Genomic DNA, 66,096 nt, shown 5'->3' with positions numbered 1-66,096 from the left:
ATCCATGCTGAGATGAAGAATTTGAATTGAAGAGTTGCAAGAATTTGTAAAATACTTTGCATTGCTAAAAATGTAGGTTTGAGTCAAACGTTGTTGTCCAGCCCTCTTCAGAGGAGATTTTAAGTGTGCCCTTCTGGTGCTGTTCCTCTCCCATCCTGCTCAATGAGAAGGATTGGTGCTTTGCTGTGTGACAGACGAGGGATAGGAAGGGATTTGGGGCCCCCAAACCTCCATCAAAGAAGGAAATCAAGAGATTTCTGAGAAGGGCCAATTTTGGTTTCATTGTCAATGACTCTGAGGGCTTTAGGCCTGAAAGGTCTGTCTGGGAGACAAAATAACCTGATGAATGGACCTCTTTGTGAAATAGCCAACACTTTAATCCCACTGGGGTTGGAAGCAACCCAGGAAGAAGGGCTGTCCCTCCTTGATTTTGCCCTTTGTGCAGTCCAGACGTCCATGTCAATGGAAAATAAAAAAGAATGGAAAATAAAGAAGGGCATTTTCCTGTCGCAGGAAGAAAACAGCTCACCCTTCTGAGAATAGAGCTGTGCCATAGGGACAGGAACTGACTCAATGGCATCTTCATAAGGGTGCGTGTTGGTATAGTGGGTGGACCTGATACTGCAGCGGTTCAGGGAGGAAGGGTGGCATCACAACCACCTCTTGAGTGAAACCAGCCGACCAGAAGGCTTCAGACATGGGCAGAGCCTGGAATGTCCTAACAGCCTCCAGCTTAAGGAAACACCAAGACTGGGAGCTCTGTAGGGACACGGTCCTCATCTGTTTGGCTCTGGCTCTTCATATACAAAAGTCAACGTCTTCCTATAGCCTGGGATGGGACATCAGCTGGGAGAAAAGGCAGAAGGAAAGTCCTCCTTATCGGGTGATAATCAGTCACATCAAAACCCTTGGGTCTCCTTGGCATTACTGAGGCATTGTCTGAAAACACCTCTCGCAACAATTTTATGTCCTACTCACCTTGCTGCATTCTTCCTGGTACTCCGCCCTATAACATCAAGTGCCCGGGGTTATTACTACAAAATGACTAGATAATCTGGTTTGTCTCTTTTTGGAGAAATACTAAGGGCAACAAAGAAACAGCATATTTCAAAACCCAGGCCAGGTCTTCAGCTGCTCCAGCTTGGATTTCTGTCTGTGATGGCTGTGTGTGTTGTGCTGCCCAGTCAAGAACAGGACAACCTCTGATGGTCTAGAGCCATCTGGGCATCCCCAGCATTCGTGCCAGCTGCAGTAATGAATTTATGGAGCAGGTTGGTGCTGAGGCTTGGAAGAAGGCAGATCAGATAGCTGGGTGACAGCAGCAACTGGCTGTGTGAAAAATCTTGTGGGGAAAAAACAGCCATCTGGAAACTGGGCTTCTGGAGTCAGAGCAAGAACCAACTGGACTCACTTCTAGCTGTGACCCTGATATTCCTCCCTTCTGCCCCAGCTAGAAATGTTTCTGATGGCGCCAACACTTTCACCTCCTTCTTATGCACTGTGCTGTCAGACCTGGGGCTGAGGCTCTGCAGCAGCAGCGTTTTGGGGCAGGGACCTGTGGGTTTATCACATCAGTGTATTGCCCTGCTCCGTTTCCATGGGTGCTGGCATCTCACTGCCAAAGGGACTCAGGAGATAGCCAACCATACACCTGCGGGCTGGTGGTCAGCTTGGTGGCTCCAGGCTGTTGGTCCGTGACCTCCAACAGAGGTCCTGTGCCTCCAGCTCCTTCGGTGTAGGTTCTCCATTCAGATCCAGCAGGTGTTGGTGGGCTGTGAAGGGACATGAAGCCAGCCAGCATCCAGCCTTCTACCCCAGTTCCCATCCTGGTGCTCACGGGATCCGACAGCAGCACGGTCATGGGGCTCCAGCTTCCCAGCCCCCTGGGCTGGATGGAGCAAGGCCGTGCCAGGGGTGATGCTGGGGGGCAGGATGGGGAGCTCCGTCCTGCACAGCCAGTTCAGCACGGCCCCTGCACCTGGCCAGGGCTCAGCAGCCCCAATAAATTCCTCAGCACCCACCGGTAGCCCAGCAGCCTTCCCTGTGAGCTGTCACGGGTTCACTCCCAGCATTCGTGCTCCTTTTTGCTGAAGTCCTGGCAGATGCATGAACCAGTTTGTCGCCATTACGGGTTCCACCATCACCTTGTGCAGGCAGCGACTACACCCTAAAATAGCAGGAAGTGCCCAAATTCCCTTTCGGTGTACTGTTCTGTGGAATGGGTGAGTACCTGCCTCCTCTGCCCTGACCAGGCTCTCCTTATCTCCTCAAAATTCCCCTGAACCTGATAACTGCCTTTGGCATCCTTCCGCATGCAGCCTTGCGAAGGACTGTGTCTTCCCACACCAGGTTATCAGATCTTGCACGACCCAGAGCCTGCCACGGCCCCCATCCCCCTTCCTATCACCCCCTGCAATTGCTCCGGGCCCTCCTTGCCTGCAGCTGCCAGCAGCTGTGTTCACCCGCAGATTAAACCAAGTCCAAATTGCTAAAGCAAGAGCCTTTTGTGGAGCAGAAAAGGTGGAGGAGGAAGAAGTGGAGGTGTAAGGATCAAGTGGACACAGCAGCCAAATGCCCAAAGACCAAGTCCCACAGGCAGCAATGTCCCAGTGGACATGGAGAGACAAGATGTGGGCTCGACTCTCCTTGGCCACAGGAGCTGAGGTGGGGTTTCTGCAGACATCCAGAACCACTACTCATGTTACCTGCTCCATCTCACTTCTAAGTCCCGAGAAGACACGACAAAGAGTGGGCCAAAAGGAAGCTGAAGCCCCCGCGTCCATCCCTCTTCTGACATGAAGCAAGGCAGCTTTGAGGGGCTCTGTAACTGAAGAGTGGCCTTAGACAGCAGCTGCTGGATCCATTGAACCTTTTGGATCCTTTGAGCTTGCCTTGTCTGTGATGCCGCAGGTTTGGTGACTTTCTGAGCTTTTTGGAGGTGCTTCGTCCAAACCAGTACAACTCATCCTTTGTATGGAGGAAATGAGCCCTGCCGCTTCTCTAGGGGAAAGGTAACAGACAGTGGTGCGTGCATGGGCACAACAAAAGCCAAGAGAGCTATTTTTTTCCTGCTACTCCACGTGAAACTATATTCAATAAGTTCCCTGATAAAATGCATAGTCACAGGCCTATCACCCCACTAAAATGCTTCTTCCTGGTTCATAAAAATGTTTGAGAGATAACATGAGATGATCAAATGGTGAAAAGAACAAAAAGGGAAAAACCACAAGATGAAGAAGGAAGGAAAAGAGTGGGGACTGAGCAGAACTGAAACCAGACAGGACAACTTAGTACACAGGTCAGCTCCGGGAATGAAGGAACCAACTCATGGGTCACAGCGTCCTCCCCACCTCCCTCAGAGGACGGTGGCTTCACCAGGCTTCAGCACCTGGGCTGGAACAGAGACGTGATGCCCTTCACCACCAGTGACATTTAGTGCAGTTTGCTTCCTTGATGATGTGAGCCAACTTTCAGTTTAGCAAGAATATTTTTCACCATGTTTCTTTTAATAAAACATGGGCGGACTTTCTGCTCCTTGCCTAAAACGTCCACTCCTGTGCCTGTCTCTACATCTCTTTCCCCCTCTTGCCTCAACACACATACACGTGGGCTGCTCTTCTCTGCCAGAACTGGTGTCCTGGCCTTGAAAACCATTTTGCTAAGGCTCAGCTAACTGCTGAGCAAACACTAGGGTGAGAAGTGGGGCAGAATGAAGAGACCCATCTCTCCATTGGGGAAAACATGACACGATTTACATCCAGTACCCCTGGCTCAGCTGGAAACCAAAGGCCTTGTTGCTCATTGCCAGCTCCCAAGTGGAAATGAGCCTTCAGCAATATAGAGCATCTCATAATGGAAAACACAGTGAGAGGCATTAAACATTAGCAATAGCCTTAATGAAAGGACCCTGTGTTTAGAGAGCCTGAATAAAGGAATTGACAGCTCCCGTTGTTGATCTAAGGGCGGTGTATTTGTTTCCCTCTAAGCGTGTAGAAATGCTGGCAGGAGTGCTCCAGGCCTGGGGAGTTTGCTTTGAGTCCCTGAGAAGAACTGTGGGCACATAACCACACAACAGTTGCTGCCACTCGCCATGTCTTTGTGCCAAATTTATGGGAAACAAAGACTGGGTACATGCATGGAGTCGGGACGTGGTGCGGCTCAGTCACCTGGGTTGCTTACTAAAAGCCATTTTCCAGGCTCACTTGTCATGGTAGCTGCTCAGAGCACAGTGAGAAATTCAGTTTTATGTTTGGGTAAAGTGGCAGAGTAGACAACCAGATGCGTTAACCCAAGTCATGAAAGGCTTAATCATGATGATAATATAACAGAGATTTTCCCCCATCTGTTTTGATAAAGAAACACTGCTCCTATATTTAGCAGCACCAGGACAACACCGAGAAATCAAAGTATTTCCTTGTTTGCTGCAGAGATAACCACGCTTATTCCCAGCACAAACTCATCAAAGACGGAAGAGATTGTGCAGGTTATTGTGCTGAAAACATTGCTTTCTGTTATGCCTTAAGTGATACTGGAAAACAGGTACGGTGCAAACACCTCTTTACCCTAAGTTCTCCTGAGTCAACAGACTACTTCTGAGAACGTGACTGTCAAGGTAAACCCCGATTCTGGTGAAGTATTTTTTTTTTCTGTAACTTCATTTGTTTGCTTCCTTATTTAGTAAACAATAAAAAACAACACATAGAAATTTCCTTGTCTTTACATTTATGACTTTCACAGTACAGTGCCATTTATTGATTACATTCTTGTCTGATGAGAAGCAATCATTTGGTTTTGCATGTTTCGAGTGAAATTCCACTGAAGTATCGTTTCCAATGAAATACTACTGAATTTCTCCCTGAAACAAAGCCATCATCTAAAGACAAGAGGGCAAGTTTCCCCAGCATAGACACAGAAATGAAGTAGTATTTGAGAAAATAGATACTTTTTGATTCCTCTATAGCTGGTGCAGGCACTTTGGGCATCTCCAAAGTGTGACTGGGAGAGGAAATACTGAAGTCTTCAGTAGGTTTATGCCCCATGAGATGGAAAGAGGTGTCTAGTTGGTATGAGGTAAACTCAGTTCATATTCCAAACTCAAGCCACCATTAGGCATGTGGGTTTCAGGCTAGACCATTTCTGTATGGACCTAAACACAACCTAAAGTCTAGTCCTGCCTTAAGTCCCACAATGAGCTTGTCCCAGAGATCTGAACCTCTCTGGTGGATTTCAAAAGGTTAAGTGTTTTTTTGAGGGGAAAGCAACCCAAATAAATAAGGAATTTTTTAAGAGCCTTTCATCATGGATCTTTGCAACACTCTTGCCATCTTTGTCTGCCATCAGTAGAAAGCATGCCCCTGCGGTTTTCTTACCTTACCCCATTTATAACCTAAACCGTCGATTTGCCCATCACCCTGAAGTTACAAAACAGTTCCTATTTTAAGGAATTTTCCCACCACTACAATGCTGTCAGGTGCTTTTCTCAAGGGCTGAGACATTCCAGTCTTGATTTACCTGCCAGATAGCAGCAGTGCAAGGCAAGAGCTGCTACTGCTACCGAAAAAATGTTCACATATAACGTCCCAGAAAACCACTGGCAAAACGTTGCCTCGATTTACCAAATCCTGGGCTGTCTGTTGCACTGATGACAGCGGCTGAGGAACCACACATCCTTCCCATGAGCTGAAATGCTGCGGGCACTCTCAGTCCTGTGCCACCGGTATTGTGAGAGTCTAATGTGGACATGACAGAGGTGACAAGCCAAGAAGGGACCCGTTTGTTGTTGTTGTTGTTGTTGTTCCAGAGATTTATAGCCCATGTTGAAAACTTCCTTTGCTTGGAAAGGTCAAGTAGTTTTTTCAAGCATTAAGACATGAGAGAAACCCCGTGTTGTGGGACTTCACCGCATGCTTGAAGTTAAGCCTCTGCTGGATGGTGGTGGACCTCAGCTGGCACTTAACTTCATTTATTCAGTGATTTGAAGTGCTGGAGCTTGCAGAAGGTTAACAGCTCTTTGCACCACACTCGCAGCCAGTCATTAGCAGCAGCCTCCTCTCCCCGTTTGTCTAACGTAGTTACCTCCTTCCTTTATCTGTACATTTAAGCTAAATATTCTGCGGCAGCACCCGCAGCTGGGATGCAGATATACTGCGAGCACAGGAACCGGGGGCGACTGTCCCCGTGAAGCAGCAGGAATTTATTGCACGGACTTAGCAGCAGCTTTGCTGTGTGCCTTTTTGGGATGGGGCCAGGGAGGATGATGGTTTTTTACAACTTCCCCAGAAATCCTCAGGGTTTCGGCTCGGCTCTCCCAGCCTCCTGTTTCCTGCTCCCCTCCCAGCTGGTCCACGCTTCCTCGCCCTGGTGCCGCTGGTTTTCCAGCGTGGGTGCAGCTCCAGCTGACCCATGCCAGGAGGTGCACGGGGTGCTGGAGAGGAGCACGGGGCAGAAGGGAGGGTCCTGCCCCAGGAGACCCCTGTCCCGGGGAGAGGGGGTGACGCATGGACTGCTCACACGGCTGCCATGGGGGCAGGATACGTGCTGGTGTGTGAGGGAAGGGTACAGGGTGTGCGAGGCTTGTTTAGCCATCTCGGGGTATGTGCAGGGAGGAGGGCATGACTTCATTCTGCTTGCAGAAGCTGGCACGGGCTGGCAAGCCACAGGAGGCTGGGAATGCCCCAACAGCGAGTGCCCCCGCGCAGGGTGCCGGTGGGCTGGCAGGGTCAGAAGGCTGCAGTGTGAAGGGGAGGCTGTGTTCAGGTCCAAGGAAAGGGTGCCAAGGACTTTTAATCAGGAGTCAGGGGAGCTGCTCGAGTGAAACAACCTCTGACACCTGGAGCCAGAGCCAAAGCTGCTATTTATGGTGACTTAAACAGCGCAGGCTGCATCTTGAGGAGGGTCAGATGGACAACAACCCCTTTGCCAAAGCAAGCTGAGCACAGTCAAGACTGGAGTCAGTGTTTACATGTTTGCAGTGAAGTGTGGGAGGAATCCAGCCCCGAAAGCTCCACCGGGTTTGGCTGCTTAGGTCGTGGAGCGGCATCGGGTGAGCTGGGAGGGAGCTCGGGCACGCAGAGGGATGTGGCTCGAGGGGGAAGGCCACGAGCAGGAGAGAAAGATGCTGCAAAGCTGTGGTGAAGAAGAGCTGGAAAGGGACTTGTCCCTCGGGTGGTAAGAGGCGGTGGTGTGTCAGTGCCAAGGGAGCAATCTCCCTGCCCAGAGCAAGAGGGAGGAGAAGGAACAACTGCAGGGAACTGGCAGGGATCTGCCACTTGGACACCACCTCTGGTGCAGGGGAAAACATTACAAAAAAGCTCCAAATCTGCATTGCACATCTGAGTGTTTTGAAGCCAACCTCTTGCCTTTGAGCCCTAGCTCATTGTTTCCTTAGTGGAGGTTTGTCTTTATTAAGAGAGAATTCCCCTCGTCCCTGACTCTCTCCTGGTCTTCATTCACCACGGGCCCACATCAGCCTCTGCTTTCTGCAAGGCAGCTGCTGGGCACCCTGAGACCAGCTGGGAACTCCCCTGGTCCAAGCAGGGAGTGGCTGTTAGGATGCTGGAGAAGGACAGGGGGTCAACTACTTGCTGCAAGCCCTCTGTCAGGGTTGCGCCGTCCAATATTTATTCCTTCCCCTAGGGCTTAGCCATGGAGCCTTGTGATTTTTGGAGGATGAATAGCTTGGTGGAAATCAAATGAAACTCAAAGCTTGTTTCTTACGTTCCAAAAAGAGGATTTATTTAGTGAAATGTAGCTCTTTAAAATACACAGATCTGAGTGTTGTGTGTGGAAGTTTGTATAAAAGCAGGCATGGAGTCCACAGTTCAAGGCACTTAAGAAACACGGGCACTCAGGGAATTCCTGCAATAAAGCATCAGCTCCTGGTCCTGCTGGCACTCTGTGGGCAGCTTTCCCGGCGGTTTCAGCCACTTACTGGAGATAAACAATAAATAGCCGCAAAAGGCTCCCAGGAGAGACACTGGGTGAGAAAGTGCTGCTGTTTCCCAAGGAGGTAAGTGCTTGATTAGAGAAGGTATGGCTTTCACGAGGCCAAGTGCTCCAGCAGGGCATAGGTTGCCTCATGTCTTTCTGTGAGAGCAGATGCCGTTCTTTCACACGGAAAGGTTTTCTTCAGTTTCAGACCACTCTGTTCTTCACTCTTTCAAATATCTGCATCACCTTGCCTGCTGGGATGCAGCCTTCTCTTATGATGGTGATGCCACCTTCCCGGATTAAGAATGAGAAAGTTAGGATAATCCCCAAAGGGGGAAAGAAAGGGATGGGGATTATGTTCCAACATAAAGGGACATGTTGAACCAGTAAAAACATCCAGATGCTCAGTGCCCCCAGATAATAAAGCTGTGTAACAAGACCACTGGGAATTTGGCAGAAAGCAACACCTACCTACACTGGCAGCACACTGTGCTCAAGAGTTTAGTATTCCACTAGAGAATCTCACTCAGATGACAACCCAGAGACAGCTAACAATTTGTGCTATTCCATCACTGTAGATGAACTCCTTTAACTCTACCTTCATTCTGGTGGTCTACAAGGAACATACACCCTTCCTTTCAGAAGCATCCACCCTCTCACTTGAAACATTTTGTTCTTATAAGGCAATTTTTGCTTGCACAACCTTGTTTCTCTTCACTGCTTCATTCTCTGTCAACACAGAGGTCCTCCAAGGACACCTTTTGTTTGTTCCTCTCCAGCAACATGTTTGTAAATGCCCAGACATTCAAGAACTGTTAGTCTTTGAGCACACTGTGCTGCCAGATTGATGCTATTGAAATGAATGGAAACAACCCAGGAAAATGCAACCAGGAGGGTGGTTCTAACACTCACTTTCATCAATCTTTGTGCAGTTGACCACAGTTGATGCCACCACCTCATCAGAATCTCCGTCACAGAGAACACCCTCCAGCTTATGGCCAAGACGCCTGTAGGGAGAAGAAGAAACAAAGCTGCACAGTACTTCATGTTACCTGGGGCTGAAGTTCCCCTCTACACCAGGCATCAAATCATGATGGCTGCCCACCTGATGGGTAGTTTTCAGGGCTATAGAAATGCAGTGAACAGGGTACTTACGAGATGACCATGTCGTGATGGGTGCTGTCAACCTCTCCACTAGGATTAGCAGATGTGATTGCCAAGGGTCCCGTCATGTCAATGAGGTGCACCAGGACAGTCAGGTCAGGCACTCTGATCATTATACTGTCTTGAGTTCCCACCCTGCTGTAGCCTTCTCCAACCCCTTGAAAGACAGACAGGGGATATTGGAAGAGGTTTGCTTGACACAGCATCAGAGAAAGACCTCCTGCTTTCCTTGCAAATGTCCCTGCTCCATACCCCAAATAAAATGGCAAGTCTCTTTGCACAGTTTCAGAAAAGCAGCATGCTTGATTAGAAATCCATGACAGCAGCTGTAAGATTTAGGGTCTGAGTAGTCAGAGGCAAACAGGAAAAATCTCACAACCTTCTGACTGGAGATCAGCATAGCTGTTTTCACAGATAAAGGATCTACCTGGATCACAGAGTGAAACTCTTTGTGATCAGTGCCCAGCCTCCCCATTCTCTGCCATACATTCTGCCAGTTAAGCGTGTGTAACTCCTACTGTTTCTTCAGTCTTTCATATTTCCAGTGATTCCCAGAAACCAGGTCTGTGTGTTAACCTTGCTGCTGTTTACAGCATTTTGTCTTGGTCCATATGGTAGGAAGGGAGAGGTAACAAGATACCCTAGGAACCTCTCCCCTTCCTGAACCGCTCATCTCTTTTTGATCCTCCACCCAGGGCTTGCTCATTCCTAGCTAACAGCTACGGGCTTGCACGATGTGTCCCTCCCAGGCTGATGAGCCTCCCTTGCTTTGAGGCTGAGTGGGTTAAAGAGATCATCATGCTGTCTCACACTGTTTATGACTCATTCCAGCTCTTTTACACCCTCTTCTAAACATTTTGCTAAGACATGTAAGAGCTCCAAAGATGCTTTCTCAGAATAAAATGAACAGAAGCTCTCCCCCTTGTCATCCCAAAGGATTGCATGCTTGCTGTGCTGAAAACATGAAAGAAGGAGAAAAGGGATGTCATGTTCTCCTCACCTAACTTCTTCAGCCACTCTCCTTTCTTGATAATGCAGCCAATGCCACCAGGGTAAACATTTTCCATGAATTCCCAAAGCAGCGGGCTGATGGGGGGAGCAGCTGCTCGCAACTGGTCCAGGTTTGAAATAAAAATGCAGATGGGCTTCTCTTGAGGCCTGTCCTACAAAAATAAATAAATAAATAAATAAAAACGGGATGAAAGGAAGGATAAAACGAGACGAAGAGAGCAAGTCTGCATTGAGAATATCTAAACCCACTGGAGTCCTAGTCTGTGTACTTCCCAGGGACCATGAGCTCCAAGCAAGCAAGAGCTTTGGAGGATGCATCCAAATCCCCTGCTTCTCTGCTCATTATCAGTGTCTTTAATGTCTTATACACCGGGGGCTTGATTTTCTTCTAACTTATACAGGTACAAATCAAGAGAAAACCCACCAATTCACAAGAGGATAATGGAAGGGGAGTCTAACCCCCTGAAACCAGCATCTATGTGACCGCTTCTTCAGCTCTTTGGTGCTTTGACATAAGCTTGTTATAAAGCAAGAAGTGATATGGAGGAAAAGAGCTCATAAAACAGTGTCATTTCAGTCCTCAACTGACATCATTTACAGCAGGGCCAAATGACTAAGGAACGGGGCATGTATTTACATTCTGTTTATATTCTCTCACTGACAGGGAAGGTTAGCATTGGCACCAAAGCAGGACAGAAAAGACTGCCTTTGTTACTGATGTTCACACTAAGTGCCAGCTGAGATAGTCTGTTATGCTTATTTCTCCAGGCTAGCCAGGAAATTGCCTCATGGAGAACAGACAGGGCCAGGCTGCAAAAGATGTATTTAAGGTGCAAACTTTGGGTCTGATTCCAGCACTGAATGTCTCCAAAAGTCTGGGCAGGTTTAGAGCTGGGATTCTGATTCAGCACTTCCTAAGACAGAGAGGACAAATATCAGCTTGGACCTACTTCTGACACGTATCAAGGCTGTTCCAGTTTGGGTTTTTGCTTTACCCCCTCAGTGAAGCACAAGTAGCTAATGCCCAGTGCTACACGCCCAGAGCAGCCAGTGCTTTTCCCCAGGTTTCTCAGCTCAGAAACTGGTCCCTGACCTTTTCTTGAGGCTCCTCCTAGACTCTTTCTGCTCAGCTCTGAGCCAGGACAACCTGAAACAAGGCGGCTTCCATTTCTACCTGAGTACATAACTCATCTATGGGATGCTAGCAGGATCCAAATAACAAGATGTCAGTCTTGTATTCACACCTTGATTCTGTAGACCTTCTCGATGGCTTGAGGGTGTCTGCAGGAGGCTGCCAAAGCATACACGGTGTCTGTCGGGACCCCACACACTGCCCCGGTGTTCAGCAAGTCAGCAATGGCCCTCAGGCCACTCGTACAGTGGGACTTGGGGCAGATGCAGGGTGGAGGACCTTCAGTGTCCTTCTTAGAGCTTTCAGCCTGGTGGTAATCAGGAGGCAATAAATCCATTAGAGTGGGAATAAGCAAACATAAAAATCTCAGGGTAAGATCTGGTCTGCCTGAACACAGTTATTTCCCAGTGCTCTATTCCCTTGATAGTCAAAGTGCAGCGGTGACACTTCCAGGCAAGCTCCACCTAAAGGAGATTATATTAATTACTTTTCAGAAGCAATTGCTTCTGTTCCAGGGATAAAAGAGTCAAAAAAGCACCTAGTTCAGGTGCAGACATTTGAACCATGATGCCTACAGTTACAGGAGATGAATCCCACCCAGCATGGTGACTACTTTCTGGAGAGGCCCTCCACAGTGACCTAAGGAAACCCTAAATCCAGAGGAACTTGAGTGAGATCAGGTTGCAAAGTGCTTTTTCATGAATCTCTGTAGTTAGGAGCAGTAATTTAATGAAAATATTCCACTGCAGGAGGAATTGGAGCTGTCAGATCAATCAACTGAGTTAGATGGAGCTCCCTTGGTCAGAGGTAGAAGGCAGCAGGAAAAGTTTAAGGTTATCAGGTGGAGAGGGGAGCTCTTGCTGTCCAGTCTGGGCAACTTCCAACTCTTTGCTCTCCTGTCCCCAAGATTATGACCATTAAAACTTCAGCCTGTCAGCAGTTCTTGGATTGGAGATGGCTAATTCCACCTGACCAAATAGATGGAAGGGCATTTTGGAATGAGGTGCGAGTTTTGTAAATGTCCCTGCCTTTTCCCCAAGTTTTCAGCACATTATTCACAGAAGGTGGCTTGTTTTCAGCTCATAGCTCCCTACAGCAATGTTGTGACAAAGATTTCAAATGGCACAAAGGAAGAGAGATGGAAATTTGAACTCCCTTAGGTGAGATTGAAGACCCTGGGATATCCCTCTGAAGTGACACCATTGCACAAAACATCTCTTACTGTGAACAGAGGGGGCCCCATCATCATGAGATCCTTCCCAAACATGCTGTTTGCCAGCGATGCTGTTGCTCCATAGAAACAGATGATGCTGAAGATGCTTAACATCACAACTGAAAATAAAACCAGAGGGTCAAAGGAAGGAAGGGTGCTGGCAAAGTTTTATTTTCTTTTGTGTCTCACATCTTCCCAGAATTGCAAACTTACCTCAGCCTTTCCTGTCATATAACATTTACAGTCCAGCACATTTGTGGGTCTAAAAATTCAAGGCATTTCCACACTGGCCTACCTGGCTTGCTTTTTTTTTTTTTTTTTTTTTTTTTTTTTTTTTTTTTTTTTTCCCTGGTGGAAAAGCCTTTAAAAAGCATTTTACTCAAGCACTGTGTATAATTACAAATCAAACTCTCACTTGCTACAAAGCCAGAATTTGAACAGAAATTCACACCGGTGGCATATTTAGTGCACTCCAAGTCTTGGCTCACTGAACAACTACTAGAAAGTAGGGCTGTACAGAACCTCAGGAGGTTGTCTTGATCCAGCAGTATCAGCCATAGCTAAATGTTTATTAGGAAGCTCAAGGACCTGGGGATAGTATGAAGAAATGTTTCCTCCTGCAGCCAGAGAGCCAAAAGGCTCAGCATCTGTAGCTTGCATACACACCAGTCTTCTAGGGAAAGATGACACAATTTTTTGCTTGCTTTTTACCATACAGAGCTTGTGCAGAATATTGCTCCCCAGCCAACCACAGACCCACTCTTTCCACCCTCTGGGTGAAGGTTTGAGGACCAAGGTCAGCTACAACTCACTTTCAAATGGCAGAGGGAGGTTCTCCAACGTAAAGAGCAGAAAACAGATGGTCAAGAGCTCCATTGCAGCAGTCATGCAGAGAAGCACCACGTTGAAAGAGGAAGCTGTGGAAAGAAATATAAACAAGAGGAACCCACATCAGAGAAAGACCTGTAAAAATGTATGTGAAACCACAGAAGAGCTCATAAATCAGCTTAATTTTACATGGTCTGACTTCCATGTTCACAGAGATACGACTGTGGTTTAGTTAGTCCTTGGCTTTCAGGAGACAAGCTGCCAAGCCCTTCATCTGCCAGTACGCTGTGCTCACATGGAAAACACTTTTCGGGCGGCCAAGAAGATTGTGATTTACAGCAGCTGGGCTGGAGGGTGACTGTGGATGTATGCCAGTGGCCCAGTCCGTCTAACTCTTTCACCTTATTTGAACCATTTATTTTCTTTGAAATGTTCTTCCTTTCCCTTATGACTGCTTCTTCTAAGCCCAGCTCAGCTTCTGTTACTTATTGTGGGCAAAACATTTCAGTTCTTGCCTAATTGGAGCAACAGAGAGAGCTGAGGCTCCCTCACTTGTGCATCTCCACCACAGAGCAGCCACAGGTGAGATTAATGACCTGGCCCCAAATACCCCTCAATAACCAGTCATCCACGGTACTGAGACTTACCTAAAATCATTAAAAAAGCATTGAGCACCAAAAAGGCAATGGCACCAGCAGTGAATCCTTCACTGTTCCCCACACCAATGTTCATCAAGTGGCCTGAAACAAAACCAGCAGATTTGGATGTGAGCAAACCATAAGCGCAGTGTAACAGAAGAACGACATAGGTGCAGTTTGAATGACTACAGTTTGCATTAATTGATGGTGACTGCTATAAAAACAACCTACTGCACTGAAACATTGAAACCCATCACATCAGCAGTACAAACTACTTGAGGTATTAACTGAGGAGCTGGTGATGGCTATCTTAAAAACTGATGTTTTTACTTCCAAATTGTAAACGACATCAAAGTCTGGCTGAAAAGATTAATAGTTTCCTGACATACTTCTTAGGCAACACCTTTAACTTTCCCCCCTGGTGCTCATTTTATTAGGACTTGGCTTGGATTTCATGTGAACATACTGCTCATGTGGAGCTGAATAGGGCTTCTTAAAGACAAACTTGTCATTCTGAGATCTCCTTCCAGGGCTACAAACAATTAAGATAAATTACTACTGGCTTCTGAAATGTAAATCCAGAACCTGGTGTCTTCTGCTACCTCAGAAGCGTCTACTGAACTGTTATTCTGAAATAACTATCCTGGGACAGTCTGAGTGCTGCCTCAAAACTGTTGAGTAAGGAAAACTTTACCTCCTTTGAAGTCAAAGACATAACTTAAACTCCTGTAGCTGTCAATGGCAGTCAATTACATGAGTACAAGCCAGGACGTTTGACCATTCTTCTTTTTTTTTTTTTTTAATATTTTTTTATGAGGAGGAATATTGTAAATCTTATTATCAGTGAATCTTCTGGGAGAAGGAACTACATTGAAGAAAGCAATCAGCAATTTCCTATAACACCCCTTCGTTGTGGAAAAAGTAAAAGCCTGACCTTGAGTTACCTGCAAACCGAAGCCAGGTCCATGCTCCCCAAAAGGCAGCATAGCAGAATGGGAGAATGCAACCAAACCTTCTGCCTCCTTGCACCTGGATCCTGCAGACATACAGTTGTATTATGGCTCCTGGGATGAGCACGGAAGGTATGGAGAGTTGCTGTCTGCTGGGGTCACTGAAAGTAGCCTGGATGGCAGAGATTGCTGCCAGGCCATTGCAGATGTAGAACAAGGCATCTGGCACCTCAGCTCTGGTGCTGCTTGGCAAGTTCTTGGACCTTGTGAAGCAGCTTTTGGCAGCCATCAGTGTGGTTTGAAGAGCTGAGCTGGACATAGCTGGGGAGCCAATTGGAATCAGAGCCTTCTCCCCGATGGAGTTGATAAGGCTGGCAAAAGTGGCATACAATGAGAGAGCAGTGCAGAGGCTGCAGGCAGCCCCGAGGAACAGGTAAGCACCTGGCACTGGGATCTGGTGGATGGAGGCGCACATGAGGATGATGAAAGAGGCATTTTGCAACATCTCCAGGGTATCTTTGTGGGTTGACATCAGAAACAGCATGCAGGCAACAGCCAAGAAGAACCACCCTCCAAACATTCCCAGCCTGCTCTCCTGAGCCGTGCCTGGCCCAAGGAGGACGGTGAGTATGAACTCTTCCCAAGACATCACCAGCCAGTAGAGGCTGTGGACACCAAACTTGGTGGTGTAGTAGACATCACCTCTCAGGTAGCTGTAGAAACTGGACAGCAGTTGGCAGCTGGAGATGATGGAAATCCATGCTGCTCCAACACAGAAGGTCTTCATGTACCCGAAGGAGTAAAAAGCAAATATAAAAGGAGAGACAGTATCACAGATGTTGCCTAGGGCCATTGGCTCGGCATACTTTGTGTTCTTTTTCTTCTCTTCCCCAATGGCCTTGGAAGAGCTCTTCTGTGCTGACCCCAGTAGCAAGACATTGAAGAGGGGATGCCCAAAGCCTGGAAGGATGTACCGTTGTGTGATGCCCTTCAGCAGGAGGGCCACCGCACCATACAGCCCACAGAGGACAATGACAAGCTCAATGACCCCTGACACTACCAGGGCCCACTGGCCAAACAGTGCAACGGCTTCAAACACCAGGGCAAGTGCGATGGCCCCGAATATGAAGGGCATGATGTAGTTCACTGTGGCTGAGCAGAAGGAGAGGATAAAGGAAATGGAAATGTAGGCCACCAGCCCTGCCACAGCACTTTGGCTGGCGGAGGTGAGGGCCGTGCTGGCAGGCAGGAGGTGGCTGGCATTCCCCAAGGGCAGCGTTGTGTTCTGCAAGGGGGGATAAGCAGCTGAGATGATGCGTGTGGCCCCATAGCTGCTCCACAGAGCCGAGAAGGTGAGAAAGGCTGCGCCTCCGAGGTGGTCGTACTTCCTGAAGGCAAGAAATCCTGCCAGGAGCTGGACAAAGCCTCCGATCAGGATGAGGTGGACACCTGGGAGACACAGCAAGACGTCAGGAAGGAAGGATGCATCTCCAGGCTCTGGGGGGCATGCCACCACAGGCCCCACAGCCTTCTTATCACCCTACGGACTCTGCCTTCCCCTCTGCTCCCACCTTAATGACAAACTCCTGTGCTGAGCCTCAGTGTGTGGCCTGTGAGGCCCTTGGTATGCTCAGCAGGATAAGCAGGTCCAGGAGCACCAGCAGTCTTCTATCGTGCCCCTGGGAGAGGGTATCAGCTCCCTAAGCCAGTTTCTTGTCCTCCAACCTGCTGCTGGTGGTGGCAGGGGCTCTGAGACCCTTGTTCCGCTGTCGGGGAATGGCACGTGAAGGGTTGGGAGCAAATTCCTGCCAGGGTTTCTGGGGAAGGAGGAGCAGCTCTCCCAGGCAGCACTGGAGAAACCCCACATTTCTCCACCTGTCCTCCACGGCTCTCTACTGGCCCAGGGGGATGACTCCTAAAAAATCCATCCTGCTGGTGCTCCTGGGGGAAGTTCACCAAGACCAGGGGCTCAGGTGTCCCCCCGAGTGTTGTCACCCACCTGCAAGGACATCCTGCGCTCCCTGTGGCCCGACGCCCGTGTGCGCCGTGGCGAAGTTCTGCAGGCAGAGGAGGAAGGCGCTGACGACGTTCGCCAGGAGGCCCAGCACGGCCGGCTCGCTGTAGAAGACAGCTGCGAAACCCGCCGTGCTCACCATGGCCCTTCCAGACAAAACAAGGGTGTCAGCGGTCACCCCCACAACCTCACCGTCTCTCCGCGCGTGTCTGCGTCTAGACCAGCGTTCCTCCGGCTCGGGCGCTCAGCCAGCGTCCAGAGCCGTGCCCCTGCTCCAAGAGGGAGAAGCTGGTGACAGGCTCAGGTGTTTCCACCGAGCCTCCCTCCTCATCACCCTGGACAAAGGCTCCATTCAAAGCAGAACTTTAGGTGCCTACTTTCCGGAGGCCTATCCAGAAAAAACACACACAACCTATTTAGGCTACAAAGATTTCTGGCAAAAACATGTTTAGGTGCCCCAAAGCGCTGCAGGTGGTGGTAATGGTTCCTGCCTCCTCTTCTCTGGGCTGCTGGAGATGGAGAGGAATGAATAGCCTAACACAAATGAACAAACATTCAGATGAAACCCACAAGGTATTTTTGAGCCAGTCCAGGACATTTCTTATCCACTGTTACAGACAAACAGGCAGGCACTGCACACACATACACAGTCTCCCTTCCAGATGGAATTTTCCAGCTCCATCCCTTTCTTGAAACCCCAGTGACTAAATAGTCTATTTTCAAACCCTTCATATTTCTACCATTAACTCGTCTATTTGTAAGCAGCCCCCACATTTCCATTCCTTTGCACTCCTGGGTACCGTGAGCTGGAGCTTGCTCTCTGGAGGTTTTTGTTAGGAAACAAAAATGAAAATAAAACAGCAATGTTCCTGCTATTTTGGTATTTTTAGAACATTTAGTGACCTAAAAGAGCTGGAAAGGGAGAAGGTGATGTATTCTGTGCTCAGACATTCCAAAAAGCCTTTTGGAAAGAAAGGAAAGCAGAGCTAATGTTGATATGGGAAGTGAAGGGGAGTGAAGAAGCAGACTCTGCACCACCCAAAGGAGGAATAGCTTTGTGAATATTAATGAACCTAAATCCCAGTGTCTACTCTTAAACACACAGTATTCCTGGGCAGATATACACTATTTTGCAGATACTGATTTGCAAAGAGGTCAGTGGCCTCTGAATTCTTCTGATCTGTTAAAAAAAAAAAAAAAAAAAAAAAAAAAAAAAAAAGGTTCTCTCTTTTTTATTTTAAAGGTTTCAATTTTGACAAGAAGCAATGAAGAATAAACAGTCTGCATTGACTCCTAACAGCTCTGAACTGGTTCAACAAATTAAACTCGCATGAAATAATTTGGAAAGGTAATATGTCACACATCTGGGGAACAACTAGTTCATTCAATTATTTACTTGTGCTAAAGGCTGGATTTTTCAGTTCAGAAGGCTGCACCAAGCCACAGCATTGCAGGAGGAACACTCTCCTTTAACAGCAAACTCCTGTATGAATTACTGACCTGAAGGAGACCCTCATACATGATGCACCCTTAGAAACAGCTGAGCAGCACACCTGTGCAGTCTATGCTGTTGTCACTGATTTTTATGACATTCAGATGCAAACAGTTTGGATTAAATGGTTGTACTTGGAGGAGGGCCACAATATTAAGTTCCTCCAGATGTTTTGCTCTGAAGTAGCTCAGACGGTGACTTTCTAGGCATGCTGCTACAAGCCCTTGTTTTGAGTTGGTCTCTGGGGTAGGATGAGATGGGTTTTCTGGAGGAAGATGGGCTGGCTGGGTGGCTGCTCAGCTCTCAGGAGTGATTTTCTACTTGCTGACACTCACTTGGTTTGCAGTAACTGCAGGATTAACCACAGTAGAGGTTTTAGAGCCTGTGATAACTTGGTTTGGGAAAGGGTGGAGAGGAAAAGTCAATAGGGCTGTTTCCCTCTGCTTGCAGTACCTTCCTTTATAGGACACCTGAGAAGTACCCAAAAATGCCAGCATACACAGGATACAGAAGTATAAAGGGAAGGGAAGAAAGGATTTAGATCAAGACATGGAAAAGGAGGACGATGAAGGAGCTTCCCTTGGGAGGAAAGGTTTTTGGGCTGGCAAAAGCTGCAGACCTGTTCTGCACACAGCCACCCCACGCACTGGGGACACAGACATGTGCTCAGCAGCTGCAAGGCAAAGTCCATCACCTCCTCCCCTGCTTCAAGCAACATAGCAACACACCGAATAATTAGTCTCGGTGGTAACAGCACCAGGAACAGGTTGCACCAAGACCTGGAGAAACGAGGAAACATTCAGAGGTGTTTTCTGTTCTAAGTATGCCCAAGCCTTGCTCGTCCCTAGGATGAAGTCACCCATCAGTGCCATCACTGTTTTGTGCAGCTGCTGCCCCCAGCACTTTGTAAGGACCTGCTTCTCCACGTGCACTACAGCAAACGGGTAGCAAAACACCTCTGCTTCCTGCTTGGAGCAGCACAGCTAGGAGGGAGTACCCACCAAGCCTTTCCTTGGCTGTCCTCCACCAGGATTCCTGCAGTGTAGCTCAAGTGGTAGAGGTGGCGTGGGCAATGCAGGGTGATGTGGAGGCAAAGGAGAAAATGGGAAGTCCCTTTCTACCGTGTGTGGGCTCTTTGTACACATGGGGCACCAGCCAGCACAGCCACTGTCCAGGAAACCGCGAGGATGGATGGGGCACTGCCAGCCCATTTGGAGAGCTGGCTTTGCTGAACGGATGGGGCAGCCCCAGGTGATCCCTTGGGCAGCGAGGGCAAAGCCACAGCCACCCACCCTCCTCCGTCTCCTCTCCTTTTCCCACTTTCCCCGGATGTGCTCCAGCCTGGGGTTTGCAGAAGTGGCTGCCGAGGTCCTCCCTCAGCCCTGTCTCTTCTGCCCTCAGCATGGCCTCCGAGCCTTTCCCACGTGGCTGCAGCCTCTGAGCACCTTGTCCTCTGCATGCTGCCTTGCCCACAGTAATTCCCCTTTTCTGCCCCCAGAAAAAGCCATTCCCCTCCAAGTCCCCTTCCCAACCTTGTCACTATAGCTGGGCTTTGCAGTCATCACTGCGGGCAACCACATAGCACCAACATCCACTGCCCGTGCTTGTTAACCTTGGCTAATATTAATGGGAATACACTGTTGCATGGACATTATCCCCAGGGGAGGCTGGAGCAAGGCTTAGCATGCCATTGGATATATATATAAAAATACCACAACATTAAATTTTCAGACACTTATTCCCCAGTGGCTCTTAGCGATTGGTTTTCCACTCTACCTTATTAGTGATAACCAGTGTTTACATAGCTCTGAGAAAACACTGTGTCTCTCAAGATAAGCATGTTAAAAGAATGGAACGCAATGCCTTTTGGACAAGCACACAGCAAGATTAAAAGTGCACAACACCACTACACAGCTGGAATAAATATCACAGCCCTGCCTCTCATCTGGTGAAAATAGCACAAAGTTGCCTGGGACGCATTGCTACGTTCACAGTGACCATGGGTCTGGCTAGTATTTAGTAAAACAATTCAAGCTGGCTTTCAATGCAAGCTGATATTCTGTACAGAATATGCCAGAGATGCACTACTGGACAAAGCAAGAAGCCATGGCATTTCCCCAGAGTCCAAAGATCCATTTGGGGACAGAAGGTCCCGACGTCTCCTGGAAGCTCCAGCCCAGATTTCATGTCTGCACTAACATCTCCGTGAACCAGCAGCACATGGCAGGCAACATCACAGAGCTGGCTATTTACAAGAAGGAGAATTATGAAAATATTCAGCCAAATGCTAAAACAGTGAATGTATTAAAAAAAAAAAAAAAAAAAAAAAAGCATCAAAGAGAAACACCAATGCCATGCTTCTCCCTTTGTAGCTTGGATTACCTGGTTTGGTGACACTTCAGCTCAATGGGAGGATGCTCTTGTCCCTCTCATTTCCTGGTAAGTACCAGTTTTATAGTCCTCCTCTGGAGGAGGAGCCTGCAGCCAGTTGCTTCACACATTGGCACCTGTGGCATTTTGGAGACAGGAGTTTCCTTGAACTTTGTCAGTTATTGTCCTAAATCTTTTTTTTTTTTTTTTTTCCCTTTTTTATTTCCTGAAACCAGAGGGGTTTCCCTTCTGCTCAGCACAGAAAAACCACCCCTCCTCATCTATTCCCCCCACCCTCTCGGTCCCTAGAGGCTGATGTCATCACACTTGAAATTCAGTTGCAAAAAAAAAAAAAAACAAAAAGCAAATTGCCTTTCAGAAGCATATATAAACCCTGACAGCAAGGCACCTTTCAGACAGACACCTCTCCCATCCCTCGAATAGAGCAGTGCAGAGCTGGGCATTAAGCAGTGGGAGCAGCCAGCAGAATGGTCTACTTAACTTTGCAGGTAAATACTATCTCGTGTACAAAACCTATCCATCTCTCGTCTTTCCTTTCTCACTTTAAGGAGGTCGTGTCACTTTCCGGGTGGTTCCTCTAAGCGGTCAAAACTGTCGTGACATTAAACGGGAACCTGCCCCGACATCAACAAAACCGGATGGTTTTCGCAGACACTTTAATGACAGTTACTAACCCCTTTCTTCCACGCCTGGTCCTTTTACGCATCCCAAGGGTGTTTCACCCCATGCCGCGGGGGGGTTGTTGTTGTTGGGATGTGCTGCGTGGGTCTTCCTCCTCCTGTCCACCTGGAGCTGGTCTGTCTCACGGCTGTAGGAAGATTTCATGGTAGATCTGAGAAGTCTGTGCTGCCCCTTCCACTGCACTGTTTTATTTCCCTGGCTGTTCTTGGCACCCCTGCTGGACCGAGCTTTGGAAAATTTTTATTTTTTTTTCTCCTTTAAATATGTAGGCTCTGAAAGTCAGCTTTATCCACTCGTTTGATCTGTGAGTGTCTTCCAATGCCATGTTAGAGGCACAACCAGTAAAACAGCTCTGAAAAAGTTCAAGCAGCTTAGGTGACAAATGGTCTTTCTCTGTCTTTGCTCTAGAAATCCCAGAAGATCTTGGCAAGCTCCCGGCAAGTGCATAAAACTGCTGCTCACGGTTTGTATCTCTGCAGAACAGCATTCCCTATCCTTTTTTGTTTTTCTTTTCAAGAGCATCTCAAAATAATTGTGTCATTACTTATTTTTTTCTTTTTTTTTTTTTTTTTTTTTTTTAAGTAGCTGGGTTAAGCATACTGAGCTAGACTTCTCAAATTCTTGGAAGTTGTGCTTAGGGGTCTTGTTACGATAATTACTGCCCTGGGTGGAAAAAGTGGTAAAAATGTTGCTTACTAGCCCTGTGCTAAAACCGTCTTTAACTGATTGAGAACCAGACTTTCCAAATTCTTACACTTTGACCATAAATTGCAGATATTTGAATTGTAGCTCTCATTGCTTAGATTCTTAACTCTTCTCTCCTTACTTTCTCACATCTAATCTTGCTATTTACATTGCTTGAAGTGTTTCACTGATAACTCTCTGTGTCTCACAGCTGCACAACCTCAGCTTCCCACTTCAGACAAATCAAGCACAACTGTGCAGTGCACCCACTTGGTCTGTTATAAATTGTGTCTATTAACTCCTTTTTAAATGTGTTCTTAATGCAGTAAGAGCAATTTGTGGTTTTTAATGAACACTTGGAACAACAGAAATAATAATAATCCATGCAAATCCAATTGCTCTTAAACAGGTTTATTAGACTGTTGTTTTTTTTTTGTTGTTGTTTGTTTGTTTGTTTTTTTAATAAAATTCTGCAGCACAGCTGTCATAGCAGGATAAAAACACGGCTGTCATCAAGCGTCTTTAATTGAAGGGTTAAAAAAATATTGCTGATTACTGAAGTGACAAAGAGTAATTGATGATGGGAAGGAAGCAATGAACATTTTATGGGTGCAGTGTGATTCAGGCAGATTTTCCTACAGCCTCTCCAACCTAGTTGGACCTCACATTCCCCCTACTTGAGGGCGTTGGTGCTTCCATTTGCGGTCTACAGGAGATGCTCTCCACGTACACAGGGAGGGCACCGATTTTGGCACCAGAAGGGTTTCCAAACTGCTGAGTGGTACAGATTCCTATAGCGATCCATTTCGCAGAGCCGCTGCAAGGGGTGGATTTTATTTCTGTGAGTCACAGCAATGATGACATTCTCAGCTGTGTTTACAAGTGGATTTCAGACTCCTAGGCTCTAGGTGAGTCCAAACAGATTTTCAAGCAAACTGTGAGTCAGTGGGCATGACATTTACGAATGAATGCATCCTAGTGAAATTAGGGAACGGTCATTTTGTTTGATTGGGATATTTTCTGTTTAAAAAAATATAGTGTCATAAGTGCCTGTTGATTTTGATGAGGTTTCCTCTAAGATGTTGGAAGAAAGTATTTTTATTTTCTTGTTTCATTCATCTTTACTTTTTTGTGTGATTGCTTTCGTTTGGGCATTAGTGCTGTCTCTTGTTTGTATGCATGTGTATGTCTACCCCACCACCATACACATACACATACATGGGAAATCATGCAAATACTAGATATATTGAATTTTCTGTTTTTTCTCATCTCATGTGAGCTCTCAAAATGATATTATAAACTATAGTGGATCCTAATGACTATAATTCTATGAATTATAAATTCATCAAAACAAAAGTGATTTGTCACTGAAATATAAATTGTCCCAAATTGGATATTTTCCATGGAATTTAAACACCTCCAAAGATTTGGAAATCATGACTTCCAAATACAAAAGTGCCAATAGTCTGTGTTATCTGCCCAGCTCTACCTTACATAAATACAAACACTGACTTTTCCTTGGGAAGCGTGACGTGTTGCTTCTTGTCTACTAAAAAGGTGTTTTCAGAGACAGGAAAAAAACTTCCCTTCAGACACCAAGCTCAGGTGATCTTCTGGTCTATTCCCCTTCTGAAGCACAGGCTGAAGCCTCTGATGTGCTGAGCTGAATGGTGTAAGAACACACAAAGGCCTTTTTGCTTTTAATCACTAGCATCTTTCTGAGTGCATAGGGCTTAAGAGCTTTACTGCCTGAGCCCAGACACCTCACAGGGATAAATTTAGAGATAACTTACAGATAAATCCAGGCTTTGGGTCTAATGCTGCTTGCTAAAAGCAATGGAAGCTATAGAATGTAATTGGGGTTAAGCTTAGTTTGGGTTTTGGTTGATACACTCCCAACAGGGCTCCACTGGTAATGGGGCAGGGTACTTGCTCTGCTCCTTCTCCAGATATGGGGACATAGTTTGCGTTGACATCCACAAAAAATGGTTTCTTGAAACCCAAGAGGGGGGACGTAGCTGAGCCCTGCTTCTCTTGAACCCCCTTGAAACCACTAGAGGAGTGACCCAGAGCAGTCGTTACAGCACATGAAGGCTGTAGGAGCCAGGATGCACCCTGGACCTTTGGAAACCCATGGAGAAGGACAGAAGTCACACTGATCTGCTTGACTTGAGCTCCCTGTGCTGCTGATGAGGGAGGAGATGCCAATCCCCTCCCCAGCAGCACCTCTCCGCTGTCTGTGAATCACAACCCATCAGCTTCCTAGGGCTGTATGAGGCTCTGTGACCCAAGGGACATGCTTCCTGTGGTCTCCAGTTGTCTTCTCCCTTCAGTAAACCCAGTGGGGACAGAGGGTGAAGGGCTGTGAGCTGTCAGCCCACTTCTCACCCACTCCCCCTCTCTCTTGGTTCTGCAGTGGTGGCCAGGAGTGCTCCCGAGGAGACCGTGACCAGCAGCTTTGCCTCCTTCATCCACGCAGTTCGGCCCGAGCACTTGACCAAGACTGTCCGTTACAGAAGCAAGAGGATGATCCTCGACAGCATTGGGGTCGGCCTCATGGGCAGCACAACGCCCGTGTTCGATATTGCTCTGCAGTACTGCCGGGTAGGAACAACCCTATTCCCTTGGGTGTTTGTGGTCCCTACGGTGACCCCATCACCACAAGCAAGGCTTTATTTCATGGATGATGTAGGACTTCTTCCTTGCAGTGGGGCATCATACAATCACTCCTTCACTCAGGGTCCTCTCCTGAATCTCCCTTTTTGCAGGAGCTGTACTCTTCAGTTGCCGTGAGCTCCGTCTATGGCAGGCCAGGCATGAAGCTCTCCCCGACGCTGGCCGCGTTCACCAACGGTGTTGCGGTAAGGCAGGCTCTTCCATGAGAAGCTCTGCTTTGTGGTGCCTTTAAAACACTAATTAGTATTGCAGGAAACAGTCTGGTGCCTGAGAGGGGCTATGGGGGCCAAGAAGTCTTGGGTTGCTCTGCAGTCTTGCACACTGCTTTTAGAGGGGACCAGCCAAGCACCGTGGGGACCTCTGGATGACTGGGTGGATGTTGTTACAGATGTAACCTCAGCACTAGTAGCAAGGACCCCATTGGCTCCTAGCCCCCTACACCAGAAAACCCTTATCTCCATTTCCCTGGCAGACTCACTCCATGGACTTTGATGACACCTGGCACCCTGCTACTCACCCATCTGGGGCTGTCCTGCCGGCTCTCCTGGCTGCTTCCCAGATGCTACCTCCGAGCACCAAACCCAATGGGCTGGATTTCCTCCTGGCATTTAACGTGGGCCTGGAAGTGCAAGGGAGGCTCATGCATTTCTCCACTGAGGCTCACAACATTCCCAAAAGGTAAATCTCCTTTTTTATTATTATTATTTTTTTTATCTTTTTTTTTTTTTTCCCCTAGTAGGCTGGTGTGAGTGACCAGGGCTAGAGGATGCTACAGCAATTTCAGTTAGAAAAACAAGCATAAGCGTACAACTTATCCCCTCTTGGTAGCTCGCACAGCTCTGCAGGCTCAGGGCCACAGTGCCAAACCCTCATCATCATGACTGAGACTCCATTGTGGTCCAAGAGACATCAACCAGGATCTGTTGCCCTAAGGCATGGTACATGAGACCACCTTCTTTGTCCGGAAGGGTGAAAGACAGGGTGAAAGTTCAGCTGTACAGACACAAGCCATGCCACCTACTCTTAGAGAAAATTAAAAAGTGTTTTCCAAAGATGCTGGCCTCACTACGTGGTCTCCAATGAAGTTTCAAACAGATGTTTGGTTTGGCTAAATGGCTAAATGTTGAGTCAGGTGAATCCCATCCACAACAGAGCCATGAGGGATTCCCGCTGGCCGACGTGGCTGTTTCACGCTCATACCTGCACTTTCCCCCTCAGGTTCCACCCTCCTTCAGTGGTCGGTACCATGGGCAGTGCGGCGGCCACGGCAAAGCTGCTCTCCCTCAGCATGACGCAGTGCGCCCATGCCTTGGGCATCGCCGCCTCGCTCGCAGGGGCGCCCATGGCCAACGCCGCCACCCAGGCCAAGCCGCTGCACATCGGGAATGCCACCCGCCTGGGCTTTGAAGCAGCACTGCTGGCTGCCCGAGGGATGGAGGCGAACCCTGTCATTCTGGATGACATCCCTGGGTGCTCTGGGTTCAGCGCTTTCTATAGTGTCTACCATCCCAAGCCACTGTCCACACCGGGTGACCATCACGAGTTCCTCTTGGAGAAGCAGGATATTGCTTTCAAGCGCTTCCCAGCCCACCTGGGGATGCACTGGGTGGTGGATGCTGCCTTGTCTGTCCGGAACCTCTTCATCAACTACGCAGGGTCCTTCTCTCCCTCTTTGATCCGCACCATTGTGCTGAAGATCCCAGTGTCCAAGTACATCAACCGGCCTTTCCCCAGCTCCGAGCACCAGGCCAGGCACTCCTTCCAGTTCAATGCCTGCACAGCCCTGCTGGATGGCGAAGTGGGCCTCAGCTCCTTCACGGAGAGCAGCATCCACCGGCAGGAGCTGAGGGAGCTGCTGGACAAAGTGGTGGTGGAGCACCCTGAAGATAACGTGGCCAACTTTGACAAGATGTATGGAGAGGTGGCACTGCTCCTGCACAGCGGGGATGTCCTCACAGGCAAATGTGACACTTTCTATGGGCACTGGAGGAAGCCTCTGAGCAGAGAGTCACTCCTGAAGAAGTTTCGATCTAATGCCTCTCACGTTTTTCCCGAAGAAAAAGTAGAAACCATCATCACTATGGTGGACAACCTGGAGAGTATGTCAGATAGCTCCCAGCTGGCCTGCAGCCTGTGAAGGAACAGCGAATGGGTTCCTGAAAAGGGACTTATTCCAGTGAAACTCTGATTCCTTTCTTCATTGGTGCTTTACTATTCATTTCCAATGGCAGGAAACTTCCTACCCCTTGAAGTCAAAGTAGACGCTTTAGTATCAAAGGAGCCCATGAGGCAGGAGGTGTGTCTGTGTGAGCACTTAGTACACAGATTCAGTTTTGACTTAGGTTGGTTCTCGGTAGCTGAAAGGCCACTACAAATAGCAAAAAATCCCATGGGAATCTATGTGAATCCTGGGGTATTATCTGGAAACTGATCTCCCACGAGGGATAGTCTAGATATTTTAAAGCTGAGCTCAAAGTTATTTTTGTATGGAATGCCTAATTGTTGAGTCTGGGAAGAGGACATCCAACTGCAAAATGTGTGCTTTTCTTAATGCTCCTCCTGGCACTTTTTGGATCATGGTTAGGTAGTCTTTCTGGCCAGATGAAAAATCTATCAGAGTTACTGTAAGCAGCCCTGCCTGCAAAGCTCTCAGGCACAGAAGGAATTCTTTTTTTTTTTTTTTAACTACTTTTTCAGCAAAAGCCTTCCATTTCTGCAGCATTTGGGAAGTGGTTGTCAATTCTCTCTGTGCAAGGGATCATTCAATGACCCTTAAAACCTGTCTGTCTTTTCTGAATGAAAAGCAGTTGGTAGGTGAGGAATTGTACAGCAGTCCTACATCTATATCCCACACCTCTTGCAAGGTGATCCTAGGGCTGTGTCGCACCATCCCTCCTGGCTTTGGGCAGGTCACCCCGCACCTATTTAGAGCTAGCTTGCCGGAGGTCACCTCTGTGGTCAGCAAAGAGATGGGTACCTCTGGACGGTTGGCACAAGCACGCTGTAACTCATGTTGGGAAATTCCTGGTTCTCTCCCCTGAGAGGAGAGAAAGCATAAAGAGACTGCATCTCTAAATCATCTTTCTGGCTGGGACAAAATCTGTACTTGTGCTCCTGAGCAACCACTCACTGAAAGGCTTTCTTACCCTGCGTCCTTTCTGAATAGCAAGAAGGAGAGCTATGCAATATTCCTCTGTGCATTAAATACTGTGACTGCTTATCCAAAGGACCTGTTTCCAGTGTGATAATGATGTGGGTACAGAACCTGTTGGAGAATTCAGGGCTGCTTTCTGCTGGGAGATGGGTCTAGACAGGCAAGGAATGTGGGCTGGTTCCTTTTTAGCTTGCTGGTAGTGGGCTCTGCAAAGAATTTCCCAGTCAGAGCAAAAATGTTTGCCCACCTGTTGTAATCCACTCTCTCCTACTGTCTACGCATAGTCACACTGAGTCTTTCTAAATAAAGAACTGAAGTAAATCCATTTTCTGCATAAAGATTTAATTCTACATCATGTAGGTTTCCAGTTTTAATCCAAACACATACAATACCATGGCTTTTGAATTAGAAGTGGAACACAGCAGAGGCTAGGACAGAGTGAGCTGAAGCTGAGAAGCTGACAAGGGAATTATCACCTTTCATCTATTGGTGCTGGAGTGGGGTAGGGTGTGGGATTGAGGTGGAGGGAACATTTCATTCGGATTTGGGTTTCAGGCTACATGTTGTCCATGAGATCCAGAAGGTCTTCTAAACTTGATTCATCCTACTTGCATTCCAACATCGCCAGGTTGCGATAAGGTCTTTAGCAACACTTGCTATAAGGTCATTGTTTGGGAAAGGGCGAATCCCAACTTATCCCTGATAGTCAGAGACAGTCTTCATAAACCCAAATTCATATCCCCACTGGGAAAATATGCTCACTATACACTCAGCAAGGCTAGTAGACACCAGAACACACATTGGCAAGAGCTGCAAGAAACTTAATTTCACAGGTCTCTCTGAGTGCAGTTCTCCTAGGTGCCATCACCCCTCTAGGAGGGAGAAGACCACTTCAAGCTTGTGGTGTTTGACACTGATCATTGTCAGTCCTTGGTCAGAGAGGGACAAGGCTTTTGTGAGGCTTGCACAAGTACAAGGGCCTGAAGATCTAGTGTTGCTGCCAGCATTACAAACTGCTCCCACTTTCTCAGCCTGCTGTCTCAGCTATCCAGCTAGGCACAATCCTGACACATTTCAGCAGAAAATGTGTAAAATAAGGGAGGGAAGTTTCAGGAATGCTGGTAGTGTACAAGCCTATCAGCTGAAGCAGAAACAGCTTTTCCAAAATATCTGGAAGCTGAAGGCATACTTGAGGGTTTTTTCTTTTATGGTATTTCTTCTGTAAGCCTAGGATCCTGAAAACGCCTCCAGTCTCCTACCCCAGAAAAATGTCTGACTCATTATTTCCAGTTTCAAACAATGAATGTTTCATGTCCTTAAAAAAATAGGAGACATAGCCCCTTGGTAAGGAAAGTGAGGTCTTTTAAGAGCATAGGAAAAAATGGCCCCGGGGAAACTATAGGCCAGCTTGCGTGACGATGAAAGTAATCCAGTAATTAATACGGTGCAAACAAAGTTCCTAACTTCTCCTGTCAAGTTGAGTAAGAAAAGAGCCATTGTCCTTCTTTCTACTGCTGTTCCAAGATAAATGATGCTTAAAATAAAAATAAGAACAGGAAACCTTTCTTCCCAAACATATTTACAGTAGCGAGCTCACTGAGTAAAACAACACTTCCAGCGCCGAGCCAGGCAGGACACCTGTGAGCAAGCAATCAGTAAGGACAAACCCAGGCCAAAAATGAACAGGGTAGGGCTGGAACAAGAACCTGGGCAGGGAGAAGCCCAGGCCAGTAGAGCTGGGAGCTGGGGCCGGGCTGGTAGGAGCGAGGATGCTTGGTGACTGTCAGCACCCTGGAGAGCGGCCACAGAACCAGGGCTCCTGCCCAGGGGCTCCCCCTTTCCCAGGGGTCCCCTTCCCGAAGGGTCCCCTCCTGTTCTGCACGTACAGGGCAAAGGTGGTGAGTTGTGGTGTCTCCTCCCAGGGGAGTGCTTATCACTCACTCCCACAAATGGTTCAAAGTGAGCTACAAGCAGCTTTCATCCCTACTGCCAGCACTGACACAAGATTTGGGTCATTGGAAGCACTGCATTTATTAGGGATTTGCTTTTCTTCCACCATGGAGGAGATGGATTTTCCACGAAATGACATTTAAAAAAAAAAAAAAAAAACAATTCACTGATTATTTCAGTTTTAGAGGTGATTTTGACTGTAGAGGTCAGAAGAGTTCTCTCTGCCTTCCAGCACTGTTTCCTTGATGATACCGTTGCTACCGCAGTGTGGCCAGCTGGGGAACTGCTCTCCTGGAAAAAAAAAAAACAAGTAACCCCTCTTTGTTCCTTCATGCTTTTTAAATAATTGCAGTATTTAAGAAAGAAGGAAACTCAGATGACAGTCCAAGACAACCATGTTGAGCTGCAAGGAGAGCCAACGTAGAAGTTTTGTGCCTGATGCCACTGTCTTCTTAGCACCTCATTTCCCCTTCACCCCTGCAGAAATTCAGGTGAGCTCCCTGACTTTAGAAACCCTCCCCTCCTTACAGCCACCTCCTTGTTGCTCCTCACTGCTGCTTTCTCCCATCCCCGGTTACAGAAACCCTATAAATATTCAAGTATTTATGCAGAGCTGAGTATGAGGCACAGAGCCACAGCTTCACAAGCACGTTGTGTGTCAGACGCTGAGACCCAGTTCCCAGTTCCCAGAGAGGAGATAGGTTTCAGCAGGATGGATCTCCCAAGAAAGCCATGAAGTCCCCATTGACATTGATTTATAGAAGTAGAATTCACATCCAGGGGTGAGTACAGAGCAAGCTGGTGCTGATCCTGTCTTTAGAAAGCTCTTGAGGCTCATGCAGCTTTACAGCTGGGAGCTGAGACTTGTCATAGGTTTACAAAATGAAAGCTTGAATCTGCATACAGACCATCAAAATCCTGGCCTCCGCATCATACCTCCTGCTGGGACTCAGGCTGAGAGTACGGGTTGTGGTTAGGGCTCCCCTCCGCTGACTGCACTCATGTCTGTGCTGTACCTAGAAACCTCAATCAGGTTCTCATCGGGGTCTCGGAAGTAGATGGATGTTATTGGACCCACGGCACCAGTCCTGGCCACAGGACCTTCTTCAATGATCACCCCACAGGCCTGGGAGGAGACATAAAAGCAGGGGTTTAATGCTCAAGGGATTTTTACCAGGTCGTTATGCACTCTTCCCTCCAGCCTTAAAAGCATGCGACATTGTATGAGAAAATTCTGACATTCCCCAAAGCACAGACCTTTAAAGTGTCACTTGTGAGGCTCTGGCCTCATGCCTCCCAGGGTTACACTGCCCTGTGCACACTCTACACCTTGCTCACCTTCAGATGACTCAAAAGCTGCTCCAGGGGTGCCTGTGTGATAAGGCAGATATCTGCAGAGCCGGGGACTGGGTGGCGAGCCTTGGGTTCAAATTCCTTCCCAACCTCATGCAGGTTAAACTTCTGGTTGCCAAAACGTAAAGCTTTGCGATTTTCCTGTCCCCACCAAAAAAAAGAGAAAAGAATCAATACCAAAGAGACTTACTGGGCTGGAAGCTTTCAGCATCCATTCAGCTGTGTAGTCCTAAAAGTCCTGGGGACATGGCTGTAGTCCTGCTAACTCTGGGCTCTTGCTGGGATAACCCAAGGCAAGAGTTGACTGCTGCAAGATTCCCACCACATCCCTGGAGATGCAGTGACCCAAGAGAGTCCTATGGCCACTTGCAGCTGCTTCTAAGCCATAAAGATGAGAATTTTCAATTCTGGGCACCCTCCATCCTGCCTGTGGGACAGCCATAAAAATAATGCACACTCTGGGAACTGCGGAGGGAACAAAGATGAGGCAGTGGGAAGATGGTGAGGAAGGAGGTTCTGACACCTCTTTTCTTTGTGGGCCCCCAATATTTCTTCAGACTTATACAGCAACTGAGACCTGATCCCCACGGAAATGCAGGGCAGTGACCTGCCATCTGTGCCCATCTGAAGAGCAGATTGATGCTCACTGTAGCCCTGGGATGTGAGTGCAACTGCCTGACTTTGTTAGCTCTACCATCCCCAGACCAAGGAGAAATCCCAGAGATACCGTCAGATCCACAGGAACCAGCCACTGGCTCAGGACTACTACTTTAGCTCCCCTCGGCCTTTCCCCCATGTTACCTTGAAAGTCACCACTTCCATGCCCAGGACTTTGGAGTAGAAGGTGACAGTGTCCTCAATGCTCTTAACAGTCAACACGAGGTGGTCCAGGCGCTGGATGAAGCAAGGGGGTGGACTTATGTGTTTTTCCTTCCAGGACATCGTCCCAGGGCTGAGAACAGAGTGCAAAACCACACAAGAGGAAGGTGAGGAGCACCCAGCTGCTCAGGGAAACGATCCAGGAAGCTGTTAACTGAACTGTCAGTGGAGATCAAATGGGTTTTCTTTTGGCCTGCAGGTGGCACAAGTACAGAAGCAATAAATTCATATATTCATAGAACATCCTGTGTTGGAAGGGACCCACAAGGATCTCCAACTCCACCTCCTGGCTCCATAAAGGGCCACCCAAAAATCATACCCTTTGTCTGAGAGTGTTGACCAAACACTTCTTGAACTCCAGCAGCCTCGGTGCTTTGACCATGTCCCTGGGGAGCCTGTCCCAGTGCCCGACCACCCTCTGGGTGCAGAACCTTTCCCTAACCCCCAGCCTGACCCTCCCCTGTCCCAGCTCCATGCTGTTCCCTCAGGTCCTGTCACTGTCCCCAGAGAGCAGAGCTCAGCGCCTGCCCCTCCGTTCCCTGTGAGGGAGCTGCAGGCCGCCATGAGGCCTCCCCTCAGCCTGCTCTGCTCAGGGCTGAACAAACCCAGGGCCCTCAGGCACTCCTCACACGTCTTCCCCTCCAGACCCTTTTCCATCTTTGTGGTCCTTCTTTGCGGACTTTCAAACAGTTTTATGTCCTTCTTACGTTGTGGCACCCAAAACTGCACACAGTGCTCAAGGTGAGACTGCACCAGCACAGAGCAGAGCAGGACAATCCCTTCCTTTGACCAGCTAGCCATGCCTGTTTGGTGCACCCCAAGGTATGGTTAGCCCTTCTGGCTGCCAAGGCGCACTTGACTCCTACTCAACTTCCTCTCCATCAGAACCCCCAGATCCTTTTCTATGGTCTGCTCTCCAGCCTCTCCTCCCCCAGACTGTACATATAAACAGGGTTGCCCTTGGCATTTTCGTGTATATTGGATTCATATCATCTGGCATTGCCCTTCTGCAGCAGAGTGCATAGGAAACGGCTGGCAAGGAGAGATTTCAGCCCCACTGACACAAGAGCAAGGTCAGCATAAAACCAGGCACAGCTTCACCGGGACATCTGGTCCTCACGGTCAGAGGAGCTCACTTGGAGCAGGACCACACTGTCCTGCACCACTCCTCCTTGTCACAGACAGCGTTTGGTGTTTGACAACCTCACCTCTGACCAGCCTGGGCTCAGAACCTCCACAAAGTCCTTCCCACCCAGGAAGTTCTCCTGGGTGTTCGTGAGCTGCATGGCCCAGCCTGCAGCAAACCTCCCCGAGACAACCTTCCCCTCCTGCATGACCAGTAAGCCTGCTGGCCTCTCTGCAAACACCACAAGGAAACCAGATCGTAAAAATAGGCTGAGTACCTGCAGGAGAAGCAGAAGAGCTGGTGCTGGAGAGTGCCTGGCTTTACAACCGTCCTCCTGCTGCCCGGAGCTGAGCTGTGTGAGGAGTAACGTCACAGGAGAAAGGGGAAAACAATAAAATAAACGTTGATTAGAAACAGGAGCTCTAAGCACTGCTCCCCACAGAGGTGTACTTTGACCTTAGGGACCTGAAAGTCCAACCACACAGAGTTGCTTGAAAAAAATCAAGGCTATTTTAGTGACTTACTCTTTGCAAGGGCAAACTGAGTTAATGTGCTAAACTAAAGCACTCCATTGAGCTTGCTGCTCAGACTGGGGTGGCTTACTGTTAAGAAGATGGTAAGGATGCCCCTAGAGAAGAGCTGTGGCAAGCAGCCCCTTCCCCTGCAGCAGACAATGTTCCTTTTTGCCTCCAGAATTATTTTCTACCATGAACCATGCTGAGGTCTTACTGCCCAGCGAGACACTTGCTGTCCTAACAGCCAATGTATAGCAAGAAGCAATAGCAAAGGAACCTCAGGGTGATGTGCACAGCTTTGGACACCTTTTTGGAGATACCTTCCTGCAAACAGACTCCTCCAAAGAGGCTCTTCATGGCCTGAGGCAGAGTTAGTGATCTACAGAAAACAAACCTGCCAAAAATAGCATGGAGTTTTGAAAGGTCTGAAGCTCTCTGGGCAGTTGGCTGCAAGGGAGTAAATTGTTCAGACTGGGGAAAAGCTGCCAGGGAAGTGGTTCAAGGCACAGGACACGCTGTGTTAAAATCATTCTGCATAGACCCTCTGCACACAAACTGCCCATGCTTCACTGTGCACAGTGGGGAAAATAAAATAATAAATAAATAAATAAATAAATAAATAAAACAAAAGCTAAATTTCTAATATTAGGAAATTTGGAAACAGCTGAAAATGTAGTGTGATGTATTGCATTCTGCCCCAAGTTGAGAGAAAGGACATCTGGAGGATGCTGGGAGGGAGCAAAATGCCTGTTTTGTATCCTTTATGTACAGCCCAGATTGACTGGGCTAGATGACCTTTAAAGGTACCTTCCAACCCAAAACATTCTGTAATTCTATAATTCCATGATTTTTCTCTCCAAGTTGTCTAAGTTACCCCACAGATTTTCCCCCAAAGTTACTTTGTGGGTTATTTTCTGTCTCTGAACACCTGTTGTCAACCAGCAAGGAGCTGGATAGATAAACTAATCCTGGGACATGCAACAGAACCCTCGTGCCTTCCTGGTTTTTAAGGTCACAGTGGGTTTTCCAATGCTGGAGAATGCAGAGCTGAGGTGGAAACGGGACATACAAAGGAGGTACCAGCAGGTTGATAGGTGTGTGCTGCACAGACAGAGCTTGGTAAAAGGCTGTCACTTTTATTTATTTATTTATTTATCTATCTATCTATCTATCTATCTATCTATCTATCTATCTATCTATCTATTTATTTATTTATTGTTGGCTTCCCAAACCTCACTTTCATCTGAAAAATCCTATATTTGTTTTCTTTATTAAAACTCTCAAAGCTCTTCTCACAGGTGCCAGTAACACCAACATTGAGGGCACTAATAGCTCTTATCAGCTCCAAGCTGCCTCACCTGGGGCTTCCACCCCACACCCATGGGCCCAGGAGCCAATTTAAGCTCAGCTCAGGTCCATCAGCCTCTCTTTGAGTGATGATGTGGGGCTGCTGGTCTCTACCTCAGTCCCAAACGTGTTTTTGCCTGACCATGGACACTGCTGGCCTGGATCTTGACCTTGTCTCACCCTTCTGGACCTGCATGGTGATGGTGTGCTTACTGACCCATTAGATCAACATCAGGTAGTCTGAGCTGGGGTCAACAAGTCCAAAACGCAGCAGTAAGGATGGGGCTAACATCCTTGGAAGGGGGGAGGTGGGAAGGAGTTGGCTTCTCTTAGGTAGACTCTATGGAAAAAAAGACTGTCCTTTGGTCTGGGAAATGGCTCCTATCTGTTTTGAGATCTTAGGGAGTTCCATGATATCAAACCATCTGAGTAGTGTGAGCAGTGCTTTTATTTGCTTTGTATTGAACCAGGAAGCTCCAAGTCTTTACTTTTTAAAGACAAGTCTATCTTGGATAGGATGTCAGCCTCCAAGTCACCAACACAGGATGCAAGAATTGAGTGAAGACCATATTTTTAAAAACAATATAGTAACAAGCTGTGACATTCTTATGGGATGCTTTGTAAGAAAATGGGGTAAGAAAAAGATAATCCTTGAGAAGCATTTTCCCTGATATGCTGAAACAGTAGCATTTACTTCACTCCAATTGGCAGAGTAATTGTGCATGCTTAGATATAATAGCACTGCACATATCAGGGTGGCTTGATGCATTGTGACCCTCTTGCTTCAGCACAGGTTCACTGGAGATAAAAAGGAGAGAGTCCTGGGGAGCAGAGGGCTTTCATCATTCAGCTGTGTGGCACGGCGGGCAGTGGTCTGGTGAAGATGCACAGCATGGGCACTCACCTTGGCAGAAACTTGAGGTTTGGGAGTTTTTTTCATTGGCTGTACAGTGATTTCTTTGTGGGAGGAAGCTGTGCTTTGCCCCTGGAAGCTCCACTTCCCCAAAGGAGATCTAGTCTAATACTGACAAGGTAGCTGCACCTTGGTGTTGAGTTCAGAGCAGGGCACTGCATATCAAAATTCAGCCTGGGAAGTTTTACATTTCAGTTTAGCTTCCTGAAGGTGTAGCTGCAGAGGATCCCTGAGCTGGTCTCAATCAACAGGCATCTGCCTCTACACGCTGGACAGGGTGATGGAGTTGAAATAGCTCAGCAAGTCCGCCATGGTGAAGTCCATGGTGATCCCCGAGCCTGCGTAACAACGTTGGATCAGATCCTCCAGCTCTTGGTACTGACGTATGAGCTCCTGCTCCATGGCGTGCCACACCACCTAGGGAAAAAAAGGGCATCAGCCTGTGCCAGCTGTACGTGGGGTCTGACTGCAAGAAGATAAGCCATGCATGCTCTGCCACCCTATGACAGGACAAGCCAGAAGGAAGGAACTTCAGGAGGAGAAGACCCACTGCTTTGCAGCCATGAACCCACCCCAAAATCATGACACCACACCCAAATAACACCACAGTCAATCACCGGCAGGAGATTTTCCTCTGGGGAGAGATACTTGTGGATTTTCCTGTAGAGGGTCTCGAGGGCTTTCTTTACTTCCTTGCCAGGGTACCTCTCAATGACCTTCCTCAGCTCTTGCTTGCTGTAGGCCAGCTGGAAGCTGACCTCCTCTTCTTTCACCCCCTGAGCGATGCGGGCTTTCACCCCTTCAAAGAAGTGCTGGAAAAGCAAGGAGACATCCACTGATGAGCTGCATGAAGGTGTTAGGGATGAAACCTGGCCACTGTCCTCAGTCCCCTTCCCATGACCAAGTGGAAGAGAAGTTATCAGACCACTCGTTCTCCAGGAAAGCAGGGCTGCTCTGCAGGCCTGGCTGTGCTTTAGGGCATTTCATCAGTTCTACTTTCCCTCCCTGCTCAGCATGTGGGATCTCTAGGGGTGGCATTACCATGGAGCAATGGGACTGCTGAAAAGTTACTTGTGTTCCTTAGGGCTTCACGCAGTTTGCCTCGCTAGAGAGGGTTTGGATTCAAATGGAGTAACAATCTGCAAAACTGTAAAATGAACTTCAATTTTCTTAGTACTTTGAGGATATTGTGAGTATGCAGGAAAGGCTGCCCCTTAAGGAGGTGTTTCAAAAGGAGTGTATATCCAGCCACAGGCATGGCTGTCACTTCTAAGATCCCAGGGCTAAGCCAACCCAAAGGAGTACAGACCTCAGCTAGTTTTTGGAGAAAATAGCAGGAGCAGGGTAGCTCCGTGAAAGGCTCAATGCTGATAGAGGGCTTTTTCTTTTTTTTTTTTTTTTTTTTTTCCCCCTGCATGTGCTTTTCTAGACACAGAATCTGTTGGAACCTCAGTCAGCCTCTAGTTCAGCCTCCTGCTAAAAGCAGGATCGCCACTGCATTCAGACCGGGGCATCTGGGGCACTTCTGAAGGTGGGTCTTGAAAATCTTCAAGGACAGACTGCCAGTGTTTTATTATCCTCATCGTGCTTTTTTTCTCTCTAGCTTACCCCCCACCTCCTTCCCCCCAGTGTGTAACTGTTCTCTCATCATTCTGCTATGCATCTTGGTGATGGACCTGGTTGTGTCTTCTCAGTTACCTCCTAGGGAAGGTTGCTGTTGGGTACACCTAAAACTGTTTTTCTTCTCCAGGGCCAAGCTCACAGGACACATGTTACTGTTCCCTGGCCATGTTGGTGGCCCCCTTGTGAGCTTGTTCATGATCTGGAGCCCCAAAGCTGGGCACAAGATTTCAGATCTGGCCTAACAAAGGGGAAAAAAAAGTAAGACTAATATCTTCCTTTGATCTGCTGCCATACAGCCCAATATGCTGTAGGCTGTCTTGAGTATTTCTGCTGCAGTTTGGGGTGGAGAAATATCTTAAATCCTAAGGGTTTTCAAGGACAAAGAGGTTCCTAAAGTTACAAGCTTCTTTCAAAAACAGGTGTGGGCTCCTAGGTTACTCAGTGCCTTTGCAACTACTCTTTATGTTGAACTGAGCTCAAACCTGAAGAGCTACATGGGCTGTAAGAGGTGGCTGTCAGGTGTCCGAGCAGAACACCAAGTACCTTCATGTTATTTGGAGCAATGAAGTTCTGCTTTCCCTCAGAGGAGGAAGTATTTGAAGACATTGGCATGTCACTGCTGAAAGCAGCATGAGATGCTGAGCTGATCTTCCAGTCAAACCTACAAGATGTTTGACAGCGAAGACTGCAAACAAATTGAAAGGAGCAGGTCTTATAAATAATTCAAGCTGAACTCAGTCTGAGATATTTTAGGCCAGTGAGTGGGTCAAGAAGAAGCAGAGCGAGCAAGGAGGGGTCTTGAGAGCAGCCATCATCTCAGAGGAAGGGGGATGCCTGGTTGAGTTAGCGAAGCCTGGTGCTTTTAGCTCAGTTCACAAAGCAGTCACCTGGGAAGTGTGAGGTTCTCCTAGGCTAATTAGTCCAGGCAGCTGTGCAAAAAGAAACTAGCATGTGCCAGGCACAGGCATGCAACCTGGAGCGGGAGAAGGGGGCTGAGCAGGTCCCTGCACCGAGGCCATGAGTTGCAGAGGTGCTTTTGAGCTGGTCCTCTGGTCTTCCAAGGGGAGCAGGCACTGTGCTATACCATAAAAACCAGCAGTAAGTGGTCAGAAGTGTGCGAACTTCAGCTCCTGACCCCTGGTCCTGTTCATCATGGCCACAGAAGAGGGGTTACTCCCTCAATCTTACAAGCTTTCACAGATTTGAGAACTCTTTTTCACCCCTTAGTAATCTGTTGCAAACAGCCTCCGTTCCATCCTAGGTTGTGGTTTCTAAATTTGATTCCCCTCCTCTGGATTCTGTCCTGTGGATTTGTAACTTTATGAATTGCAGTGACCTTTTGATGGGTCAGGTTATTCTGTACTCACGTTGAGCTTTTCCAGTGGCTGGCCCAGGTAGGTGATGACATATTTCTCCATGTGCTCACTATACCTTTGCTTGGCTTCCCTCTTTTTGTCCTCCAGGCATTGTATCTTCTTTTGGCACAGGAAGCAGTGAATGTGGTGGAAATTCTCCATCATGACCATGTCTGTGTTCGCCTTGAGATTTGCTGAGGACAGGCTATTGACTGAAAAGACAGGGACAGGTATGGAGAGAATCAAGGGCTGAGGTAAGCTTCATCACAGGCTGTTCAGCTGTCTGACTGCCTTGCCTTCCAGGGCAGTGTACTGGCTTTGGAGCTGTAATATTTTATAATTTACCCAAAAGGGTGCAGAGACATTCAGGTCTAATCCAGCCCTATCCAAATCTTTCATCAGGTCTCACCATGCTGCCAACCACTTGCTAGCTGGTCTGGAGAGGGCAAGAGCTCAAGTAGCTCACTGAGTATGCAGAGCAGAGATGGCCCTTCTCACTCCTCATGGTAAACAGGTCATTAGGCCATCCTATTTGAACTGTCTCCCTCTGAAATGCTGGAGGGAGTAACTATAATGCTGTGTTGGGTCTGTCTGAGCTGGAGTCACCTTTTCCCTACAGCAGCCTACACAGTGCTGTACTCTGCACTTGTAGCTGGAACAGCACTGATATCACTCCAGTGTTGTGTCTATTGCTGCATAGTGCTGGCACAGCATCAGGACTCCTTCCAAGCCCCCAAAAGCCAGCAGGCTGGGGGTTGAGGATGTAGAAGGTCCTGGTGGGGTTGACGCCGCGGTGCAGCACAGAGCCTGCCCTCGGTACCAGGTTGTAACTCAGGAGGAAGCGCAGGGACGGGAGGCGGGTGACAGGCACGGCGTGCAGGCACGCCATGCTCTCCCAGGGCAGCTTCTGGAGGTGTTTATCCAGCACGAGGACGAGGGAGCCGCCAGGTGCCCGGACGCGGCTTCTCTGCTTCTCCAGGGCCTTTTGCAGGAGGAGCTCCGCTTTGTTGCAGGACTGCGAAGGGCACATCCCTGCGGCCAGGGCTTGCACGTCGGCCGGGGTGAGGAGGGGAGCAGCGTTGAGCAGGACCTTGAGCAGCGCCGGGTCCGAGCCCCGCCAGCCGCAGCGACGGAGCTGGGCGAAGAGGCGGGCAGCTTTCTTGGCCAGCGCGGGATCCTGGCTGGTGGGGAGCAGCATTCCCTTCCAGCAGTCCAGCACCTCCGTCTCCAGGGTGTCGATGAGGCTCTTCATCCTGCGGTCCAGCTCGGAGCGGCACAGCCACCAGTCACGGTTGTTGCTGTAGTTGATGGTTTCTTTCTGCTCCTTCTGGATGGTGTCGAAGTCACTCAGCACTGAGCTCAGCGGGGCCTTGGTGAGCGCGGTCGGGATGTGGATGGTGATGGGAGTGCTGCCCCTCTCCAACCGTGTCAGCAGCAGTATGTCGTCCTTGGAGAAGGGCTGGATGCTCACGAGGGTCAGCAGACAGACGGTCACTCCTGCAGGGATCTGCTGCAGCTGCTCTCTGAATCTGTTGAGCTCCTGGGGCCCCAGACCCGTGGAGCTGAAGCTGAAGAGGTTCTGGAGCTCAGTGAGGTGATGGATGCGCGAGGGAGCATCCTGCAGGGAGAGCCCTTGGAGCTGCTCAGCCGCAGCTGTTGCCGACTTGTTCAGATTGTGAAGCTTCTCGTGGATGATGATGAGCAGCTGATGGCGCAGGGTGATGGAGACCGACTCGGACAGCAGATAGGCGGTGGAGACGGGGTCCTGGTCGCCTGTGAGCAGAGCCAGGAGCTGGCAGATCTGGCTGTAGAGCCCGGCAGGCGGGTAGTGGCAGATGCAAAAGCCAGCAGGCTGGGGGTGGGCAAGTGATGGGGAGGGGACATTGCTGGGGCAGCTGACTTAAACCAACCAAAGGGATATTCCATAACACCTGATGTCACACTCAGCAATAAAAGGGGGGGCTCTCGTGGGGGAGGGGGCTGTTCCTCCTGAACAACCACTACACGTTTGGGGCCCTGCTTCCCAGGACGTGCCCGAACACCGCTCGCTGATGGGAAGTAGAGAATAATTTTTCCTCTCTCTGTGCTTCCGCGCGGACTGATTGCTTCTTTTGTCTCTGTTTTTTTTCCTCCCATTCCCTTTCCCTTTAATTAAACCTTTCTTATCTCAAACCTCGAGTTCTCTGTGTTGTATTCTCTCCCCCTTCCTCTTTGAGGAGAGGGGGAGTGAGAGAGCGGTTGTGGTGGAGCTCGGCTGCCCACCTGAGTAAAACCACCACAAATGCACATACTGGCCCTTGTTCATTAGCTTTATTCCCTATCTCACCCACTTTTGCTTTAAAGATTGCTTATAGCATGGTAGGGCCTGTTTATGCTCCAACCCCAAGCTCATCTGCCCATCTGCACCACCTCATGCTCTTGGAGGCTTGGACTTATTACTTCTGCAGTGCCTCAGGTCTTCTCCAAGCTGGGAAGTGGGGTCTCTGCACCGACAGCCAGGGACCCACTGAGAGCTGCCTGCCTGGCTCTCCCAACCCCTCTCCTTAGTACTTTGGGGGCAAAGTTACTCTCTGGCTGCTGGTGCTCCTGAGACCTGTCCTTACAAGAAGTCTGATCTGTAGTGGGAAGCATCTCCTCTGTAGCGGAGAGCCTGGTGTTAGATTCAGAGCTAAGCTTGTGTCCCAGCCTCTGCAAACATCCCAGGCAGCATGCACCTTGTACTCTCTGCAGTCTGAATTTGTCAGATGCTCCAGGTCTTTGCTTGGGGAAGGCAGATTCAGCCCAAGCAGTGTTCAGGAGGCAGGTAGCCTGCATGTACCCTGCTCTGGTGGCTCAGCTGGTTGCTGATGACTCCTGAGGCTGCAGCCTTATGGTTGCCACCAGTCTTTGTACTCACTGCTGCTGAAGACGCTGCTGGCCAGCCTGAGGTGTGCTTTGTCCAGCTCCCCTCTGCGCTGAGCTGTCCTGAACACCTCCTCTGAGAAATTCACAAACTCCTCGAAGCGGCTCACAGAGGGCAGGATCCCACCTCTCATCTTGCTGGGTGCCTTCGCCTCCTTGATTTCTTTGCACAAGGTCCCCTGGCAATGATACAAAAAATATGCTCAGGTCTGTCATGGCCCCAGCCCCCTCTTCCAGCAGGCAAAGCCACAGGCCAGAAAACAAGCCAAGCAATGAGTTGTGTACTGCTTCCTGCATTTACAAGGTTGGACTAGCAGCAACAGCCTCCCTTCATGAGTCTATGGGAAGAGGTGAGCTTCCTTGCCTCTGGCTGTGTCTGAAACCATACTAGGTGCTCTTCTGGAGCTGGTGTGCTTGGTCTCAGGCTGCATGGTTCTTTGCTCGGACATAGTTCTGTCTCTTCACACATACACCCAAAGGACAGAGGCTCTCCCCTCTGGTAATTCTGGCACTTCTCAAGCCAGTTTGGGAACAGGCTGTCTGCTCCAGGTCTTGGCAGAGGTGCCCTTGATGCCAGCATGTGGCTTTCCTTGACCTAGCAGTGTCAGGGCCAGGTTTTTCACTTCTGATGGGATCTTGATCACCCCACACTCTCCTCCCTACCAATTGGTCCTTGAGCAAGTCCTGCTGTGCCAGCAGGAGTGCAGAAGAGCTTGGCTGCAACAACTTGATATGCAGCCATCGCTTCAACAGCCTCCCAGAGCAGTACATGGGGAAAAATCCTTCAGTTTCCTCATCCTGATAAGAGCAGGCACATGTGGCACTTTATTTTATTGTGCTTTACCTCTCAGACATAATCAATGAGGGGCTAAGTCTTCCCAAAACCAGAGTCAGATCTACATCTGATACACACCAGCACTGCCTTCAGTAAAGCCCACATTAGAAGTTTAGAAGACCCTGGAGGAGGTCAACCACCACTCATATCTATTTGGCCTTGCTCTTACCAACACTCACAATGCACTTGTTGAAGCTGCTCTTGGCCAGCAGCAGCATGTTGCCCAGGACAGTGTTGAGGAAGGATGAGGGGGGAGCTGAGGAAGAGCCCCACATCCCAAAGACGGAGTCACTCAAGGTAACCAAGACCTGCAAGCAGCTGAAGGGGTGGGTCTTATTGCAGACATCTAGAAAACCTCTCAGCTCGGGCTCCAGTGAACTGAAAATCTCACTCAGCAGCCGGGTTGTAGGTTCTTCTAGTCTTAAAAATAAAAATTAAAAAAGTAATTAAATGGGGAGGAGCACTGATGCTGTGGCCAGCTGGAGAGGCATGTGCAAAGCTACATAAGGGAGAAGGAAAGCCTTCTGTATCACAGTAGAGCTTATTTATTGCTTGAGTCCTCCAACTCTTCCACATCTGTGCCTGTGGGAGGACACCGAGGTCCTGTTTTCCCATCCAAATGGAAAGTTTGTGGTTTTATGCTGGCATTTTTTCTATTTTTTTTTCCATAATATGCTTTCAGTCTACAATCTTGCTATTAGGGAACTAAAGCTGATCAAAGCATGATGCCGAGAAACCCCACTTTCTGTAACCCTCCTGAAGCAGAGTCACTGCACTGGGGAGAAGCACTCTGCCTCTCTGCAAGCCCAGCTATGATGCCTTTGGGTTCTGCTGCTGTCCAGGGTGCAAACCTGAGACCAATGTTGAAATCAGGATGGTCATCAATGGCAAAATAATAATAATAATCTATCAGTTCTTCTGGCAGTCCCTGTAGGACACTCTGGACCATGCCCACATCAAAGCAATGAATTGCGTGATCTACATACTGGCTCCGAGGCTTGGTGCAAGGAGGATCCTCTGCAGATGCCATGTTTTCTCCTCCCTTAGATGCAGGTATCTGAAATGATGAAAGAGGTGGAAAGTATAATCTGCATGTTCTCTCAGAGGAAAGCTTGACACCATAGGGTCATAGAATGGCTTGCATTGGAAGGGACCTTAAAGATCATCTAGTTCCAAACCCTCTGCCATGGGCAGGGATGCCACCCACTAGATCAGGTTGCCCAGTGCTACATCCAACTGCCTCATCCAACTTGGCCTTGAACACCTCCAAGGAAGGGGCATCCACAGCCTCTCTGGACCACCTGTCCCAGTGCCTCACCACCCTCTGAGTGAAGAATTTCCTCCTCAAATCTAGGTTTTATTTCAGCAGAAGTCATGCTGCATCGTACTGCAGTCCCACAGTTGATGTTTAGATATGCTGAGATCTTGCTGAAACCATAATTTAAGTTCAATTTTCTTTTGTCCTCAGGGAGTCTCAACACCGCCAGCAGTCCTGACACCACTGACTATTGCCAGAGGACCAGAGCCCAGGAGAGCTCCGGTAAGCAGATAAAGGTAATCAGACACCCCACTGTGCCTGATGAGGCTTGTATCAAGCTAGAGGGATGGGCCAGTGGCACTGGAGAGGACCTAGTCCCCATGCTTACCTCCAGCACCTGCAGCTCGGCGGTGTTCTGGCTTAGGTGGAAGAACTTCTCAATGAACTGCTGCTCCGTGGTGCAGAGGGGCTGCAGCTCTCGCAGCACCTGCTCCAACATCTGCTCAGAAACCAGCATGCATGTTAAAACTCCCAACACACACTGAGGACACCGGGATGGGTGTCCATGTCCACCTGAAGTGACATTTAAGCCACCACAAGGAGAGTGTCAGCCGTACAGAACAGCTCTGTTTCAGCCCCAGGTACGCAACACTGGAGAAATGGCCCTGGGATGTGCTGCAGCACTGGGCACAGCCCTTGTGGGACATGTGAACCATTTTGAAAACTTCATCTCCTGACCTTGATGACGTTTCCTCTGTCTGGTGTGTCCTCCTGTCCTTCTCTGCTCCCTGGGAGGCTCCAGCGAGGGTGCTGCCTGCTCCCCATCACCATCGGCTTCTCCAAGCCCTCCTGAAGACCTGCAACAGGCACAGTGTGGTGGCTGGGCATCTGTCCCTCCTGGCCTCTTCAGCTCCTCTGATCACTTTAATGGATTGAAACATCTTTATTCCTGATCTTTGGTGTGTTTTGGCCTTTCCCCAACAGATTTTTATCAGGTTCAAGTATGCAGGGGATACAATTTTGTTCTTTTTTTTTTTTTTTTTTAAATCTACCTTCTCATCTGTTTTTCAGTCATTACTTTCTTCTTGTTTCCCTGTGATACTTTTCCTTTTACTATTTAGGGCTTAGTACTATATATTGAGGACTGGGGAGTGAAAAATCCTGGGTGATAAGAGCATAAATCAGCAGAAATGCCTGCAGGAGTTTCAGGAGAAATGTTTGTTGCTTAGTTCTTATGCTAAATTACCATTCAAACAAATCCCTGAAAGGGACAGTTGGCTTTTTCTGCAACTTGCTTTCTTCAATTATAAGTGTTCATCTGGAAATTAATATACTTTTCAAACGCTACCAGTTTTTACCACAACATTTCCTTTCCTGCCTGGTTTAAGTTGAAAAGTTGAAAAATGTATTTGAAATATGCATCAAAAACAATTATATCCAGGGAAAGAAATCAGTGGGGAAACATCCCTATTTTCTAATTAATTCTAAAAGTTGGTATTATTCCACTAACCCCAGAGGTCCTGGGTGACTCAGGCCAGCTCTTTATTTTCTGTGATATCCAAAATATCCTTATTTGAGCCAATACCTGCAGGGCCTTTACCTTTGGAAAGGATTTGTCAGATGTCCTACGCAGCAAGAAGGGATGAGAGATGACAGACAACCCTTCTCATCCCCCCAGTCTTGCAAAAACCATGGAGAAAAATTAACGAGCTGCTTCCTAATATTTTTTTCCCGCCCTTATGCAATGGGCAATGATCATTTCACTTGCTGAGAAGTGGCAAAACTTAGAAAAAATTTCTCCCCACAGCAACCAGGAAATAATTTTACAGGTCTAAGTTTTTGTGTGGAAAATGGAATGGAAAAATGAGGAGAAAATTTAATTAGTGACTCAATTGTAAAAAGGTTGGGGTTTGCCTTGTAAACTGCCCTATAATACTTGAAACAAGGCAGCAAATCTTCAGGTTGGGTATTTAGAAGGGATCAACATAAACAATCCTTTATGAGGCAGGGAAACAACCCTAAAAATTCACTGCCGGGGTCGTGATTAGAAAGAAAGAGGCAGTGGGAGCTAGAGAAAGCCTGGGAAGAAAGCCAGGAGACACAGGAGTTTCTCCTGGGATTTTAGTTACTTCTGTTTTATGGGGCTTGCATGAGTGCTAACGATGGACCATGTGCTGAAAGGAGATGACTGGTTTCGTGTTTACGGAGGGGGATTAGGTAGACTGGCTGCGACATGTGTCCTGTGTTATCTTTATTTAACAAGGCTGGCTTCATAAAGGTCTGCTTTAACAGCCCAGCCATGTCTGCACCTGCTCAGTGCCTAGGACACAAAAGGGTGATGGTGTTTTTCTTGTTGCCCAGCAGAACTGAAGTCCCTTGCTCAGAGTCCATCAATCACTTCGCAAATAGGAGCCAGGGCCTCTCCATCCCACACGCAATCTTTGTTATTTCCTTCTATTTAAGTAAAAGTAATCATCCTTCTTCAGGAAATGGGGTTTGGCTACATTATCTTATAAACCATGGAGCAGTTTGCCTTCCCACTGCCAGTTCCCTGGGTTTGCTTGCTTGCCAGTATGTTCATATTCTTTTATCAGGAATTCCTATTTTTAAGCAAAAAAAAAGAGCATGTTTCCCTAGGAGAAGCTGTGTCCAGGCATCAAGGAGCCAGGGGGGTGATAGGAAGGTTATCTTTTGTTAACTGTTTGTATTACCCTATCTGCCAGGCTTCCAGGAGGGATGTTCAGGATGACAGATAAAGTTGCAATAGACCCATGGCAGAAGTGTCTTCTTTTACAGCTCTTATGAAATGCTTTCCTCTTCCAGAAATTCTATATCTCAGTATTATTCTGGGATTATTATTATAGTTTCGTTTTATTTTCCTGTTATCTTCTGGCTATAGGCTTTCCTGCATCCTCCAGCAACAGTGACAGCTTGCAGCAACAAGTACAGCAGGTTACCAGCATTGTGCACAAATGATTTCCTACTCCCAGTTTTTCAGCCTGTCGCTTTGATTTTATTGCTTGTTATCTTTTGGTTTTTAAATTACAAGGGTAGTAATAATGTCATATTGACTTTCCCTGCACAACTTGTGCTTTAATGCTTTTTATGTTATTCTTTTTCTTCTGGAGAGTTCTTGATTTTATTTTATTATTTTTTTTTCAGCCAGGTGATAATTATCTCTCTTGGCTCCATAGTTGGGCAAATCATTCTGGCATGGAAAAATCGGTTTGTGGTGACTATAAAAAGTTTTCCTGGAGGTGTTTTCCTCCATTACTTGCAAAATTTCAAAAAGGAAAAACTTTAATTAAGGGTCAGTACCTTAGCTTGTGGGAAAATCCAACTCCCTACCGCTGCCTGGCATCACAGCCCAGACTTGGGGGGCAGAGGGGGGTGAGCAGAACCAGCAGCCAGGGCCAGCACTGCCCCAGGGGAGCTGCTGAACCTGCCGTGGTGCAGAGGGAAGTGACGCTCAGTGTTCCTAGCCCCAGGGATGCAGCATGTGTTGGCTGGGCAAGAGGCAGAGCCCTTGGCTGCGCTCCTCCAGCCACCATCAGGCACCAGCCCTCTTTCCTTTGACCTCCGTCTCCAGCCAGCATGCAGGGTGTCCCCTGGGATGTGGAGACAAGTGATGAAGTAGGTGCAGAGCTGAAAGCAGCCAGGCTAGTGCTCTGATGGACTAAACACACCATGCAAAGTGGTTTCTGACATTCAAGCTGGGCCAAGCTGGCATGGAACTTTCCATTACAGTGCTTTGTTTTTCTGAAGGAAAATGTGATTTCTGTGCAATCAAAAACTTCCAGAGGAGACAGATCAGTTTCTCTTTTTATCTTCAGAAACACCTGACTGGAATATTTTGAGTCAGATGCAGCCATTCCTGTTGAAATGATCACCTTGGGACAACACAGCCCCACAGCCAGCTCACTGTGAAATCATTCTGTTCTCACAAATATCACTATGAATACACTCATGTCTTCAGGGACAGGCTTGGTGCCATCTCTTTACAGGGAGAAGTGCCTGACCAGCTCTGCTTGTATGAAATATGGACCAGGCATTAGCCAGGCACTCTTATGTCCTCCTCACTTATGGCTCCTCAGGATGTGATCCCAGCCACCCATGCATCGTTTGGGAGTCCTGAAATGGCAAGATACACAGAAACTACAGCCCTGAGAAGCAGCTAAACAATGCTGAATAATACATGGGGCCGTGGCTCACACAGACACCACCTGGTGCACATCAGAGCCAACTTTGTCACCTGCTGCCAGCTGCAGACCTGGCCATAGGGCAGGAGGGAAGCTCATGGCACAGTAACACCCATGATGGGGGATGATTGCTGCATTCCCTACTTGCAAAGAAATTACTGCTCAGCAGCACAAAGGTCACATCTGAAAGTCACTTACTTCCTTTTCTTCTTCCCAACAAGAGCATTTTGGCTTGTTCAAAAAAGGCTTTGATTTCCCTGTCGTAGAGTCTGCTGAGGTTCTGGGCATAGACCTGGAACAACAAGACGGGCACAGGAATTTCCTCTGCATCTCATCTCCCCATGACCAGCTCCCATGTCAGAGCTTTTTCCTCAGCTGCCCAGTTGAAGCAAAAGTCAGCAGATGGTAACTGAAATGGACCTATTGTTCTTGGGGCGTAAGACTTTTGGAAAGGCAAAACACAGTAACAAAAATGAAAACCAAGCCTTAGTGATATACAAGAAACCATCTCATTCACTCAGCAATGTCCGTTTTAGCAGAAGATGCCAAGGATATTAAGGGCTTCCCAGAACTCTACAAATAAAGTTCACTTGAATAAAATACAGTTGAATAAAATACACCCAAGTGTTGTATGAATGATGTTTGAATGAATGCAGTTTATCTTATCAAGCATATGCAGTAGAGGGATGCCCAGATGACAGCAGCAATACCAAATTTTGGAATTTCAGACTTTTTCCTTCAACACAGTATCTGTCACCAAGTCCCATACCTATTTCTGTCAAGCCTAAAGTGGCCAAGCTGGCCAGACTCTCTCCTAGAAATGCAAAATGCTGGAAGCTCACAGCCAAGAAGGGATTTGGAGAAACTGAGCTCTCGCCGTGAGTTGACCTCTTGGATGGATATTTATTTGGGATTTCAGCCATACCTTGGGGAGATCAGAGAAGAGAACTGGGTTGGCATTCCTCAGCCAGGCCGTGAGTGGGGTGTAGGGTGCCAGTTCCTCATGATGGAGACTATGGTTTGGTGCAGAGAGCTTGTCAAAGGGGTTCATGAGAGCATCGACCTGAGCATTGCCCTAAAGCAACAGAAAGGACAGAGAGTGCTGAATAAAATGGCCTCGGGAAGCTCTGGAAAACAGTTGTTTGCTAACCACCCTTGGATTGCTAATTCTGAATGTTTGAGAAGCAAATTTAAAGGCCAGAGAGGATTGGAGTGAGCACTTTGAACTCCAGTTTTAACCCTATGTTGGGTGAACAATTCTGAGCCCAGAGGAATGATTTGGCCCATCAGTAATACGTGGGATGCTGTGGCTAAGTACAGTGGATAGGATAAGACACAGGGAGATCCCACAGATCCCTTCCAGACACATCTCTTCCCAGGGTCAACCCTTGAAAGTCAATGTCAAGCATCTAAGGCTGTAATGCTAAGGATTTGGGAGCAACTCCTCTTCTCTTCATGAAATGAAATCTAGAAGAGTCACGTTGTCCTTCCAAACTTCTTCCCACTGTGTCCACCATATCTGTCATATTGCATGACAAACATTTGAAAATGTTAATCAAAGGCTCAAGGGATTGGGTTTTCTCCTGGGATTTTGCGTAACAAACGAATGAACAGCCACCACCGCTCCTGAATTAAAATGAGAAAATCTAAAGCAAAAAATCTAAAGCAAAACCACTTCTCTTTGTAACGTGACCCGAGGATTAATGACTCATGGGGAGGAACCTGATAGCCTGAGAGATGCAGAGGTGTGCTGAATTTTTTCTGCACACCTGCAAAACTAGCCAGTAAGCTGGGGGCAACTGCAGGGTGAAAGTACATGAAAAGGTGTCTTTGGGGAGACGCTTTTGGAGAATCCTTTATGGAGGCATCCCCAACACCACTGGTGCTAATTTACCAGGATAGTCAAGTTCCTCAGAATGCTGTGGTGCTGTGTGGAGAGTGAAGCCCACCTGCAGCTCAAAGATGTTCGTAATGTGACTGATGAAGCTGTTTTCAAAGTTCTGCTTGAGTGTTTCAAACATGATCAGCTGCTCCGCCACAGCCTGTAGCTTTCGGTAACCTCGAGACAAAGCAGGAGAGGTGTTAGAGTGGCACAGAGTGGCACTGGGGCCTTTTGTCACCCAGCACCCTGACAAATGCAAGACATGTTCAAAGCATAAGTTCTGGGGTGAATGCTGTCCCCTAAAAGCCAACAAATGGAAGAAGGTTTGCTGTGATACTGTGCAAAGAGAGATAAGGAGGCTCATGGAAGCTCCAGCAACGTCTTCAGAAGAAAGCCACCTCTGCCAGCCTGTGTCCCAGCTCATCTCTCTGGCTGTGCTGCAGGGAAATGGTGCGTGAGCAGCACAAGTGGCAGATAAGCTGATGTCTCTACCCTTCACAGACGTAAATCTCTGCCCTCGCCTTACCAGGCTGTATCTGGATGTTCATGCAGCCAGCTAATGCCTCTGCTGCAGCAACACAGGCTTTCAGGCCGCTGGGGCTGGAGAGGTCTGCCCGGCTCAGGGCCTCGCAGTGCTCCTTGCCAAGGTCAAGGTGGGTCTGAAAACAAAGCCAGAAGAGAGCAGGTGCAAACACATCCAGCTCTGCATCCCTTCCCATTCCACCTGGAAGGCTGCTGGCTTGAAACAGCCAAGTGCTACCTTCAGCTGCCAGGCTGCAATTGTCCATCGAGAAGGCTGTGCTGCTCTGTCCCCAGCAAAAACAAAGGTCTGCACAGTCACAGCAGCAGTGCCAGCGGAGGGGCTCAGCCTGAGTGTCGAATGGGCTGGCACTGCTGGTATGGCTACTGGCAGCAAGGTGGATGGCAGGAGAAAGGAAAAGCTAAGGAAAAGGCAGTGACTAAGAAATAAAAAGGTCAGTGGTGTAGAGGTCACCATAGCCAGTGGAAGTGAGGATTAGCTGTGCTATTACAGCACAATTCTTGCATTTACGGTGTATTATTTTGGTAAATAGCTTGCCTTTCCATATGGCATTACACAGGTTGAGGCTCACCTTGCCCATGAAAAAGATCTTTGGGGGTCCCTCTACAGCACTGGGCCACGGTGAGGGCACTGTGCATCGTAATTGCCACCAGTCTGCCTGTAGCCCATCCCAACTGTGTCCGTCCTTATATTATCAAGACAAAGTTCCTCATTTCTAGGCCAGAGAAGCTCTGTGGCCTTTGCAAACAGTTTTCAGGGTTTGCGGTTCACTGATAGCTTCTGGAACAGATTTAACAGACTTTGCAAATCCACATACCGTGAGGAAGAGGATCTCATCCATCAGCTTCGTCTTGTTAGAGAGGATGTGATGGAGCAAGGAGTTCTCCTGGTGGATGTGGTCCATCTGCTGCTTCACGCTTCCCAGTAACTCATCGTAGACCTGCAAGGTCTCCTCCACTCTGGCCACCTCTGCCAGGGCCTCATCAATGGAGCTCATCAGCTTTGTCACCTGCTTCTCAGAAGAGATGATGGCCCTCAGGTTGGCCTGTGAAACGGAGAAACAGAGGGCTTCAGCACCGTGCCAGGGGCTGATCAGCACCATCTCAGAGCCAGATATCCTGACCTTCATCCTCCCAAGTCAAAGCAGAGTCTTCATCGTTATAACATGCAAGACAGCTGTCCTGCATCACTATCAGCACAAGGTCAGTGTCTTATCCTTGCACTCAGCCAAACTCTACATCGGCAAGTCCCAGGTGCCAGGCTGAGCTGCTCTGGCAGTGGAATTAATAAACAGTTAAATCATGCAGGAGACACACGCATATGTGTGTCTCTAATATGGCAACTGAAGGCATTATTTGCCCCTGGAGGTCTCGGGCATTTGTTTTGACGGGTGGTAGAGATGTAACAGCATGTTAATTGTTGATGACAAGCTCCGCTAGAGATTAACTGCTTCCAAATGTTAATTGTATCATTTTCAGGGCCTAAGTACCATGCGGGATATCAAGGAAAATAATCTATAGCCATGAGCATGGGAGGCATGAGTCTTCCAGACTGCTATCTTTCTCTGCCTTAATCAAGCTTTTAAAGGAGTTTGTCATTTCAGATATTTCAATTATCTGACGAGTTTCTTATTAAATGAAGGGCTGCATCTGCACTCAGTATGCCCCACACTTGGCTTTCTGATGGGAAATGCTCAGAAGGAGAGAAGCCAAGTCTTGTCCACCCAAGTCAGGTTGTCACAGCTTGGACCTCCACTGTGCACTGAATGAGGAGTGTCTGAAAGCTGGTTTCCTGCACAGTAGCTGCTGGCCATCTACAATCCCCATGTCAAGAGGTTTCTCTTCTTCAAACTCTATCTCCACTGCTGGTGGAGTAAGGATGGGCTGGTAGCTCCAGATCTAGAGGTGGTACGTGCAGGACAAGACACTGGAGCATCACAGAGCTGCTCCTAGAATGCGTGAGAGCCACTCTGCAACCCCTGCCTGGATCTGGTGGCTTCAATATCATGGGCAAAATGTGTATTACAACCTCCTGTGACAAATGCAGCACAGTTTTAGGAGCTAAACAGCTGACAGCATGGGAGGAAGGGCTGGGGACAATGACATCAGCTGTAGACAGATTCACAGAGGGTCTGGCAAGGTCAGAGAAATCCTGTAGAAAAGAAAAGCCTGAAATCGTAGCAGTCTCTATCAGAAGGGAGAGATGAAGCTGCCTGTCTGCAAAGAGCTGCAGCGTTTCCACAGGGAGCCCCACGAAGGCAGGGCAGGCAGAGATTTCAGTTGCCAATAGGTCAGTAACCGGGTATTGAAGTGGGGCTTTCTGGTCCATGATATTCATCTCAGAAAGCAACAACGACGTTAAGAAAATGTTCCTTTCGCCCGGAGCCCAGCCCAGCACGAGGACCTGCGAGGGAGCAAACAGCCCCGCTGCCAGACTGCCGCTTTCCAGCCGCACACCGGGGACCTTCGCATTGTATTAAACACTCCTAAAACACAGCCACAGCCCTCCCACAAGCTGGTCACTGCTCTGCCTTCGGATTGTCTCATTAGGGCTTAACAGGAGGTGGCCAGGAGAAAAGCATCACCGGTGGCAGCGCCGGCAGAAGGGCTCTGGAACATCGCCACTTGGGCAGTGGTAATCACGCTCCCACTGGACATGGTGCACAAAATCGCTGGGAGATGCATGAATTCTGGCGTGTGCTGGGGTCCTGTGAGCACGTAGGAATACCAATGTGGAAATCAGGCCCCCCAGGTGCCCTGGCCATGCTCTCCTTCCCTCCGAAGCCTCCAGGCTGTTGGCACGCTGCTTGGCCATCCCCAGAAGAGATGGGCTGGCAGAGGCTGATTAGCGCTGCAACGGCGGCACAAGGTGGTGTCACTGGGGTGTGGGGGAAAAAACGTCTAAATATATGCATGTGCTGGTCTAACTTGCTGCTATCAATTACACTTAATATCGTAGATCAAGCCTTACAAATAGAAACATCTCATTAATTAATTTGCATTAACAGTAAGCAATGTTTATTCGTTAAAGGGCATTAAAATAATGTATTCGGCAGCACCTTTTGACTCAAAGAACTTAACTTAGAGTTTTATTGGTTGCCCTTGCAGTGTGTTTTATAGCTGGGAAATGGAGTTGCAAAGTGCCTGTATGAGAGCAAGCAGGAACAGCCCTCAGGAGTTCGATTTTCCAGATTAACTACTTAAGTTTCCAAGCATAACTCATACGGAGACACAAATTGGGAATACAGCAGCTACTGGAGCTGAAGGAGGTTGGCTTTAGGGTTTGTGGTTTCTATTATATTTTAGAATATTTCCTTTGGCTTGTTTTTTTTCCCCATTTGTTCTCCATTTACCTGCCTATAAAATCCTATCACCAGGTAAAATACAGGACTCTTTATCAGGAATTGTAGCGATAGGACAAGGAGTAATGGCTTTAAAGTAAAAGAGGGTAGACTTAGATTAGATATAAGGAAGAAATTCTTTACTGCCCTTGGAAATCCCAGCCCCTCACTGCTACCATTCCCCCCACATCCCCGTGCCTCTGGGCTCTGCAGCCTTCAGGCTCTGTGTGCATGCCATTTATTTTGTTTTACTCCTTCCAAAGCTGACCGACCGTGGGCTTCTCTGCCCTGGTGTGCCTGCAGATGAGTGGGTCAGCCTCTGTTTCCCCCGCAGTCATTGGAAAGAGGCCACGCAAGCTGATGTCCAAGCGCAGTGAAAACAGAGCTGCTGGTGCAGGCAGATATTCATCAGCAATGATGTTAATTCTGGCTGGGCTGCCAGGCTGCAGGGAGCGCTGGCCTCTGCAATCACCTGGCTACCTCCCAGCAAAAGCTGCTGGTCCTTCCTGAGCCCCACAGCCCGCAGGGTCCGTGGCTGTGGCCAGGAGGTGTCCTACCCAAAGCCCCTCTCTTGGGCAGCCCCACTGGCTCATCGCACATCACAGATGCTGAGATCAGCTGGGGACTCCCAGACCGTGCCTTTGGACTCCAACAACAACAAAAAACACCTTCTGCTGCAGGTCTGGGGGCCTTTTCTGTTGAATCACAGCCCTCGCCCCCCTCACCTCGTCCAGCACGTGCAGGTCGTTGCTCAGCTGCTCGGCAAAGGCCACGGAGTTGTTCACAAGGGGCTCGTACTCCTCCATCAGCCTCAGCACATCTGCAGCCTCCTTCGGTGTCATCTCCTGGTAGGCACTGAGCTCCTCCTGGCTCTCAGTCTCTGCAGCATCTTTCCTGTCTTCCTGGGGCCTTTGTCTCCCTGCGTGGACAGGAGGACACGTGGGTACAGCCAAATTTCATCATTTCATAAGCTCTGCTCTCCCTGGGGTGATACTGAGTCCCATCTGGGGTCACAAGTGACACGAGTCCAGTGGTCTCAGCCTGCTGGCCAGTTAGAACAACAGCATGGAATAAGGAAATGTGTGGATGGGATAAAGGAAAGTCAGCTTTCTAAGGGACAAAATGGGCATCTGAAATTTAATTTGAGCTCTGGCTGTGTTTTTTACTCACCTCTCTAGGACTGTGTGTAGGGGCATGGTGACATGTTATACAAGGCTGAAACGAATTTCAGAGGTGAACAGGCTTCTTCTCGTCAAATGCAACACTAGTGGCAGGTTGTAAAATAAATACATTTTGGTGTTACCAACACTTGACTGCCCAACCCAGAGTGCAGGCAGCATCTATGAGAAGCCCTCTAAAATCACCAGAGCATGCAACAGGTTCAAGGACAGAGGGATATAGTGATGATAAATTAAAAATAAAACAACATTCTGAGTGTGACAAGGAAATGAATTACCTTCCACGGGACAGGAGGGGACATTCACAAACTTGATAGCCCTGGAGAGGAATCGGTGGTTCAGCTTCCACAAGCATCTGATAAAGGTTTTCTTCTCGTCAGAGCTGCTAGCAGTCCACTTGTAAACCTTATCGAAGTGCAGGTCAAAATCCAGGCTCGCCTAGATGTCAACAGTTAATTACCTCATCAATAATTAAACACCGCCTGCCTCACCACGTGCACTTAACGCAGGTCGGCAGCCTGTTTTAATCACAACACTGCATGCTGTGAAAATACCTTGTGCGCTGGAAGGAAAAGCAGGCATAGGCTAAAGGAGGAGGGAGACACAGCTGTGCTGCAGTTTCAAGCTCTGGGGATTTCAGTGGCCCCAGGAAGCTGCAGCAATTACTGGCAGCTCCTTCTTTCCCTGCTATCTCAGGGTGACTGGGAAGGGTTGGAGAGGTACGGTCATGGTGCTTTGCAAATAATCCCAGGCATGATAAAAGCACTGAAAACTAGGATGCACAGTGATTCTGACCCCAGGTGAGGACCCTGGGATGTTCACAGTAGGTCAGGCCAAGCACTCAGCCAGCCCTGGTGCCCTGCTGCAGAACACTGATCTCTTTTCAGATTGCATAAATCTCTCACCTTTTGCTGCAGGTTTTGGTGGATGGACGCTGATGAGCTTTGACAGCAGCCACTAGCAGATGCTTGAGAGAAAAGCATTCAAAGGGCAGGTCTGGAGTGATATTGCCTTCAGGATTCCCTGCCAGCCTCCAGCAGCTCACAGATCCAGAGCGCCGTGTTTAACAGCCCTTGAAGGACCTCCTGTCCCTGATTCCCTCTAACAGTTCTTTGAACCTATTCATGGTATTGGTGTCTACAGCGTCCTGTGGCAATAAGCTCTGCAGCTTAACGATGTGCTGGGTGAGAAAGCTCGAATCTACTGGAGTTCAGAATGAGCCCAGCACCCGCCTGTCTCCCACTGCAGATATTCCTCTCTGCCGTTCTGCCGTCCACCAACCTGGAATTTCAAACCTCTCTTCACTCAAGAATTGGGAAAATCCAGAAAAAAAAAAAAAAAAAAAACAGCTTCACCTGTATCGTCAACTACCCAATTTGCTGCCAGGGAAGGGCAGGACAAACTCTCTCAGGCCACCTTTTTGTTGATATGCCCTCCTTGCTGGCATGGCTCGGTGTATGGCCAGGAGTAGTGACCCTGTGAGCACTCTGACCTGTCGCCAAGCATGGATCTCCCCTGTGTTTGGTCTCCTGAGAACTTCAGGTTACCCCAGCTACAGGCAATGGTTCAGGACATGCAGGAGCTCAGAGAAAGCAGTGTTAACCTCTGCAAAACTCCAAGTTCACGAAGCCCCTGCTACCTGGCATCAATGACAGGACGTCAGTGCTACAAGGACAAGACCTCAGCTGGCCAAGAGTCAGAGGAGATTCCTGCTCCTCCCTCCAGTCCTAGCACAAATCTCAGGGATGCTTTTCTCCCAGTTTTCTCCGGGTTTGGGGCTTTCACCTCTCTGTTGCTCTTAAAGTTGTTGTGATGGAAATGACCCTGTTTGCTGTGCTGCACCCCATCCCTGGCTTCTCCAGAAGGTCACTTGAAAGAACAGGAACATGGCCTGGAAGAAGAACACCCTTAGCCTCTCCCCATGTGGTTTTTGTCCATGTAAGTGTCCATGACTTTATCTCTATGCCCAGAGGTTGCAGTCTCATGGAGGGGGAACTCCAGCCATTGGAGACTTTGTGTTTGCCACTATGCAGTGTATATGGGTGGAGAGAATAAGAGGGTGCTGAAGTAGGAACATCCCACAGAAAGAAACCCCTTCCTGCACCATCTCATTAGCTCTGCAGCACAGCCTGATCTCATCTTCTGGAGAATTTGGAAGCTGTTCTCATAATTATCGGTACTAATCATCGTAACAGGCGCAGAGTCTGTGCAGATTTATGCAGTCCTGCGATGCTGTAAGGGTCGCTTTCCAGACGCCTTGCAGCAGTACATCTCGCCCCCGCATTGCTCTGCAGGCTCCATAGCAGCCCCTGCAGCAGCGCAGAGCGGCGATGCCTGGGGGGGGACTTACAGGGCACGTGGTTTACAGCCTGCCTTACGAGGAGCTATTAAAGCAGGGAGGCCTCTGCTAATCGCTTCATAAATATTAATGCTGTTTTGGTCAAGGGAGCTGTAGCTTTAGCACCTCTGGACTTGCGGTGTCAGGATTTTGTTGGTGCCAGGGCTGGGGTGCAGCGGAGCAGACCAACGGCCAAGCCCCTGCTGTGCGTACTGAATGTCATCCCATGGGCTGGGGTCCCAGCTATCTGCTGGGAAAGGGTGGGGAGGTCTTATTTGCATTTTCATGGACCTGCCAAGCCACGCACCAGGGAAAGACTGTGCTGATTTGAGCACTGGGCTGTGCTAGGAAGCTCATCTGGTGCTGGGGTCTCGTGGTGGCACCGTGTCAGCTTGCCCTGGCTGCAGCCTGGAGCTTCTCCCCTGCCTGGGGACCTTGTGCAGCAGCTTCAGCTGGAGATCAGGTCCCATTCCAGGAGTGACAGGGACAATTCTGGCTGCCAGCATTCAGGAAAGGTGAATTCAGCCTGGAAGAGGCAAAGAAAAGAGCTCCAGGCCTGATGAAGGGAATAGAGATGTCAGCACGGAAAAGGAGACTGTGAGGCTGTTCTGCTTAACCTGCCCAAAGGGAGGTCAACAGGGGAGGTGACTGCACACTAAAAATACATCTGCAAAGGAGAAAAGCTGTGCAGTCTAAAGGACAGGCACAGCACAAGCAGAAATGGGATGATGTGGGTCAGAATCCAGGCTGGGGGTCACAGGAGGGCTTTAGCCATCAGGACAAGCAAGTTCTCTGTTTGCCTCCCTGTAAGACAGGGTATGGTCAATTTGTCTCGTTGTGCTGGCAAATGAGGGGGAAAGGACTGACAATCCGGGAGGTGTCTCCTAATCCCAGCTGCTCAGGAGCCGAGGCAGGTCAGGAGGCGTGGAGGAACCAGGCTCATCTGCTAGAAGAAAGCTCAGGCAGGACGAAAACATGCAAGGGGAGATGTAAGACAATGGAAATATCAGTTCAGCTCTAACCATAGGATCGAGATGCCCTGCAAACCTGCAAGCATGATTTGCCTTTCAGCCATGCTGTGCAGATGTACTTTATTTGTCCTGGATGTAGAGCTGGAAAGCTGTTCTTTTTCTCGTTTATTTCTATGCTTGTGAAAACCCAGGCACTGCGCCAAGGCTCCTGGAACATTCACATTAATAAAAAAACTAATTATAACAACTTTAACGACACACTGCCAGCCCCGGCAGCAGAGTGGGAATATCTTGTCCGTGCTTTCTTTCCCAAAAACCTTCACGTCACCCTAAAAGCACAGACTCGTGCTCACTCCTTCTCTCTACAATCTTTCTTTCAGCAAATGCCTCCATTTAATCTTTAAATATCCTATGCAAGTGTATGTTGAGAAATGTTGTCAATGTGGATTGAGAGATGGGTCTGACAGTGTGTCCTGCTGGAGATCTGACAAGAGCAGTGCCTTGCAGCCCATCTCTCCAGCCTCAGGGTTGCTGCAAAGAGCTTTAGGAGAGAGTTTTCCCAGAGGATAAGGGGATCCTGCCCAGGGATTTTGATGGAGCTGTGTCAATGCAATGGTCAACTATTCATTGCTCACCCTACCCAAGTGTTTGGCTAGCCTAGCAGAAAGAGAGGGAGGACTCAGGAGGGAGGACATCACTCCAGCTTCATCCTCCTGGATGCACACGTCTTGTGGAAGAGAAGAGGGAAACGAGAAACCCCAGAGCAGTGCAGCAGGATGGAGGAGCCAGCTAGGGATGGAGAGACCCCAGTGCACCATTCTCTGGGAAACAGCCCTGAAGGAAGGCAGAGGGCTTTGATTTCTTTTTTAGTATTTTTATTATTTTTATAATTAAGTGTCATTCAGGCTGGTTCAGTCCTAGATAAGGAAAGAAGCACCCTTGCTGCTCTTCCCTCCATCCAGGCGGATGGGCTGGGCTGCAGAAGACCCAAACATAGAACAGAATCATAGAATTGTTCAGGCCGGAGAAGACCTCTGAGATCATCGAGTCCAACCTCTAACCTAAAGTCCACCACCACACTGCTAAGTTCTAAATCAACAGGTTTCTTGAAGACCTGCAGGGATGGTGACTCAAGCACTCCCCTGGGCAGCCTGTTCCAAATACTGCACAATGCTTTCAGTAAAGAAATCTCCTTATGGATCCTGGCATGTGTCTCTCTAGCTTCATATTCATTTCCCTCTGCCACGTCCTTTGCCACAAAAAGAAAATCAATCCTACCTGATCGAGAGTCTTGCCATCCACCAGCTTCAGCTCCGCTAAAGGCCACCTGTAGGCTATCTTGTACTGCTCTCCTCGGTCTACCTTGACCTTCACCAGAAATTGCTGCGCTGGCTTAAGGGCATCCACTGTGGATGAGAGACAGAAAAAAAAAAAAAAAAAAAAGAAAGAAAAAAAAAAAAAGAAAAAAAAAACTCACAATATTATTATAAACCCAGTATATAACTTCAGTGGGAGTGGATGGGTGCAGGTGGACAGACAGACACTGATTTTGAGTCGTGGCTGCAATGAACACTGTATGGAGAGGTGCTGCAAGGCTTTTCTCTTCATTTAACCTTTCCACACTGGAAGTGCTCTCTAGAGTCTAATCCAGAGTACTCTGAATTCATTGGAGAGATTCCCAAAGAGTTTTAAACCTGGCCATTGTGCTCTGTGTAACGTGTGAGCAATATTTCAGCAAGATCCAAAGATGACAGGAACGGGGTCCCTGTTGCCACAGGATTTATGACAGCTACATGCCCTGTTGCAGGCCCTATAGCATGGTCCAAAAGCATCGCCTTGTTTGACTGATACCCACATTAACATATCCCATCAAAATTCAATTCCAGTGTTAATTAGCTCACAGTCACCTTTTGGTTCATCAGGGAGGAATTCACTGTACCTCATTCTGGCTATTCTAATTCAGATCTCCCACCTGAGATAGATATCTCCAGAAAGGAGACTCGGGCTGTTCCAGGGGCAACACATGTATTTTAGATGCTGCTTGTAGAGTGGCTGTATCATCCCTTGGAGATATTCCTCCTGCCCTCTATTGACTACAGAGGGTGCTGAAGCATGCCATTTAGGCCAGAAACTGTGGCTAAGGTTGTCAGAAATTAACCCTATAGCAGGTGACTGGGCTATCTGGAAGCCCGTTGTCAGGAAACTCTCTCCCCTGTAAGTCAAAATAAATAAATAAATAAACCAACACCATATCTGTGCTAACAATTCCTTAAATGCTGTAGAGTGATGAAGCAACCAGAAGTGCATAAATCAAAGGAGATGCAAAATTTCCCAAAGCACATGCACCTTTGGATCCTAATCAAACATTTGGGTCCTGCTGAAACTTTCAGCAAATCTATGAAGAGATAGAATGAGACTGTAACACTGTGTTGTGTTAGAGGAGATATGTTGATAACTTTTAGAAACAGATGTGACGCAAAATATAATAAAAATGATATTTCATTGCTGGATGGTTGAGCTGGGTTTGCAGCTCAACCTGCCTCCTGGCCACCCTGGGGTTCTTACCCACTACACAGAGAATAGACATTTTCTTCTTCTTCCCTGTCTTCCAGACACAGATGGTCTCCAGCAGCTTCTTGCTCTGTGGGTTGAACACATCTCTTTCCAGTGAGCTCCAGAGAGAGGCCATGGTGGGGCCTGGGGGCAGCAAGGGGGAGCTGCAGCCTTCCACTGCTGCTGTCCCCAGTGGCAGCTCCTGGGGAACAAAACCAGGCTGTGGAGCTGATCCCCACACAAACTCCTACATGCTGACAAAATGCATTACCCCCACACTGGTATCCTGGACAAGGGTCTCTGCTGGCTTGCGGACAGCATGAGTTGCAAGTAACTTACAGACCTGAGGCCAGAACAAGACAAGCAGGACACAGCAGCACATCCAGCCCACAATAAAACTGTATTTCAGTTCCAATCATCCCATGGAGGTTTTAGCAAGTTACACATTTATTTTTCTCTAATTAATCTCTCATTTAATTCTCCTTCCACTTTACCAGACAGGCTCCCATTCAAGGAGCATTCACCATGCTCCAGAGCCTTGCCCAGCACACCCATCCACTGACAAGAGTGAGTGGCATCTATCTCTTGTCTGATTTACACAAGTATTTGTCAGGACTAAACCTATCTCGGCCAGGGTATGTGTGCTAGGACAGGCTGCTCAAGCCATCTGAACTGCTCTGGTTGGGGAGTAGCTGCACAGCTCAATGGGGCTTGGAGACACCGACCCCAAGGACTTGGAGACACCGACCCCAAGGACTAAAGACAACCAAAACTGGTGGTAAGAAAAGCATTTAAAAGTAAATGGATCTGCAAAACTCCAGAGCAGAGAGTGGCTATTTCTACATTTTCTACATTTCTATTTTCTACATTGAAGAGCTGTTTCCTTATTTCTGCAAAACAAAAGCTCTTTCATGGCTCCAGCTGAGTACAGCAGCTTGAGCATCAGGACCATGTCCATTGGCAGGCCAAAAAGGAAGGCAGCTACAAGCAATTCATTGCCTGGTTATTTTTGTCAGACCTAAGACTTCTGGAGCTGTATTTCCACTGCAAGTCATACCCAAAACTGTCAGGGAGGAGATGTCAGTTTATGTCTGTATAAACATGGGGAAAAAAACACCAGTAATATTACGGTCCTTAAGTTAGGTGTGATTGAATAAACAAAGTGACTAAGGCTAAAAGGTTATACTTAATGCAAATATTTTTGTAAGAATTAGGAATAAATAAAAACACGGCCTGGAGGAAAACAATAACATTAGAAAATTGAATGTTTTGTAAGAGAAACTCGCTGCTACTGAAATTCACAGGTTGCTTTGTGACAGACTGGAACAAATGAAACCTCTAGTAACTCCCTTCCTTAGTGACGGGGACAGCTCAGCCACACAGTTAGCAAAAAATAAAATAAAATATAAGAAAAAGGGGGACTTGCTCCTAAAATGTTTCAATCCCCGCAGCATCTCTTTGAATGCAATCCCTTGCCTGGTTATCTTGGTTTCTCCATCCCCACCAGCTTTTCAGGCTCTCTGATGGCATTCACCAGGCAGGACGGCAGCCTGCAGACCCAACCACTGCTGCTCTCGGACTCACAAATACAATTTTAATAGCGCTTGAGCAACAGCTAAAGGAAAATGATTGAAAGCCGAAGCAGCAGAGGGCTCGCTGCTGCCTGATAAGTTAATGTAGAAAGCACAATACTTCCCACCAGTGTAACTGAAAAGCTGCCTGTGGCTGAGCCACTTATCCCCTCTTTTCTGCAGAGGACCAGAAAGACTTAAAGATCTCAGTGAAGCCTCGACATTTTCGCACATCACCCATCCAGGCAGCTGGCAGAAAGGAAGAGAGCGTTAGTGGAAGGAAGGTTGTTCAAAGACTTTACCGGCCACGTCTTGCTGGGGATAAATTGCGGGATTTCAGTCGCAAAGAAGCCTTAGAACAGGAAACAGTTTGTTGGTAAAATGAAAGCTTGAAGAGAAAAACAGGAAGCCTGAGGAACCTGAGTGAAGCCCGTGAGCAGGCGGCTTGAGGTCAGGGCAGGAAATTGTTCATGCGAATGCCGAGGTCTGCAGAAACCAGGTGCAAGCAAAGTGTCAGAGCAGCTGGAGATGAAGGAGGTTTTGACTAAAAGCAGAGCAAAGCAAGGTAAAATGCTCCCCCTCCTCCCCCCCATTTCTGTTTTGCTTCTCTATAAAGTCAAAGTGTCGAATGGAGGGCAACTGTTGTCTCCCCATTCCTCTTCCTTCAACGAAGGGCCCCAGAAACAAACAGAAGTTGTGGGAGCCAGCCGGGATGCTGGATGCACATTACAAGCCTTCATTAAGCAAGACACATAATCATGATGCATAATTTAAGCATAAAAGAAGCCTTGTGCCTGGAAACCACGTGAGCTGAAAGGTGCAGAGCGACCTTTGCTATGAAGAAGGCAGACCCATCTCCGGTGCATCCAGCTTCAGAACCAGCTTTGGTAGCCCAAAACGTGCCCTGTTCCTGCTGAGCAGCCCCAGCCACTCACGGAGAAGCTCTGTCCCAAACTACTGCACCAGTTTATGTGTTTTAACATCGCTGACATACCCCGTGCCATCCTTCAGGAGAGCTCAGCATAAAAGAGCAAGTCATTTGGAAGCGGCGATGGTTTCACTGAGACATTTACCAGGTGCTGGCAAGAACAGGGTTTCTGCAAATCCCATCCCACTGTGACCTGTGGTCATTTCCCCTTCTCCAGCATCTTATGGTGGGAATGCTGGCGAGATAACTGAGGCTGTGGCGGACTCAGAGGTGTCTGTGTTAATGTCTGGGTGCCAAACATGACAGAGTAAAGCTGTAGCTGCTGCACGCCTGCTGGGTTCGGTGCCTTGGAAAAACAGCTTACTTAATTTGTGAGCTTCAAGGACATTATGTGCACTCTGGAGGGTAAATTAGACGGGGCAAGCATTCTGGAAGAGAGAAAAATACGATCGCACCGCACAGCAGGACTGCATTAGCACAGTATCATTTACTGCGGGACAGTAAAGATGCTACGCCAGGGCTTCTATTCATGATTTTTGTATTATTTCCATAAACTCGCTCTTCTTAACCTCTTCTCACTCACCGAGTGGATTCTCTTCTCTTCCAGCCTGCGGTGCACATCTTTGTTATTATTTGTTGACCTTGCATAGGGTTCAAAGGGGTAAATGCCTGCCTTTATTAATGGTGCCAGCCTGGCACACAAGTCCCAGACATACAGAGGTGTTTTAGACCCTCCTGCTTGGCTGAAAAAAATCCAGGAGTAATGCAGGACAGAAGGAATTTTCAAAGGACTGCTGGCTTTACCCAGGCAGTGCCAGCAGCCTGCAGAAAGCAGCTCTGTAGCACTGCAGTCTGAGCTCCGTAGCACTAGCGCCCAGACAGAGCATTCCCCGGGAATATTCCCCTGGAGCCTCACGTCTGATGTAGGCAGCGGGGTATCAAAGCCTGTATTTTAAGCAGAGAATACAGCGAGCTTTCTGAAGGCTGGGGAAGGAAAAGCAAACAAACCTCAAAAACGCCGAGCCTTGCTGGCAGGCATTTCCCTGCCCGCATCTGCAAGCGGGATGAAACAGCTGTACGAGCGATGCAAATGGGCAATTAATCTCAATTGCTGCAGACTCTTCATCCTAGAGAATTACTTTTAAAAAAACAGGGAGTATTTAAACAAATTTCATGCAAAGAGAAATTAGGAAACTGCGTGTCCAGGTGAGCTAATAAAGAAAAGGGAAAGGCAAGTGTGGAAATACAGCGTGCCTTGCATTAATTTTTCCAGCCAATTCCATATGCAGCAATAACTTGGTTATTTTAACACTCACACTCAAGGATTCAAAAACAGACACAACTTGAAGTGTCTGATTGCTGCTCTGTGACCAAGATTAGCAATCTGCAGTAGTTTCCTTTCCTCTTCCTTCCCAAACGAGGGAACAGAAAGCTGTTTCTGCCGCAGGGCACAGCAGAGAATTTAAGCTATTTAATTTTCTGCTGCGGGGATCTGTAGTCGTCATTTGATGCCGAATCTTATTTTTCGAGGTTAGACAGCCTGCATTCCCAGAGAATTTTCAAGGTTTAATGGATGGCTCTTGCATTGCCCCTATAAAACGGGTGGCAACCTGGGCTTCCCAGGAAGGGCTTGCTGTGGACCATTGGGTGGTCCTCAGAAGAAAACTGAATCCCCACAGCCTGAGACAAGGGGACATCTGCTTGTCCCCTACCTCATGGCCTCCACACCCAGACTCAGGGCCACTTGGGTAACCACATCATACAGAGAGGTATGCGTGTCACTCTCCATCTTCTTCGCGAGGAGATGCTATTTAGATGTAAAACAGTAGAATTAATAAAACATAATGCCTTGTTTTTCCCCACTGTTTTCACCTCCTGTGCTCTCCTCTCACATTTTTGCTGGGCCGATGGTTTTCTTACATGCCCCAGATAACTCACTGAGTTTCATCTTCACTGCTTTTTCCACCCGCCCGCTCTTCTTTCATTTTTTATAGAGACTCTCTTGTTCCGCCAACACACTCTTAATCTCACTGGTAAATCAAGGTGTCTGTTTGTCTTTTGCTCTCTGTTTGCTTTCCTGAGCACAGCGATAAATCTAGGCACAGTGCTGGAGCTGGACCAACGGGAGGGCTGGCGTTTTCCTTCTTCCTTCTTCCTTCCCCATTCACAACAGCGCACTATGGGCCATATGCTGTGTTTGGGCTCTGAGAATGATCCCTCTCCATTTTCCTGGGTGAAATCAGCAACAACAAGTAGAAAGGCTGAGGAATGCCCTACGCCAGGCTCTGTCGGGTGGAACCACACTGAAGAGATGTAATGTTACTCCAAGGGCCCAAATGGGGTCAGCACAAAGGCTCCCCATGATTTCATCTGATGTTCTCGGAGGTATGAGCTCGGTGTCTCCTCCGCATCTTGCTGCTCATCTCACCAGATGCTGGGGGAGGACCAGGGCTGCAGAGAGACCCACACTCATGGTAGCTTCCAGGTGGAGCCTGGCCCTGTGAACATGCCATGTGCATGACGCAGCTTTGTCCTGTGCTCTTCCCCCTAGAGGGATTATATGTGGGGTAAAGAAAAAAAAAA

General features: G+C 48.2%; 3 protein-coding genes across 3 annotated transcripts; 1 reads left to right on the top strand and 2 right to left on the bottom strand.

Moving 5' to 3' along the window:
• The first annotated feature begins 20,441 nt into the window (after nucleotides 1-20,441).
• On the top strand, nucleotides 20,442-26,940 carry LOC116494478 (cis-aconitate decarboxylase-like). The gene is made up of 6 exons (XM_032196393.1): nucleotides 20,442-20,672; nucleotides 21,852-21,906; nucleotides 24,544-24,731; nucleotides 24,896-24,988; nucleotides 25,276-25,481; nucleotides 26,022-26,940. Exons 1-6 carry the CDS (start codon nucleotides 20,442-20,444, stop codon nucleotides 26,938-26,940), a joined length of 1,692 nt encoding a protein of 563 aa, XP_032052284.1.
• A 3,940-nt stretch (nucleotides 26,941-30,880) lies between these two features.
• Nucleotides 30,881-32,202, bottom strand: GLOD5 (glyoxalase domain containing 5). The gene is made up of 3 exons (XM_032196027.1): nucleotides 32,062-32,202; nucleotides 31,246-31,401; nucleotides 30,881-31,033 (listed from the first exon to the last, which is right to left on the bottom strand). Exons 1-3 carry the CDS (start codon nucleotides 32,200-32,202, stop codon nucleotides 30,881-30,883), a joined length of 450 nt encoding a protein of 149 aa, XP_032051918.1.
• Nucleotides 32,203-36,301: 4,099 nt separating this feature from the next.
• On the bottom strand, nucleotides 36,302-61,150 carry LOC116494477 (exocyst complex component 1-like). The gene is made up of 17 exons (XM_032196392.1): nucleotides 61,027-61,150; nucleotides 59,740-59,867; nucleotides 55,431-55,590; nucleotides 54,700-54,893; nucleotides 51,452-51,679; nucleotides 50,620-50,752; nucleotides 50,161-50,270; nucleotides 49,137-49,286; nucleotides 48,410-48,503; nucleotides 44,751-44,869; nucleotides 44,401-44,511; nucleotides 43,741-43,796; nucleotides 42,934-43,174; nucleotides 41,915-42,098; nucleotides 39,031-39,230; nucleotides 36,658-36,852; nucleotides 36,302-36,457 (listed from the first exon to the last, which is right to left on the bottom strand). Exons 1-17 carry the CDS (start codon nucleotides 61,148-61,150, stop codon nucleotides 36,302-36,304), a joined length of 2,583 nt encoding a protein of 860 aa, XP_032052283.1.
• Nucleotides 61,151-66,096: the final 4,946 nt, after the last annotated feature.

The sequence above is a fragment of the Aythya fuligula genome, chromosome 13, assembly GCF_009819795.1.
Source record: "Aythya fuligula isolate bAytFul2 chromosome 13, bAytFul2.pri, whole genome shotgun sequence".
Classification (NCBI taxonomy): Eukaryota; Metazoa; Chordata; class Aves; order Anseriformes; family Anatidae; genus Aythya; species Aythya fuligula.
This window is presented reverse-complemented; position numbering and strand designations above follow the sequence as displayed.

Coding starts and splice junctions, on each gene's coding strand:
- LOC116494478 (XM_032196393.1), top strand. CDS start 20,442: ATGCCAGAGATGCACTACTGGACAAAGCAAGAAGCCATGGCATTTCCC. Junction 21,907..24,543: donor GCATAAAACTGCTGCTCACG/GTTTGTATCTCT, acceptor TTGGTTCTGCAG/TGGTGGCCAGGAGTGCTCCC. Junction 24,989..25,275: donor CGTTCACCAACGGTGTTGCG/GTAAGGCAGGCT, acceptor TTTCCCTGGCAG/ACTCACTCCATGGACTTTGA.
- GLOD5 (XM_032196027.1), bottom strand. CDS start 32,202: ATGTCCTGGAAGGAAAAACACATAAGTCCACCCCCTTGCTTCATCCAG. Junction 31,402..32,061: donor TGGAAGTGGTGACTTTCAAG/GTAACATGGGGG, acceptor TGGTGGGGACAG/GAAAATCGCAAAGCTTTACG. Junction 31,034..31,245: donor AGCTTTTGAGTCATCTGAAG/GTGAGCAAGGTG, acceptor GTCTCCTCCCAG/GCCTGTGGGGTGATCATTGA.
- LOC116494477 (XM_032196392.1), bottom strand. CDS start 61,150: ATGGCCTCTCTCTGGAGCTCACTGGAAAGAGATGTGTTCAACCCACAG. Junction 55,591..59,739: donor ATGGCAAGACTCTCGATCAG/GTAGGATTGATT, acceptor GTTGACATCTAG/GCGAGCCTGGATTTTGACCT. Junction 43,175..43,740: donor TGCACCAAGCCTCGGAGCCA/GTATGTAGATCA, acceptor TTTATTTTTAAG/ACTAGAAGAACCTACAACCC.